The 72,089-nt window shown below is 35.8% G+C and overlaps 1 protein-coding gene across 2 annotated transcripts; it reads left to right on the top strand.

The window, feature by feature from the left end:
* The first annotated feature begins 22,017 nt into the window (after positions 1–22,017).
* LOC129143461 (MAM and LDL-receptor class A domain-containing protein 1-like) lies at positions 22,018–68,747 on the top strand. Of its 2 annotated transcripts, XM_054680335.2 has the most exons (10): positions 22,018–22,057; positions 23,000–23,146; positions 26,661–26,827; positions 32,315–32,407; positions 35,030–35,237; positions 38,189–38,300; positions 41,150–41,296; positions 50,046–50,143; positions 59,199–59,372; positions 68,500–68,747. In XM_054680335.2, exons 5-10 carry the CDS (start codon positions 35,094–35,096, stop codon positions 68,713–68,715), a joined length of 891 nt encoding a protein of 296 aa, XP_054536310.1. In that variant the 5' UTR covers positions 22,018–22,057; positions 23,000–23,146; positions 26,661–26,827; positions 32,315–32,407; positions 35,030–35,093; the 3' UTR covers positions 68,716–68,747. The 2 variants fall into 2 exon arrangements, with proteins under 2 accessions (XP_054536310.1, XP_054536311.1); XM_054680336.1 differs by lacking the exons at positions 22,018–22,057; positions 23,000–23,146; positions 26,661–26,827 and having other exon boundaries at positions 32,185–32,407.
* The last annotated feature ends 3,342 nt before the right edge of the window (positions 68,748–72,089 follow it).

The following is a 72,089-nucleotide window of genomic DNA, read 5'->3' as shown; positions in this document are numbered from 1 at the left end:
AGTGTAGATATTTCCATGTTTATACAGATAGCGGTGTAGATATTTCCTTGTCTTTAGAGGTAGCGGTGTAATTATTTCCATATATATACAGATTGCGGTGTAGATATTTCCATCTTTATACAGATGGCGGTGAAGATATTTCCATGTTTATACAGATGGCAGTGAAGATATTTCCATGTTTATACAGATAGTGGTGTAGATATTTCCATGTTTATACAGAAAGCGGTGTAGATACATCCATGTTTCTGAAGATGGCGGTGTAGATATTTTCATGTTTATAGAGATGGAGGTGTAGATATTTCCATGTATATAGTGATAGCAGTGTAGATATTTTCATGTTTATAGAGAAAGCGGTGTAGGCATTTCCATGTTTATAGAGATAGCGGTGTAGTTATTTCCATATTTATACAGATAGCGGTGTAGCTATTTCCATGTTTATACAGATTGCAGTGTAGATATTTCCATGTTTCTACAGATGGCGTTGTAGATATTTCCTTGTTTATACAGACAGCGGTGTAGATATTTCCATGTTTATACAGGTTGCGGTGTAGATATTTACATGTTTACGGAGATAGCGGTGTAGATATTTCCATCTTTGCACAGATTGCTGTGTAGATATTTCCATGTTTACGCAGATAGCTGTGTAGATATTTCCAAGTTTACACAGATAGCTGTGTAGATATTTCCATGTTTATACAGATTGCGGTGTAGATATATCCATGATTATACAGATAGCGGTGAAGATATTTTCATGTTTACACAGATAGCGGTGGAGATATTTCCATATTTATAGAGACTGCGGTATAGATATTTCCATATTTATACAAATAGCGGTGTAGATATTCCCATGTTTACAGAGATAGCGGTGTAGATATTTCCATCTTTGCACAGATTGCTGTGTAGATATTTCCAATTTACACAGATAGCTGGGTAGATATTTCCAAGTTTACACAGATAGGTGTGTAGATATTTCCATGTTTACACAGATAGCATTGTATATATTTCCATGTTTATACAGATAGCGGTGTAGATATTTCCATGTTTATATAGATAGCGGTGGAGTTATTTCCCTGTTTATACAGATAGCGATGTAGATATTTCCATGTTTATACAGATAGCGGTGTAAATATTTCCATGTTTATAGAGATAGCTGTGTAGATATTTCCATGTTTATACAGATGGCTGTGTAGATATTTCCATGTGTGTATACATGGCAGTGTAGATATTTCCATGTTTATACAGATGGCGCTGTAGATATTTCCATGTTTATACAGATGACAGTGTAGGTATTTCCATGTTTATACAGATAGCAGTGTAGCTATTTCCATGTTTACAGAGATAGCGGTGTAGACATTTCTATCTTTGCACAGATTGCGGTGTAAGTATTGCCAAATTTACACAGATAGAGGTGTAGATCTTTCCAAGTTTACACAGATAGCTGTGTAGATATTTCCATGTTTATACAGATAGCGGTGTAGATATTTCCATGTTTATACAGATGGCGGTGTAGATAATTCCATGTTTATAGAGATGGCTGTGTAGATATTTCCATGTTTATTTAGATAGCGGTGTAGATATATCCAAGTTCATGGAGATAGCAGTGAGGATATTTCCATGTTTATACAGATAGCAGTGTAGATATTTCCATTTTTATAGAGATAGCGGTTTAGATATTTCTTATTTATACAGATAGCGGTGTAGATATTTCCATGTTTATACAGATAGCGGTGTAGATATTTCCACGTTTATACAGATGGCGGTGAAGATATTTCCATCTTTGTACAAATGGCAGTGTAGATATTTCCATGTTTATAGAGATGGCGGTGTTGATATTTCCATGTTTATATAGATGGCAGTGTAGATATTTTCTTGTTTATGTAGATGGCATTGTAGATATCTCCATGTTTAAAGAGATGGCGGTGTATATATTTCCATGTTGATGGAGATAGTGGTGTAGGTATTTCCAAGTTTATATAGATAGCGGTGTAGTTATTTCCATGTTTATAGAGATAGCGGTGTAGATATTTCCATGTTTCTACAGATAACTGTGTAGATATTTCCATGTTTGTACAGATGGCGGTGTAGAAATTTCCAAGTTTATACAGATAACGGTGTAGATATTTCCAAGTTTATACAGATAGCGGTGGAGATACTTCCATGTTTATATAGATAGCGGTGAAGATATTTCCATGTTTATACAGCTAGCGGTGTGGATGTTTCTATGTTTAAACAGATAGCGGTGGAGATATTTCCATGTTTATATAGTTAGTGGTGTAGATATTTCCATATTTATAGAGATAACGGTGTAGCTATTTCCATATTTATACAGATAGCAGTGTAGATATTTCCACGTGTATTCCGATGGCGGTGTAGATATTTCCATGTTTATACAGATGGCGGTATAGGTATTTCCATGTTTGTACAGATAGCGGTGTAGATATTTCCATGTTTACACAGATAGCGTTCTAGATAGTTGCATGTTTATACAGATAGGGGTGTACATATTTCCATGTTTATACAGATACCGGTGTAGATGTTTCCATATTTATGCAGATAGCGGTGGAGATATTTCCATGTTTATACAGATAGCGTTGTAGATATTTCCATGTTAATACAGATAGCGGTGTAGATATTTCCACGTTTATACAGATAGAGGTTGAGGTATTTCCATGTTTATACATATGGCAGTGTAGATATTTCCATGTTTATACAGATGGCGGTGTAGATATTTCCAAGTTTATACAGATAGCGGTGTAGATAGTTCCATGTTTATACAGATAGCCGTGGAGTTATTTCCATGTTTATACAGATAGCGGTGGAGATATTTCCGTGTTTATACAAATGGTGGTGTAGATATTTCCAAGTTTATACAGATTGCGGTGTAGATATTTTCATGTTTATACAGATAGTGGTGTAGATATTTCCATGTTTATACAGATAGCGGTGTAGATATTTCCATATTTTTATCAGACAGCGGTGTAGATATTTCCGTGTTTATTTACATGGTGTTGTAGATATTTCCAGATTTATACATATGGCGGTGTAGATATTTCCATGTTTATACAGATTGCGGTGTAGATATTTCCATGTTTATACAGATAGCAGTGTAGATAATTCCATGTTTTTACAGATAGCGATGTAGATATTTCCATGTTTATACAGATAGCGTTGCAGATATTTCCATGTTTGAAGAGATAGCGATGTAGATATTTCCATCTTTGCACAGATTGTGGTGTAGATATTTACATCTTTTAACAGATAGAGGTGTAGATAGTTCCATGTTTACACAGATAGCTGTGTAGATATTTCCATGTTTACACACATAGCGTTGTAGATATTTCCATCTTTATACAGATAGTGGTGTAGATGTTTCCATATTTATACAGATAGCGGTGTAGATATTTCCATGTTTATGCAGATGGCGGTGTAGATATTTCCAAGTTTATAGAGATAGCGGTGTAGATATTTCCATGTTTACACAGATAGCGGTGTAGATATTTCGATGTTTATACAGATAGCGGTGTAGATATTTCCATATTTATACAGACAGCGGTGTAGATATTTCCATGTTTACACAGATAGCGGTGTAGATATTTCCATCTTTGCACAGATTGCGGTGTAGATATTTCCATGTTTATACAGATGGCGGTGTAGATATTTCCAAGTTTATACAGATAGCGATGTTGATATTTCCATGTTTATACAGATAGCGTTGCAGATATTTCCATGTTTGTAGAGATAGCGATGTAGATATTTCCATCTTTGCACAGATTGTGGTGTAGATATTTACATCTTTAAACAGATAGAGGTGTCGATAGTTCCATGTTTACACAGATAGCTGTGTAGATATTTCCATGTTTACACACATAGCATTGTAGATATTTCCATCTTTATACAGATAGTGGTGTAGATGTTTCCATATTTATACAGATAGCGGTGTAGATATTTCCATGTTTATGCAGATGGCGGTGTAGATATTTCCAAGTTTATAGAGATAGCGGTGTATATATTTCCCTGTTTACACAGATAGCGGTGTAGATATTTCGATGTTTATACAGATAGCGGTGTAGATATTTCCATATTTATACAGACAGCGGTGTAGATATTTCCATGTTTACACAGATAGCGGTGTAGATATTTCCATCTTTGCACAGATTGCGGTGTAGATATTTCCATGTTTATACAGATGGCAGTGTAGATATTTCCAAGTTTATACAGATAGCGATGTAGATATTTCCATGTTTATACAGATAGCGTTGCAGATATTTCCATGTTTGTAGAGATAGCGATGTAGATATTTCCATCTTTGCACAGATTGTGGTGTAGATATTTACATCTTTAAACAGATAGAGGTGTAGATAGTTCCATGTTTACACAGATAGCTGTGTAGATATTTCCATGTTTACACACATAGCGTTATAGATATTTCCATCTTTATAGAGATAGTGGTGTAGATGTTTCCATATTTATACAGATAGCGGTGTAGATATTTCCATGTTTATGCAGATGGCATTGTAGATATTTCCATGTTTATACAGATATTGGTGTAGATATTTCCATGTTTATACAGATAGTGGTGCAGATATTTCCAAGTTTATAAAGATAGCGGTGTAGATATTTCCATGTTTATACAGATAGCGGTTGAGATATTTCCATTTTTATACAGATGGCGGTGTAGATATTTCCATGTTTATACAGATGGCGGTGTAGATATTTCCAAGTTTATACAGATAGCGGTTGAGATGTTTCCATGTTTATACAGATGGCGGTGTAGATATTTCCATGTTTATACAGATGGCGATGTAGATATTTCCAAGTTTATACAGATAGCGGTGTAGATATTACCATGTTTACGCAGATAGTGGTGTAGATATTTCCATCTTTGCCCAGATTGCGGTGTAGATATTTCGATCTTTACCCAGATAGTGGTGTAGATATTTCCATCTTTGCACAGATTGCGGTGTAGGTATGTCAAAATTTACAGAGATATTGTTTTAGATATTTCCATGTTTACACAGATAGCGGTGTAGATGTTTCCATGTTTACACAGATAGCGTTCTAGATATTTGCATTTTTATACAGATAAGGTTGTAGATATTTACATGTTTATACAGATCGCGGTGTAGATGTTTCCATGTTTATACAGATAGCGGTGGAAATATTTCCATGTTTATACAGATAGCATTGTAGATATTTCCATGTTTATACAGATAGCGGTGTAGATATTTCCAAGTTTATACAGATGGCGGTGTAGATATTTCCCAGTTTATAGAGATAGCGGTGTAGATATTTCCATCTTTGCACAGATTGTGGTGTAGATATTTACATCTTTAAACAGATAGCGGTGTAGATATTTCCATGTTTCCACAGATAGCTGTGTAGATATTTCCATGTTTACACACATAGCGTTGTAGATATTTCCATCTTTTTACAGATAGTGGTGCAGATGTTTCCATATTTATACAGATAGCGGTGTAGATGTTTCCATGTTTATACAGATAGCGGTGGAGATATTTCCATGTTTATACAGATAGCTGTGTAGATATTTGATATTTATAGAGATAGCGGTGTAGATAATTCCATATTTATACAGACAGCGGTGTAGATATTTCCCTGTTTACACAGAGAGCGTTCTATATATTTGCATGTTTACAGGTAGGCGTGTAGAAATTTCCATGTTTATACAGATACCGGTGTAGATGTCTCCATAATTATGCAGACAGCGGTGGAGATATTTCCATGTTTATACAGATAGCGTTGTAGATATTTCCATGTTAATACAGATAGCGGTGTAGGTATTTCCATGTTTATACAGATAGCGGTGTACAAATTTCCATGTTTATACAGAGAGCGATGTAGATATTTCCATGTTTATGCAGATAGCGGTGGAGGTATTTCCATGTTCATACAGATAGCGGTGGAGATATTTCCATGTTTATACAGATAGCGATGCAGACATTTCCATGTTTATACAGATAGCGGTGTAGATATTTCCATGTTTACACAGATAGCGGTGTAGATATTTCCATCTTTGCACAGATTGCGGTGTAGATATTTCCATCTTTGCACAGATTGCGGTGTAGATATTTCCATTTTTATAGAGATTGCGATGTAGATATTTCCATCTTTGCACAGATTGTGGTGTAGACATTTACATCTTTAAACAGATAGCGGTGTAGATATTTCCATGTTTCCACAGATAGCTGTGTAGATATTTCCATGTTTACACACATGGCGTTGTAGATATTTCCATCTTTATACAGATAGTGGTGTAGATGTTTCCATATTTATACAGATAGCGGTGTAGATGTTTCCATGTTTATACAGATAGCGGTGGAGATATTTCCATGTTTATACAGATAGCTGTGTAGATATTTCCATATTTATAGAGATAGCGGTGTAGATAATTCCAAATTTATACAGACAGCGGTGTAGATATTTCCATGTTTATGCAGATGGCGGTGTAGATATTTCCATGTTTATACAGATAGTGGCGGAGATATTTCCATGTTTATACATATAGCAGTGAAGATAATTCCATGTTCATACTGATAGCGGTGGAGATATTTCCAAGTTTATACAGATAGCGGTGGATATATTTCCATGTTTATACAGATGGCGGTATCGATATTTCCATGTTTATACAGATGGCGGTGTAGATATTTCCAAGTTTATACAGATAGCGGTGTAGATATTTCCATGTTTATACAGATAGCAGTTTAGATATTTCCCTGTTTATACAGATAGCGGTGGAGATATTTCCATTTTTATACAAATGGTGGTATAGATATTTCCATATTTATTCAGACAGCGGTGTAGATATTTCCGTGTTTATTCAGATGGCGGTGTAGATATTTCCATATTTATACAGATGGCGGTGTAGATATTTCCATGTTTATACAGATAGCGGTGTAGATATTTCCATGTTTATACAGATAGTGGTGTAGATATTACCATGTTTACACAGATAGTGGTGTAGATATTTCCATATTTGCCCAGATTGCGGTGCAGATATTTCTATCTTTATACAGATAGCTGTGTAGATATTTCCATCTTTGCACAGACTGCGGTGTAGCTATGTCAAAATTTTCAGAGATATTGTTGTAGATATTTCCATGTTTACACAGATAGTGGTGTAGATGTTTCCATGTTTACACAGATAGCGTTCTAGATATTTGCACTTTTATAGAGATAAGGGTGTAGATATTTACATGTTTATACAGATCACGGTGTTGATGTTTCCATGTTTATACAGATACCGGTGGAGATATTTCCATGTTTATACAGATAGCGGTGTAGATATTTCCACTTTTATACAGATTGCGGTGTAGATATTTCCATGTTTACACAGATAGCGATGTAGATGTTTCCCTGTTTATACAGATAGCGGTGTAGACTTTTCCATGTTTATAGAGATACTGGTGTAGATATTTCCATGTTTATTCAGATAGCCGTGTAGATATTTCCTTGTTTATATAGATGGCGGTGTAGATATTTCCAAGTTTGTACAGATGGCGGTGTAGATACTTCCAAGTTTATAGAGATAGCGGTGTAGATATTTCCATGTTTACAGAGATGGCCGTGTAGGTATTTCCATGTTTATAGAGATGGCGGTGTAGATATTTCCATGTTTATAGAGATCGCGGTGTAGATATTTCCATGTTTATAGAGATCACGGTGTAGATATTTCCATGTTTATAGAGATGGCGGTGAAGATATTTCCATGTTTATACAGATGGCGGTGTAGATATTTCCATGTTTATACAGATAGCGTTGTTGATATTTCCCTGTTTATTGAGAAATCAGTTTAGGTATTTCCATGTTTATTTAGAAAGCGGTGTAGATATTTAAATGTTTATAGGGATAGCGGTGTAAACATTTCCATGTTTACACAGATAGAGGTATAGATATTTCCATGTTTGTAGAGATGGTGGTGTAGATATTTCCATGTTTATACAGATCGCGGTGTAGATATTTCCATATTTATACAGATGGCGGTGTAGATATTTCCATGTTTATAGGGACGGCGGTGTAGATATTTCCATGTTTATACAGATATCGGTGTAGATATTTCCATGTTTATAGATATACCTGTGTAGATATTTCCATGTTTACACAGATAGTGGTGTAGATATTTCCATGTTTATACAGAGAGCGGAGTACTTTTTTCCATGTTTACACAGATCTCTGTGTAGATATTTCCATGTTTACACAGATATCGGTGTAGATATTTCCATGTTTATACAGACAGCGGTGTAGTTATTTCCATGTTTATACATATAGCAGTGTAGATATTTCCATGTTTATACAGATAACAGTGTAGATATTTCCATTTTTATACAGATAGCAGTGTAGATATTTCCATGTTTATACAGATAGCGGTGTAGATATTTCCACGTTCATACATATAGCGGTGTAGATATTTCCATGTTTATACAGATGGCGGTGTAGGTATTTCCATGTTTATAGAGGTGGCGGTGTAGGTATTTCCACGTTTATGTATATAGCCGTGTAGATATTTCCATGTTTATAGAGATGGCGGTGTAGATATTTCCATTTTTATTCAGATGACTTTGTAGATATTTCCATGTTTATACAGATGGCGGTGTAGATATATCCATTTTTTTAGAGATAGCGGTGTAGTTATTTCCATGTTTATACAGATAGCGTTGTAGATATTTCCATGTTTATTCAGATAGCGGTGCAGATATTTCCATGTTTATACAGATAGCGGTGTAGATTTTTCCATGTTAATGCAGAGAGAGGTGTAGATATTTCCATGTTTATAGATATAGCGGTGTAGTTATTTCCATGTTTATATAGATTGCGGTGTAGATATTTCCATGTTTATAGAGATCGCGGTGAAGTTATTTCCATGTTTTATAGAGATGGCGGTGTAGATATTTCCACGTTTATACATATAGCCGTGTAGATATTTCCATGTATATAGAGATGGCAGTGTAGTTATTTCCACATTTATACAGATAGCGTTGTAGATATTTCCATGTTTATAGATATAGCGGTGTAGATATTTCCATGTTTATACAGATAGCGGAGTAGATATTTCCATGTTTATAGAGATAGCGGTGTAGGTATTTCCACGTTTATACAGACAGCGGTGTAGATATTTCCACATTTATAGATAGCGGTGTAGATATTTCCACGTTTATACAGAGAGCGGTGTAGATATTTCCACGTTTATAGAGAGAGCGGTGTAGATGTTTCCACGTTTATACTGATAGCGGTGTAGATATTTCCACGTTTATACAGATAGCGGTGTAGTTATTTCCACATTTATAGAGGTTGCGGTGTAGATATTTCCACATTTATACAGATAGCGTTGTAGATATTTCCATGTTTATAGAGATAGCGGTGTAGATATTGCCACGTTTATAGAGATAGCGGTGTAGGTATTTCCAGGTTTATACAGATAGCGGTGTAGATATTTCCAGGTTTATAGTGACAGCGGTGTAGATATTTCCACGTTTATAGAGGTTGCGGTGTAGATATTTCCACATTTATACAGATAGCGGTGTAGATATTTCCATGTTTATACAGATAGCTGTGTAGATATTTCCGGGTTTATACAGATAGCGGTGTAGATATTTTCATGTTTATAGGGATAGCGGTGTAGATATTTCCACGTTTATAGAGATAGCGGTTTAGATATTTCCATGTGTATACGGATAGCAGTGTAGATATTTCCACGTTTATAGAGATAGCGGTGTAGATATTTCCTTGTTTATACAGATAGCAGTGTAGATATTTCCATGTTTATGCAGGTAACGGTGTAGATATTTCCATGTTTATACCGATAGCGGTGTAGATATTTCCATGTTTACACAGATAGCGGTGTAGATATTTCCATGTTTACACAGATAGCGGTGTAGATATTTCCGTGTTTATAGAGATAGCGGTGTAGATATTTCCATGTTTATAGAGATAGCGGTGTAGATATTTCCAAGTTCATAGGCATAGCGGTGTAGATATTTCCACGTTTATAGAGATTGCGGTGTAGATATTTCCACGTTTATACAGATAGCAGTGTAGATATTTCCACGTTTATAGAGATAGCAGTGTAGATGTTTCCACGTTTATACAGACAGCAGTGTAGATATTTCCACGTTTATACAGATAGCGGTGTAGATATTTCCACATTTATAGAGTTTCAGTGTAGATATTTCCACATTTATATGGATAGCGGTTTAGATATTTCCATGTATATAGAGATAGCGGTGTAGATATTGCCACGTTTATAGAGATAGCGGTGTAGATATTTCCATGTTTATACAGATAGCGGTGTAGATATTTCCACGTTTATAGCGACAGCGGTGTAGATATTTCCACGTTTATAGAGGTTGCGGTGTAGATATTTCCGCATTTATACAGATAGCGGTGTAGATATTGCCACGTTTATAGAGATAGCGGTGTAGATATTGCCACGTTTATAGAGATAGCGGTGTAGATATTTCCATGTTTATACAGATAGCAGTGTAGTTATTTCCACGTTTATACAGATAGCGGTGTAGCTATTTCCATGTTTATGCAGATAGCGGTGTAGATATTTCCACGTTTATACAGATAACGGTGTAGCTATTTCCATGTTTATGCAGATAGTGATGTAGATATTTCCACATTTATACACATAGCAGTGTAGATATTTCCACGTTTATAGAGACAGCGGTGTACAAATTTCCAAGTTTATACAGATAGCAGTGTAGTTATTTCCACGTTTATAGAGACAGTGGTGTAGATATTTGCATGCTTATAGTGATAGCGGTGTTGATATTTCCACTTTTATAGAGACAGCGGTGTAGATATTTCCACGTTAATAGAGATAGCGGTGTAGATATTTCCACGTTTATAGAGGCAGCGGTGTAGATATTTCCACGTTTATACTGATAGCGGTGTACATATTTCCAAGTTTATAGAGACAGCATTGTAGATATTTCCACGTTTATGAAGATAGCGGTGTAGATATTTCCTCAATTATAGAGACAGCGGTGTAGATATTTCCATGTTTATACCGATAGTGGTGTGTATATTTCCATGTTTATTTTGGGCAGGAGCAAGGTAGAAATAAGAAGGGGCAATATTTTTGGCAATATCATTTTCTTGACTATTTTATCTGGGTAACTTTATTTGCTAGGCAGGCTAACAAAACTGAATATTTAGCTTTTAGCCTTTGGAATAGAGGTAAGGAAGGAGAACAGATTTATTAGTGGAATAATCAAATATATTTGCTACAGAACCTGGAAATCAACAATGTTTAGAAGTAAACTCCAACTTTCTTTCAAAATCTGTTCCCTCTCGTTCATTCCCTATTTTAGTCATTGACAGTTGTTTTTTCTCACTCGAAAAGTTAAGAGTAATTTTTACATATTCTTCTCTTTTTTTCACCTTTATATCAATTTGGCTAAAAAATATTATGGAGGGAATGTCCTACCTTATTTCTTAAATTTTCCCCTCTTCTTTATTACTACTATCTATCCAAGCCTGACTTTGTTCTATCCCACATTTTTTCCGCCTATGGGATATTTTTTCTTCCAATTTTAATGTATTCTACTCAACAATCTACTTCCAACAGATTATACTTTATAACAGACAGCTATGGCCAGGTATCCACTTCTCATAGATCCATCAATAAGTCTTACTGCCTCCAGGACAGAATTCAAATATTTTATCATGATATTAGCTCCTCACGATACTGCTCTTTTTCAATAGTCTAATGTCCTCCTTCACATTTCCCCCAAGAATCCCATACTCTGGTCAAAACAAATTACTTGTGAGTTCAGCAACACAGTGTCCTCTAATTCTTGGGTATTATGCAAACCTCTTTTCCTCTGCCTGAAAACCTCATTCCATGACTTTTCTTTTTCTTCTTCTTCTCATTTTTCCTCTCCTTCATCCTCTCCCTATCCTCCCCACCTTCTCTTCCCTCTTTTCTCCCCATTCCTCTCCCCTCTGTCCTCCTCCTACATTTCTCCTCCCTCCTTCCTCCACCTCCCTTGCCTTCTTCCTCTCCTTTCCTTTTTCTTCCTTCTTCTCCCTTCTGCCTTCTTTGTTCCTTCCTTTTCTTTCTTTCTTTATTTCTTTCTTTCTTTCTGTCTTTTTCTTTCTTTTCTTTGTTTTTGATATGTCCTTCCACCATTTATGCTCAGGATTCTGAGCAAAAGTTTCTTGTGAGTTGAGGTTTCTTGTGCAGGGAATTTTCCCTTATAGACTATCCCTCCACATTGCCACTACCACCCCCTACACACACACACACACACAGACACACACACAGACACACGTGTATTGATTTATCTCCATGACTAAATTCTAAGTGCCTTGAGGCATAGTTCCTACCCTGTCTAATTCATTTGTGGACCCTAGAACAGAACAAGCACTTAATAAATATAGATTGACCAAATGATTGAACAAAGAACATGTGCAGTTATTCAAATGCCAAATATTTGAGATTTTGGATTATTTCTTCTTCCTTGTGAGATACATGTGCTCTATTCCATAAAAAAGCAGATTTAAATAAAATATCAAGGGAAGATGTTTTTAACACTACTTACATTTGTGCTAAGAATGTTATATTATTTCTAGGTTTTTGTTTTATTATGAAAAATGAAGCTAAGTCCTCAAACTATATAATGAGGCTTTATTGAAGAAGAATTAATCTGGGCCAAGCATTTCCCATATTTTAATAGACATACAGGTACTTTTGCCATATTATAACAGAATTATTGTATTTAGAAATCAGTGGACTTAAAGAAAATGAGTGGACTTAAGTTGTAACATAGCCGTCTTGTGGTAAGTCTTTTTGGTTTATAGAAATGATTGTTTAGGAGGCTGAGGTGGACAGATCACTTGAGGTCAGGAGTTCAAGACCAGCCTGGCCAACATGGTGAAACCCCATCTCTACTAAAAATACAAAAATTAGCTGGGCATGATGGTGTGCCACTGTAATCCCAGCTACTCCAGAGGGTTGAACCTGGGAGGTGGAGGTTGCAGTGAGCCGAGATGGCACCACTGCACTCCAGCCTGGGTGACAAAAAAAGACTCTGTCCTGGAAAAAAAAAATGATATTTAGATTTCCTAAAAAGACTTCTTTTCACATACGTGGGCAACTATGCACCTGCCCTACACACCCCAGGGCTAGTATATTAGTCTATTATGGCTGCCATAACAAAGTACCTCAGACTGTGTTACTCAAACAATAGAAATTTATTTTTTCTTGATTATTGAGGCCAGACATCCAAGTTCAAAATATCAGCAGGATTGATTGAGTTTTGTGTCCTTTCTTCTTGACTTATAGATGGCTGTTTTCTCCCTGTGTCTTCACATGGTCATTCTATACCTGACTATGACCTAAACTCTAGTTTAAGTACGCCAGCCATATTGGATTAGGGCCACCCTTGTTACCTCATTTTACCTTAGTTAGCTCTATAAAGGCTGTATTTCCAATACAGTCACTTTCAGTAGTACTTTGGGTTAACACTTCAACATAGGAATTTTGGGAGGCATGATTTAACCCATAATAACCAAGTTCCAGACAACTAGAAACAGCTTCTATGTTCTAGGGCCTGCTGACATCATTAAAACTAGCCAGTCCTAGGCTTGCTTACCCTGCCTCCCCTGCTTCTTCTCCTAGAAACCAGAAGAAAGTTTCTTACCCACATTTCACTCCTCTTCCTCTGCCTCCTGACTGACGCTGGGACTTTCCCACGTGCTCCCTCTTCTTGGAGAGGAGGTGTCTAGAGACACTCAAGAGGAGGTCTATACTCTGGGTGACCAAATAATCTGTATAACAGACCCCCATGACATGAATTTACCTATATAACAAACCCACATATGTACCCAGAAGTTAAAATAAAAGCTTTTTTTTAAAAGAAAAAACAACTCATAGAGCTGAATACTGGAAAATAGGAACTTTACCATATGTAAATTTATAAATAAATTTTAAAATGAAATGACCAACTTTTAAAGTTGAAAATTTCTGAGATGAGGAAGTTTATAATATATGGCTTATTTATTATACCGTTATTTATGAAAATGAAACTATTATTTTACCATATATATTTCTCTTTACTCTAAAAATATATCATGAAGTCAGGAGTTCGAGACAAACCCGGGCAACATGGTGAAACCCTGTATCTACTAAAAATATAAAAATTAGCCAGGTGTGGTGGCACATACCTGTAATCCCAGCTACTGGGGAGGCTGAGATGGGAGAATCGCTTGAACCCAGGAGGCAGAGGTTGCAGTGAGCTGAGATCACGGCACTGAACTCCAGCCTGGGTGACAGGGTGAGATCCCATCTCAAACAAAAGAAAAAAGAAAAAAATACTTATAAGCTATTTTATTTATAAAACTGCTTAGTATTAGGTATGTTCACAGTTTCTGAACACTTTGCAAATTGGACAATAAAACTAATTTTTAATATGAAAGAAATTGTTTAGCCTATTTCCAGATTTTCAAACAATACCATTCTAACCTCTGCCCCTTCCAAGATATGAAATTTTATTGTACATTTATTGAAAAGAGGATCACTTTAGATTTTACCAAAGTAGCTAGTATGAAAAAAAAATCAAGCCTTGCTATTGTGATTAAATAAGAACATGTTTAATCACTGATTCTTGAATAACACTGATTCTTAAAGAAACAGCTGATTATAATTTTGTATAACGATTTCATGCTGTGGCTCACAATCAGAATATTTTGAATATTCTGTGAATATTTTTAGATTGGTTTTTCAGGACTTTGCCTAAGTCTCATTTGTAAAGCCCTCAAATATACCAATCATCCCTTTATTAGAATCTGAATGATGCATATATATTATCCAGTTAAATAACTAAGGACCTTTTTTATTTTAGTAGCTTCCAGTTCTCTTTTAAGAGACAGTAACTGTTCCTTCCTTGAAATCCACTACAAATAAGGATAACTGACACATTGTCTAAAACCTGTGGAGTAAAAACTGGGTGTCAATTATAACTTTTACCACAATGGCCTTGAGACTTGGACTTCATTTTCTACCCTCTGAGAGAGTCTGGACAATTTCATTTAATCTGTTTGTGCAAGATAAGATTGGAAGGATGGCAGGCCCTAGACATGTGACTTCAGTGGTACAGACACCTTGAAATGGTTGGCAAAGCCTTATTCCACTAATCATGTATCATTGATGGAGGATTTGAAAACCCCTAAAATAATATTGTACTGCCAGATTGTGGTACAATGTAAGAATAAGAGAAAGAGAGTTGGGCACAGTGGCTCACACCTGTAATCTCAGCACTTTGGGAGGCTGAGGTGGGCAGATCACCTGAGGTCAGGAGTTCGAGACCAGCCTCAACCTGGCCAACATGACAAAACCCTATCTCTACTAAAAATACAAAAATTAGCCAGGCGTGGTCGTGGGCCCCTGTAGTCCCAGCTACTGGGGAGGCTGAGGCAGGAGAATTGCTTGAACCTGAGAGGCAGAGGTTGCAGTGAGCCGAGATTTTGCCACTGCACTCCAGCCTGGGCAACAGAGTGAGACTCTGTCTCAAAAAAAAAAAAGAAAGAAAGAAAGAAAGAAAGAAAGAAAGAAAGAAAGAGTGAGAGGAGAGAGGGAAGAAGGGAGAATTAATATGAGTATAAATAACTGACATCTTTAATAACATTGAGCTCTGGGATTGAATGCACTAAAATAAAAATAGCTGTCCAGATTTATTAATTGACAATTTATGCATACCAGGCCAAAATACTTACTCATATACCACTGGTTTTATGGTTGTAAATTCCAGTTTTCAGGCCAAAGGTAGTTAAAGTGGTAGACACTGGTGAAAGAAATGTAATACATTTGACAAAAGCTACGTTTTTAATTCCATGCAATTTGTACTCAACTGTTTTGCTATTTTTGTTTATAGTGCTTCTGGGGGTTTTTTTGTCTTGTGTAAATAGTGATGAATTAGAGATAATATGCAACATTTAACTGAACTATGGCCAATATTTAGTTATGTAGCTCTGGGGACAGAAGATTTGTAGCTATTATATGAATCTACAAAAATTACAGTTTTAATTGTTTCATGGTAATCGTTATTGTGCAATCTTAGCTTCATTTATTGCCAACATTCCCTTAATTGCATATGCAGCTTTGTTTTTAGTGCATCTTACATTCAAGAGGATTTGCATATTCATCATTTGTAAACTCCCATTATGAGAAACCAGATTGTGGATGCATTCATAAATCATTTCCATAACCAATTGCTTCAGTTTTATCACAAATAAAAGTGAACATGATGTATATTGAGTCTACAATGTTTTAAAATTTTTCGTCAGGTTGTTCTTAGGCCATTTATTCATTTATCAAACAAGTATACATTGAGCACCTATTATGCCAATAAGTTTTTTAGATAGTCGTGTGATAGCAGTGAAAAAGCAAATAGTAATCATTGCGTTCACCAAGCTTACAATTTAGTCAGGGAGAAAAATGATACTAAGCAAATAAATAAAAAATATAATTTATGTCAAGTGGTGATATTTGCTATGGAGAACAGTAAAACAAAGAAACTGTGATAAGAAGTTCTAGAAATGAGGATGAGACGGTGATGTTTAAATAGTCAGTATGGTCACATTAAAACATATAATCTGAGAAAAATAGCTAAACAATAGAGGAAATAAGCCATGTGAATATTACATATGTTGACAAAAAGAGTCAAGCTCTGTAAAATATTAAAAGAGATTTATTCTGAGCCAAACATGAGTGATCAATGGCGCATGACACAGTCCTCAGGAGATCCTGAGAACAGGTGCCCAAGGTAGTTGGGCTACAAGTTGGTTTCACACAATTTGTGGAGACATAAAATATCAATCAATGAATGCAAGATGTGCATTGGTTGAGTTTAGAAAGGCAGAACAACTGGAAGAGGGGGCTTCCAGGTCATAGGTAGATTCATAGATGTTCTGGTTGACCATTGGTTGAGTTATTATCTGAAGACCTGGAATCAATAGAAAGTAATGTCTAGGTTACAATAAGAGCTCGTAGAGACCAAGGTTTTACCATGTGGATGAAGCCTCCAGATAGCAAGCTTCAGAGAAAATAGACTGTAGATGTTTCTTATCATACTTAGTTTGTTCTACCAGTAATTGCAAAAGGGAGGAGGGTATAATGAGGCATGTCTGCCTTCACTTTCCCATCATGGCCTGAACTAGTTTTACAGGTTAACTTCGGAATGTCTGTAGATGAGAGGAGGAGTCCATTCAGATGGTTGGGGGCTTAGGATTTAATTTTTTTATTTATATATCCAGCTATAAATGCAGAGGCCTTGAGGAAAGAGGCTTTGGTTTATATGAGGAAGGTCATAGTAAGGCATTGATGTTTACTTCATGTAGGATGAAAACCCTTGGAAGGGCTTTAAGCAGAGGAGACATGATCTGACCGTCAAGATTATAGTGGAGCAGGGACAAGGACAGAAAGACAAATTAAGAAGTTACTAAGATGATCAGGAAAGAGATGATGTTTCCTGAGCCAGAGTTGGTAGCAGTAGTGGAGGTCGTAAGATGTAGTTGGATTCTGGATGTGTTTTATTGATAATGCAGAAATTTGCTGATGGATTGCATGTTTGGTGAGAGAGAGAGAAAGAGATGAGTCTTGGAAGACCCCAAATTTCTCGCCTTAACTGGAAGGATGGAGTTTAATTAACTGGGATAAGAAAGGCTTTGGGAAGAAAAAGTTTACGTTGAGAAAAATCAGAGGTTTATTGAGATAGTAACCGCCCAAGGGGTTCACCTTGCCAGCTGCCTGGGCAGAGCCAATTCATCAAGATGGGAATTGCAATAGAGAAAGAGTAATTCATCCAGAGCCGGCTATGTGGGAGACTGGAGTTATATTATCATGCAATCAGTCTCGCTGAGCATTCAGGGATCAGAGTTTTTAAGGATAACTTGGTGGGTGGGGGGAAGCCATTGAGCCAGGAGTGCTGAGTGGTCAGAGATGAAATCATAGGAAGTTGGAGCTCTCTTCTTGTGCTCAGTCGGTTCCTGGGTTGAGGCCACAAGATCAGATGAGCCAATTTATTGACCTGGATGGTGCCAGTTGATCCATCAAGTGCAGGTTCTGTGAAATATGTCAAGCACTGATCTTAGAAGCAGTTTAGGGAGGGTCAGAATCTTGTAGCCTCCAGCTGCATGACTCCTAAACTATAATTTCTATTCTTGTGGCTAATGTTAGTCCTATAAAGGCAATCTAGTCCCCAGACAAGAAAGAGGTCTGCTTTGGGAAAGGGCTGTTACCATCCTTGTTTAAACTATAAACTAAGTTCCTCCCAAAGTTAGTCCAGTCTCCACCCAGGAATGAGCAAGGACAGCTTGGAAGTTAGAAGCAAGATGGAGTCGATTAAATTAGATCTCTTTCACTGTCTCAGTCATACTTTTGCAAAGGTGGTTTCAAGATTTAGACCTATTTCTGTGACCCGAGGGAAGAGGCTTAAGTCAGTATCAGGATACTGCTGGAGTGTAGAGTTGGAGTCCACAAAAATTTTGGGCCTGAGGTATAATTTTATGAGTCCCCAGCATTTAGGAAAGGGTTTAATAGCATGTTACTAGGTGATATTAACAAGGTTGTGGGTGTGTAGAGAGGAGAAGAGATGGAGGGACTGAGCTTCCAGGCAGTCTCATGTTGAGCAGATGAGGGAAAACCACAAGAGAGACTGAGAAAAAAAATAGGTGGTAACACAATCAGAAAACCAGAAAAGAGTTCTATGCAAAAGCCTGGTGAAGAAAATATTTCAAGAAAAAGGGAGGGATCAGCTCTGTCCAATATTAGTGATATGTCAAATAAGTTGATGAAAAAAATTAAATATGAGATTTAGCAATATAGAGGTCAATCTTGATATATGCAGTTTCAGGGGAGTGGTAAAGGTGATGAAAAAACAAACAAACAAATAAGGAATAAAATACTGATCCATGCTACAACATGGATGAACCTCAAAAACATTTTGCTGAGTGAAAGGAAGCAAGCACAAAGGCTACAGCCTGCATGATTCCATTTATGTGAAATAGCAGAGTCGGCAAATCCATAGAGATAGAAAGCAGATGTAGTGGCTGCCAGGGTAGGGGGGAGAAGAGAGAATGGTGAAGTGACTGATGGGTACAAGTGATGAAAATGTCTTGGAATTAGGTAGTTTGATGATTGCACAACATTTCAAATTTAATAAAAGCCACTGACTTGTACACTTTTTTGTTGTAGTTGTTGAAGCAGAGTTTCGCTCTTGTTGCCCAAGCTGGAGTGCAGTGGCACGATCTCAGTTCACTGCAACCCTGCCTCCCGGGTTCAATTGATTCTCCTGTCTCAGCCTCCTGAGTAGCTGGGACTACAGGCATGCAACACCACACCTGGCTAATTTTTGTATTTTTAGTAGAGACGGAGTTTCGCCATGTTGACCAGGCTGATCTTGAACTCCTGACCTCAGGTGATCCATCTGCCTCAGCCTCCCAAAATGCTGGGATTACAGGCATGAGCCACTGTGCCCGGCCTTTTTTTTTTTTTTTTTTTTGAGTTGGACTCTCACTCTGTTGCCCAGGCTAAAGTGCAGTGGTGCGATCTCGGCTCACTGCAACCTCCGCCTCCTGGGTTCAAGCAATTCTCCTGCCTCAGATTTCCTAGCTGGGATTACACGCGTGTGCCACCATGCCTTGCTAATTTTTGTATTTTTAGTAGAGATGGGGTTTCACCATGATGGCCAGGCTGGTCTCGAACTCCTGAACTCAAGTGATCCACCTGCCTCGGCCTCCCAAGTGCTGGGATTACAGTTGTGAGCCACTGTGCCCAGCCTACTTGTACACTTTAAAATAGATAAAATGGAAATGGTTAATGATATGTTTTGTGAAGTTTATCTCAATTAAAAAAACTGTTATTGACATAGATTCAAGAGAGAATAGGAGGGGAAAGAACTGGTGTTTGAGTCAGTGTGAGAATAGGCAGAACTTTGAGAAGTTAGTTGGAGAATGTTGTCGGATCAGGAGAATGTTTTTCTAAGATGGATGAAGTTTTGGCCATTTAGGTCCTGAAGGAAATGATCTTGTAGAGAAAGAGAACACATCGTTGTAAATGAGAGGAGAGGAAATTGGCAGCATGATTCCTTAAATAGCCGAGCAGAGATGAAATTTCTGTCTAAATGGGAGACGTCATCCAGAGAAGGGCATGGAGAGTTGACCCGCTCCTACAGGGGGCAAAGCGTGTGGACAGCTGGCCAGTGAGATTGATGATGCGACTTGTAAAGTTTTATTCTGATTTCTCTCATTTTCCCAATGAAATATGAAGCAAGGTGGTGAGCTGAGAATGACAATAGGGAAGGAAGAGCTGGAAGTTAAAAGAGGGAATAGAAAGCTTTGAATAGTTGTCTAGGAATGCAGAAAAGGAAAGAATGAGGGTCACCCTGATGCCAATGGAGTGAGTAGTCATGAATACGAAGTCATTTCAGTCTGCATGATTGTGGACAAAGTGAAATCTGCATGATTTCTTCACTCATTCAGCTGCACAGATACAGGCTAGAGTAAGTGAAGGGATTTATTTTCTAGAGTTTTTGCCATGAGAGTATGGAGAAGTATGAGCATGGCCAGGGAGTGATTGCTTGTCTGACATCTCTAATGAAGGAAATGAAGACAAGATAGGTGAGGGAAATAACTGAAAATAATTTAGGATCCTGGGCTTGTAGAAGCTGGCGCAGCTGAAATATTCTTAGAGTAGAGATATGAAAAGAAGTGAGCTGGACAGATAAGGATGATGGTTGGTGAGTGGACCACTTGAAATGAAGACAAGGAAACGTTGTCATCATTAGTAATGGTAATACTTCTTTTGAAGAGTGATGGCAAAGGTTGTTTTTCATCAAAGTTCTCCTTCAAAGTCATCAATAAGAAGAGATCAAGAAACTGAGAAGCAAATAAAAGTGAATATTTACATGACAGAGAATGACAGTGAGCTCAGAGCTAGAATCTTCAGGGGTTGAGGGACAGGGCATCCTCAGGGCTCACCTACAGTGTCTGTAGGTGATTGTAACAAGCTGGAACAGTGAGGGGTGCCATTTGACATGAGAGTCAAAGCTTGGGTATTTAGGAAGGTCAGAGGGAGAATTGTCTGCAAGTGGTATGGGCAGAAAGGACTCCTAGTCTACCTTCAAGTCTTATATTGGGGGGCTTGGGGAAAAGAAAACAAAAACATAGGCACAATTTTTTTTTTTGGGGATGGAGTCTCGCTCTGTCACCCAGGGTGGAGTGAAGTGGCGTGACCTTTGCTCACTGCAACCTCCACCTCCTGGGTTCAAGCAATTCTCCTGCCTCAGCCACCCTAGTAGCTGGGATTATGGATGCATGCCACCACGCCCAGATAATTTTTGTATTTTTAATAGAGACGGGGCTTCACCATGTTGGCCAGGCTCATCTTGAACTCCTGACCTCAGGTGATCCACCCTCCTTGGCCTCCCAAAGGCCAGTCCATGCCTGGGATTACAGGTGAGAACCACCATGGCCGGCCAACAGACACAATTTGGGAAGGCTTCACAGAAAGCAGTTCTAGGGAAGATCCACCTTCCACGTTTAAGGGGCACCATATCTTGTATTGGACACATGTACAACTGTCCTTCAAATAGTAGACTCTGAGTTCCAACATTAGGGCAATTTTTTTACTCCTATGAAGGATTGGCTTTGGGGCTTGCCTGTCATTATGGAGATATGATTAAAATTCTGAAACATTGGCATAGTTGTTTTGTTCTGTTTTTTTTCTGTCTCTATTTGAGTGGTGTGTGTGTGTGTGTGTGTGTGTGTGAGAGAGAGAGAGAGAGAGAGAGATAGGGTTACCTAAAAGGTGATGATACCATAAAGAGAAATTGGTTACAGAGTGCTTTGTAGAATGAATATTAACATTAAAGCAAAATACATGAGTCTTTCAAGTTGCACCTGCATTTCACTTCTTGCCAATCTTTAAATTTAACAGATGGAATTTTACTGTGTCAAGAAGCATTGAATGCTGAGCGGGAGCTATGTCATCCAGATACTGATCTCTGCAGATTTGATGCTACAGATGAAGAGTTGAGATGTAAGTGTTAAATTGAGATATTCACTTTTCTGGTATATATGCAATATGTGAGACTCAGAGACCACTCACAGGAAAGTGCACACGCCAACCTTTGTTGCCATTAATGTCCTAGTTTTAGCTGGAGTGTTATTGGGAGGCTGTGGTGGTTTATACTAAATACATCAATTTAAGGCGATGTCATTTTGTGAAACAAACTAAAGCCATTGTGGAATGATATGCAATGATTCTTCTATAAAATTTCAGTGTGATTATGAATAGTAAATAATTTAAACTAAATAATCTAATCCCATAAAGTAGGTAAGGTAAAATATAAAGCCATTTTAAAAATTGTTGACTGGGTATGGTGGCTCATGCCTGTAATCCCAGCACTTTGGGAGCCCGGGATGAGAGGATTGCTTGAGGCCAAGAGCTCAAAATTAGCCTGGGCAATATAGCAAGATGTCATCTCTACCAAAAAAAAAAAAAAAAGAATTACCTGAGCATGGTGCCATGCACCTGTGGTCCTAGCTACTTGGGAGGCTGAGGCTGGAAGATTGCTTGAGCCCAGGAGTTTGAGGCTACAGTGGGCTATGATTGCAACACTGCATTTGGCCTGGGTGGCAGAACAAGACCCTGTCTCTTAAAAAAATTAAAACATATTGTGACTGAAGTGGTGACACATACAACAAAAACTAGGAATCCAAAAACTAGAAATCTCCTTTTTTTATGGCAATGGGTCACATTTGAGAGGATATTGTACATGTGGATCAACTGAGAAATTTTTGCAAAATGGAGTTGCTGGTACACTCTAAGGCTTATTGAATCCCAACTTCCAGATATAAATTAGTGTGTGCTGATGTGTATGTGTGTATATAAGCCTTTTGGTTGATTACAACACATAACTTGGTTAAGCAGCCACTCTAGCAGACTAATAGTCCACCAAGATCTTTTTCTCCCGTTTAGTGTGTCAGGCCTGTGGGTTTGAATTTGACATGTGTGAGTGGACGTCAGAAGCATCTGCTGGCCAAATTTCCTGGATGCGCACAAAAGCGAGAGAGATCCCTGCATTCAAATCCACACCTCAGCAGGATCAAGGAGGTGATGATGAAGGTAGAAAAAAAAATAATATATTTTATGTATTACTTTCAGAATTCTGCTTTATGGTAACTAGTTATAAGACATTACATAGGAGGCCTTGGTGAATATACTGAGTATATTTTATTGAAAATACATTCTGCCATAGGAGCTGAAGGTGAAAATAACAATTATGTTTCCAACAGTGTAAAACAAGAATTATACTAGGTTAACAATATTTTTTAAGTTTTATTATTTCCTTCAGGATTTATTATCGTGTGAACAAAAAGTATTAAAAGGCTTTTTTTTTTTTTTTGAGACAGAGTCTCACTCTGTCACCCAGGCTGGAATGCAGTGGTGAGATCTCGGCTCACTGCAACCCCCGCCTCCTGGATTCAAGTGATTCTCCTGTCTCAGCCTCCCAAGTAGCTGGGACTACAGGCACGTGCTATCATGCCTGGCTAATTTTTGAATTTTTAGTAGAGACAGGAATTCACCATGTTGGCCAAACTGGTATCAAACTCCTGACCTCATGTGATCCACCCACCTTAGCCTCCTGAAGTGCTGAGATTACAGGTGTGAGCCATCATGCCCAGCCAAGTCAGCCAGCTCTTTCTTTCTCTCTTTCTTTCTTTCTCTCTTTCTTTCTTTCTTTCTCTTTCTTTCTTTCTTTCTTTTTCTTTCTTTCTCTTTCTTTCTTTCTTTTTCTTTCTTTCTTTCTTTCTTTCCTTCCTTCCTTCCATCCATGCTTCCTTCCTTCCTTCTTTCTTTCTCTCTTTCTTTCAACACTGCTCTGTTGTCAATGAGTTTCTTCCTCTTGCTAACATATTAATTTGTATTTTCTGTTTACTTTTATTCTTTTTGCTTTTTTTTCTTTCTTCCTTTTCTTGGAGGGGTGAGTATTGTTACATTTTTATTTTTATTTTTTTCACTGATCTGGAAGCTTTAATTTGTATATCTTATTGTTATGACTATTCTTAATTTTTAGGGTATATTCTTTATATCAAATTTCTTTAACAAAACCTAAAGTGCTCTAGTATTTCTGCCTTCTTGAACATGAGAAAGACCAAACTATCATTTAATTATTTTTTGGTCCTGAGTTACAGTTGAACATTTTAAAGAGTTTTAAAGTCAATATCTTGTTATGATACTTGTAATTAGTAAGATTATATATTTCATTATTTTTCTTACTCACCATTGTTTTTTAGATTTTATGCTTTCCTTCTTGGTTCCCTTATCCCCTTGCAAAGGTTGACTCTTTAATCAATTTTTCTTTTATTTAGAAAAGATCTGTGGTGATGAGCTCCCATAGTACCTGTAAACTTAAAATGTTTTAAAATTGTTCTCACTTCGAAATAATAATTTATCTGGTCATACAATTTTAGAATTTTTTTTTAATTTCTAAGTACAGGGTGATTTTCCCTCTTTAGCTCCTGATATGTGCTGTAGTGACGGAGAAGTCTGAGTGCATGTAATGGTTTTAAGTTTAATGCAGATTTTAAAAATGTTTCTTTATCTTTGTTATTTGAAAATTTCAGTATGATGAGTGCAGGAATGAGTATATGTTTAATTTTTAATGCTCAGAATGCACATATATTATCACTTGCAGAAATTATGTTATTCTATTCAAGTAATTCTCTCTTACTCCCTCTAATCTTTTCATCTTGAGTTTCTATTAAACCCAACTAATGTTCACACTCCATAACCTGACTCCTCCTTTTTATTTTCTATATAATTTACTCTATTTTGAGTTACATTTCAGGGCTTCTGGTACATGAATTTTCTCTTTGACACTATGGCCAGTCTAGGTTATATTCTGCCTATTGGGCATTTAATTTAAAGTCTTAATTTATTTTTGTTTTAAGTGTATACTTGCTAATATTTTCTTATTTATTTCCTAGTGTATCTTAATATGTTTTTAATAGAATGTATTAGAATTGCATGAAATTTAATTTCTTTTTTGTACAATTTATAAATGTAATTCGTTTTTGCTGTCTTTAGCATTATATTTATATATTTTACTGTGCAGATTATTATTTTTTATTTTTTTATTTTTTTGGGGTAGCAGTAATATTATTAGTATGGTTATTTATTTTATTTAAGTTCCAGGCTACGTGTGCAGGATGTGCAGGTTTGTTACATAAGTAAACATGTGCTGTGGTGGTTGGCTGCACCTGTCAACCCATTACCTAGGTATTAAGACCAGCGTGCATTAGCTATTTATCCCAATGATCTCCCTCCCCTCACCCCTCAACAGGCCCCAGTGTGTGTTGTTCCCCTTCCCTGTGTCTGTGTTCAAGTTGTTCAGCTCCCACATATAAGTGAGAACAAGTGGTGCTTGGCTTTCTGTCCCAGCATTAGTTTGCTCAGGATAATGGCTACCAGCCCCATCCATGCTCCTGCAAAGGACATGATCTCATTCCTTTTTATGGATGCATAGTATTCCATGGTGTATATGTACCACATTTCCTTTATCCAGTCTATCATTGATGGGCATTTGGATTGATTCAATGTCTTTGCTATTGTGAATAGTGTACAGACTATTTTTAAAAAGATTAATAGACTTTTCTTTTTAGAATTACTCTTTTCAAACTGCTTTTTGCCTTGCAGGTGCCTTGTAATTTTTTGTTGAAAGTCAGACATGATTTACTGTGCAAAAGACATTAATGTAAATAGTGTAAGCTTTTACATTACGTTTATCCAGTTAAGGATCATATTATGCTTAGTATTTGCTGTAGCTGTAAATATGTGAGGCTAAAATTTGGTCTCATGTTCTTGTTTTTGTCTTTCTTGTTGTATTTGGGTTTCCTTAGAGACTTCTTTTTAAATAAATGTCAGAGACGTGCAGCAGTTTCAGTAGCATGAAGAAGCATTTCAGACTTTATTTTTGAAAATGAAGTTGTAAAATTATAGAAATCTCTTTATAAATCTGTGTTGTCATTGTTATTAAGTTCAAGAACAGCTCCAACTGGTTTTAAATATCAGATGGGGAAAAATTTATATACAATATCTTTATGTAAAACAAAATCCATAGGTGACGTTTAAAAGAACTGTAGATATCTCATACCTCTATGTGGCTTGGTAAGAAAGAAGACATTTTAAGTTGTATTTCCTAAAACTATAAAGGATTTTCTACAAAAAGTAAATCAAAAAATCATCCAGAGGGGCAAGAATTCTGGGAAGGATGAAGAGAAATTCTTGATTAAAAAAGGATTGAATTGTGATATTTAAAAGAAAATGACAATAATTTGGTGGTATAGCAATTTGTATATGTAGGTTTCTTTTACAGGAATCTTGAACTTTTACAAAAGGGTGTTATCAAATTTTGATTATAGAAATTAGGAGATTTCTCTACATATTGGAAATGATATATAAAAATGAAAACCTGTTATTTGTAGTTGATGTAATCATTTGAAGACAATCTATCCTTTTAAGTAAAATATTTGTGTTTTAAGTCTGGTTTTGAAAACTTCAGAAATGAGATAGTTTTAATCAGACAGAAAGAAGCTAATGTTTTCCTAAATTGCTTCTTTTTTCTTTTATCTTTCAGGTTATTATGTATGGGTAGGCGCTAAGCATGCTTTCACTCTTAACCATTTAGACAGCAGGGCTTACCTAAATAGCTCTGTGTGTCATTGCCTGGGCAAGAGCTGTCATCTTCAATTCTATTATGCAATGGAAAGTAGTGTCCTGAGAGTAAGACTGTATAATAATAAGGTAAGAAGAAAGTTGCATTTATTTCAAATTCATTGAATCAATGAAGTTTCTAACTCTTGGCAACTTGTGTTTCGATTTCTCAGTTGCGCATAGGCTTTTATTCTTTAACTTGACTTTATTTGGTATACTTTTAAAAAGAATGATTAAGAAACTAGGATAGGGGACACTCTCATGTACAAAAGTTAATGTGATAACTTGCCCAATATTATTTCATAAAGTTTTCAAAATTCATGGAAGTTTATTAAAGAAACTATAGATCTAATAAAAATGGGATAGCTGAGATTCTGTATTGTGAGCTCTGTATTGAAGCTCTGATGTGATCTGTTTTGGACATTACATCTATATATCATTAGAACTATAAATATAATGGTTAAAACTTACTTGTTTGGGTAGCAGTAGACATAATTTTTAAGACTGGTAATTATTGATTAAATATTGAACAATGGCACACTGGGTAGAGTGAGTCCATTCTTCTTCTCTCTCCTTGTCCAATATGCTCAATGAGTTCTAAAGTGTAAAGCTGGGTGAGTACTCCAATTAGTATAACAGATAAAAACAAACTGACAGCTGATTCCATAGTATAGGAAAACACCCTGCTTTTTCTACTCTTACGCACTCAGCACTCCCAATATCTCACTTCTGACACCAGATGCATGTTTTTTTTCCAACACAGCAATTCAGTTCTCTAGTGGACACCAACTGAGTGTCCTTTGATTTGCCTCAATTCTGACACTGCTATGTGAAGATAGTACAGATTCCACAGTTTGAGGTCTCAGGCCCACAAGACTACCCCTACTTCAGATGTCAATCACAAGCTTCCTATTGTGCGTCTTACCTACCAGCTATAAATTGGAGTTCCCATGACCCCCTTCTTAGGTTTGATAATTTGCTAGGATGGCTCACAGAATTCAGGAAAAGACTTTACTCATGTTACCCATTTATTATTAAAAATGTAGATGAACAACCATATGGAAGAGATGAATAGGGCAAAGTATGTGGGAAGAGGGGTGGTGCTTCTCTTCCATGCATTCCCGGGTGTGCACCCTCTAGGAACCAAAATGCGTTCAGCAATCTAGAAGCTCTCTGAAACCTGTACTTCGGGAATTTGTATAGAGGATTTGTCACATAGGTATGATCATTTATTAGCTCAATCTCCAGCCCCTCTCTTCTTCCCCAAAGAGGTGGGGCTGAAAGTTCCAAGCTTCTAATCATAGCTTGATCTTTCTGGTGATGAGTCCCATAAGATTCTATTAACATCCCTACTGATTAGGAAATTAACAGGTTTTTGGGAACTATCTGCCAGAAACTGGAGATGAATAAATATATTCATAATAAATAATATATAATGTATAATTATATGTAATATAATATATAACAAATAATATATTTATTATTTTATGTATCCAGATTTATATGATTCACATAATTACATCTATATGTATGTGAGATATCTATAGATATATATCTCTACACATCAATATAGATATAAATATATAGATAGATAAATATGGATGTCATGTATATATCACATATCTGTAGATATGTGGATGTGATTATATATATATATATCTCCCCACACATCCATATACACACATATAGATATATAAAGTAATATACATATGTATATAAATTCTTTTTTAATTGAATGAGATATAATTTTCCTGGCATTCTGGAACTTGTTATGTTTTTGTGTTTTTTGCAATAGTACTTTGTAGTCACTGCCCTGCAATCTATTTAATATATTTCACTCCATTTGGTAAGGTGTGGGGGAAGGAAGAAAAGGGGACAACATCTCCCTATCCTTCCTGCAGCATTACAAACTGTCCATATACGTGGGATCAATTTTACCAAAAAGGAAGAGAGAAAAAATTTAACTGTATCCATGTATGTTCCATCATTCATGCCTCAATATTTCAGTTGCTGTCACCTGTGCTGTTTGAACCAATCCCAGCAAGCCTCCATGCAATCTACAGCATTCTATAATTTCCAACTCCTTCTTCAATAAAGGCATAGTAGAGAAATTCTTGAATAATTTCGATGAGCTTAAATTATAGTTAAAATGGTTAAATTATATATGTGGGCCTATGGTAATGCTTTTCAGATGACAGATAATTAATTATTTCATTAAAATTGAATGAATTTTTAGCCTAAATTTAAGTGGAAATTTGTATTATAATATGGTCTTATCCTGAGGATTATTTTAATCTGCTCTGAAAATGAGTGATGTATTTTAAAAGTTTCAATGCATGTAGAATGGAATTGTGTATTTAATTATGAATGTGAGTATGTACTGTGTATGTAATTATGAATGTGTATATGTATTATGTAATTATGAATGTGTGTATTTAGTATGTATGTAATTATGAATGTATATAGATTGGAATTACTGAAAATGAGCCATGCCATTCTTCTGGTGGCTTTAGAACCATACAAGAAAAGAGTGAAAACAAATTGGCTTCAAGTGTTACATCATATAAAAATGACGTTAGATACCACACATCATTAACTCTATTAATCAGTAATACAGTTATCAAGATTCTGTCTCTCATATTATAAGAAAAGAAGTTAATCATAGGGAAATGATCTAGTGTATTAACCAGAATCAAATGAATGTACATCTTAGAGATTGTTGACTGATGTTTGATTTGTTAGTATCCTGTGAGGTGTCCTGTCTTTTCTGACACTATTTGCTATCCTCTATACATATGTTACTCACTGATGCAAAATCTGCGTCAAAGTACATTTAAGTCCCAAGACAATGTTTTATCACACACTTAAAATGACTCCAAACAAACCTATCATTTAAAAAAGTAGCTCTTGATGAAAATGATGATTTATATCTTTCCATGAACAGAATGCTGCTGTATGTTGCGAACATCTGTTACTCTATAAATGTGAGGAGGTAAGCCAAGAAATATCTAGCAAGAATGCTGAAGGTTGTTTTCTTTATTTCCAGAGGACATTAGAACTTGAGAAGTGAAAAACTCAGGTGAAGGCAAGTTGTTAAATAAAGAGTTCACTCTTTAGAATCAGCTCAAGTGTGTAGCAATTCTAGTTTGTACCATCTAACCATTCTTGGGTTAGATCTGCGTCCATGATCTATAAAATAATACTCATAGCAACAGACCACTTTTGTTCTGTGTAGGGTTTCCATGTAATTATTTACCAAGAAATTTACATGTAATTTTTCTTTACAACCAAATTTACTTGTAATTCTTTACCAAATTACATGGTCTTATTCCTAGATGTGATCAAAAGTAGTGAAACTCAACAACATTGACTTTGGTACCCTTGATTTCTTCACTGGAAGAGAAAAGCATAGACTGGCATCTCTAAGAGATAGAGTGTTAATAAATATGTTAAATATTTTTCTTGAAAGGTAAATCGGCATTATTGATCCTGGACCGGCGGAGCAAAGATATATTTTTAAAAAAATATTTACTGATTTTAAGATAAAAGTAGAACATCACTTGAAAAGCTTTGCTGAGTTGGAGATTTCTTTTTTACATTAACACCTGTGAAAAGTAACTAGAAAGTGGAAGAGTAAGAACAGAAATAAAATGAAACCTGATTTCACTAAGAATAAATTCTTTTTACAAAACATTGCTAGTGCCATCAGACTGGAAAATGTATAGAAAAATATAGATCTCATTCACTGTGTACTATGAACTTGGCTTATGAAAAACTATTTAAGTTTGGAAAGAACACTGCTCACTTTTCAAAAATGTAAGTGCACCCACCTTCAGGGGGAGCAGAGGGGAATCAATTAGTCACTGTGAAAAAAGAGCACAATAGCTCTAAATTATTTTCATAAAATGAAAACGGGGGAAAGTGGTGAATGCAATTTGCCAAGAGGTGTCACTAAAAGCATCTGTGTAGGGTGTAAGTGTTTTGATGCTAAATAACTGAAGTTGTGTAAGAAATAAGCAGAAGAAAAATTAGTTGCTTGTCTCAACTTTTTATAACTCCAGTTCATCCTGATCCGCCATGAAAGCTATCAGCCGAAAATATGTCCACCCCATGTGCTTCATTGTCTTGTGGAAATCTTCACAGTTGATATGAATAAGTAATGAAGCAAATTGTAATGGATTTAGACTATCTTCTGAAATATTTAGGTCTTGGAAATTTGGAGTAGGCATCTGAGGGTGCAGGACTAAGTTGAAAGTAGTTTCATTTTTAGAAAATCTTGGGCATGCATAAAATATGTGAGGCTGAGTGAGGACACAAATATTGATATCACTTATCATTTGGATTAAAACAAGATGTTGCCTTTCAGGGCCGTTTTCTATCTCATGCTAGAAAGTGGGACAGAGCCAGGCTCAGAGCTCAACCTGAAACATAATTATGTCAATCTTCACATTTTTACCATATTGTTACCTAAAAATTCATGCATTCTATATGTAAACATTATGAACAATTTGGTCTATTTTTGGGAAGAAATGTGAATTTGAATGTCTAATAAAATGTAAATAAAAATAAGATTTCAGAGCATAAAAGCATCAACATAAATCATAAAAACCAATGCCATACATGCCATAGACAAAATTTTGAGTACCTTATAGACTTTTTTATTTTATTTAGTTTTTTTGAGATGGATTCATGCTCTGTCACCCAGGCTGGAATGTAGTGGTGGCATCTTGGCTCACTGCAACCTGCGCCTCCCAGGTTCAAGTTATTCTCCTGCCTCAGCCTCCTGAGTAGCTGGGATTACAGGCACCCACCACCACGCCTGGCTAATTTTTGTATTTTTAGTAGAGATGGAGTTTCACCATAGACTTTTATTGAGCTTCTTACATTCAATATATGTTTTGAATGCAGTAAAGGCTTGTTACTACACTCATAGCATGTAGTAACAATTTTACATAGATTTTGCAATCTGAAAAATGATCATTGTACAGGTACATAACATAGATTTCTCTAAAAGATGTAAATAGGCCTTTGATAGAATGACCAAATTAAGAATATAATTTTCAGAATGTAACTGTATTGTTTGGAACTTGGACCAAATGTTTCCACAGGAAAAAATATTTAGTATAAATTGAAATTGTGCAGAAAATGCATCTGACAACATTTGTAACCTTTATATTGTTTGCCTGTAATCTTTTTCTTTTCTAGTATCATGGCAATATTACAAAATGTAATAATGTTATTGAGATCAACATTTAAATTGCTGATCTTATTAACTGTTATTTAGAATTTTATTTTTGAAACACAGTACTGTTTTTTTAAAAGATTTCATCCAAATTTTTGTTCCATCCTAATACTGTTTATCTACAAAAAGCAGCTTTACTACATAAACATGCTTCATTTTCTTATTTTTTAATTATATTCAGCTTTTTCAATTTGACTACCAAGACTTTAGATTTCCTAGTACTTTATATCATACAGGTAAGGTAATACCTACTACAATGTAATTAAAAGAGCATGTATGTAAATGTGAAGATTAGAATATGGGTAATGAGTGATGTCTTTCTCTTCAAATCAAAGGAAGAAGAAATATTTTGGACATACAACATATCAACTCACAGCCAATGGGTGAAAGCAGATGTGTTAATACCAGAAGATCTGAAGACATTTAAGGTATGAAAGAAAAAAAAAAGTATTTTTTTATCATGGTTTAAGTTTTAGCTTTGCAGCAATAAATTGATCATGCACTGCTAAAGTTAAATTAGCATTTAAGTTAGGGATGCGTGCTTGTATATTTGGGGAGAGTGATTGCTTACTTTTTAAATTGTACCTTTTCCTTCTGAGACCAAATTTCCCATGGCGGGCGAAATAGAGTGTATCCACTCTTGTTCACAGCTTCCTCATTCTCCACAGCCTTCCTTTCTTGCTCCCCAGCACCATGCTTTGCCCCAGGGAAACAAATTGCATTATGAAGTAGGTAAATAGTAAACTGGTATTGAAACTTAGTAGAGTATAGGCAAATGTTTTGAATGCAATAATTCATATCTTTATAACACATGGAAAGCTCTATGTACACCAAGAAACATAAGAAACATACATAGGCTCAATAGGAATGCTGTCTCTTAAAAAATTAAATTGATATTTTGTGTTGTATTAGGTTGGTGCAAATGTAATTGCAGCTTTTGCCATTGTGGCTTTTGCCATTGCTTTTAATGGCCAAAACCTCAATTATTTTTGCACCAACATGATATACGGAATGCGTAAGTTTATTTATGCTGGAGTGTGAGTATAAAATGATGATACTGATTATATGTGTGGGTTATGAAGCCAATTTCATTTCTTTATAGTGATATTCCATTTATACATCCTATCACAGCCTATTGAGTTAACATTTTGACACTATTTAATTTTCATAGGCTGATATCTGTTTTTATAACTTCTCAGGTACTAAACAAGTTTCTTTTTTTATAAACTGAAGGTTAAATTTTGTTTTAACTCAAAGATAAAACGAAGTAAAATGTAAAGAAAATGAATTTGAGAGTTATTCCAGGTTCTCAAGTGGATATGTAATGTAATTAGCTGTTCAATAATTATAGGCCTTTGAGATCTAAGTTTAAAACCATCAATTTTTGAACCTCAAATTGATATCATTTCTGCATTTCTGATCTCTTGCTGCTATGAAAATATACAGCTATACATTAATAATTTTTACATGTATGATATTCATTATGGGAAAAGTATGTAGCGGCATACAAAGTTTTTTTATTGTTGGATATGATTTAAATTTAATATTATTTTATAAACCAAATTATTAGACATATTTGCAAACTGAAAATCTGACCTTAAGTAATTATTAATGAACAAACAAATATATATCCCTCGTATTTTGTTTGTTTGAAATGGAGTCTTGCTCTGTCACCCAGGCTGGAGTGCAGTGATGGGATTTTGTCTCACTGCAGCTTCCACCTCCTGGTCTCAAGCAATTCTCTTGCGTTAGCCTCCCAAGCAGCTGGGACTACAGGCATGTGCCACCATGCCCAGCTAATTTTTTGTATTTTTAGTAGAGATGGGTTTTATCATATTGGCCAGGCTGGTCTCGAATTCCTGACCTCAAGTGATCCACCTCCTTGGCCTCACAAAGTGCTGGGATTACAGGTGTGAGTCACTGCACCTGACCTATCCCTCGTGTTTTGAAAAGAAAATCTATTCAGAAACTTTAAGCTGGATGAAACTGAAGGAAGTCAATTTTAATTCTTAGTATCTGGCTGGAATTTTAACGACATTTAGTGCTGTTTAATAGAACTTTCTGCCTAATGGAAATGCTTTATATCTGATGTCCAGTATGGTAGCCACTCATCACATGAGGCTATTGAACAATTGAAATTTGGCTACCATGACTGAGGGAACTAAATTTTATTTTATTTTCATTAATTTGAATTGAAATACTCCTCTGTAGCTCATGGCTAATGTTCTGGACAGCAAATAATTAGTTATCTGGGATACAGTCAGCTATTTATACTTCTGCACTTTTGGTGTTAAGTAATAATTGCTCTTGGTAGAAACTCAAGGAATGCTAATACTTTGACATTATCTTACACTTGACCAGCAATGTGCGGTTGTTTCATTTGCTAATATTGCTTATCTCCAGAAAAGCTAGCAATTCAATTGGTGACAACAAAATTTATTTACTTTAATTGACACTTCTTTTCTCATTAAAGAAGTTACTCTTTTATGTAAGTTGAATAGAGTTTTATGTTTATTCCCTTACATTTTTTTATTCCTATATTGTGTCTGTTTCCGTTTGCCTGATATTTTTCTTCATGTATTCAAATACTAATTTCACTAGTTAAAAAATAAGTCAGATGCAGTTACAGCTCTTGTTCTATAAGTAATGACAATACTTCTTATTTTCCTTGAAAATGAAAGAAAGAGAGCTGTAAAGATAATGACCAAGTAACAAGTTTGCAGTCAGGGACATTTTTGATAGTTAAGTGGGATGCTTGTGTTTTGCCTGATCCTGGGAGGTTTCTCTGAGCCTTTAGTGGAGCAAATGTTTCCATCAGTTTTTTTTTTTTAATACTTTAAGTTTTAGGGCACATGTGCACAACGTGCAGGTTTGTTACATCAGTCGTATGAGCATGGGTTGAGCTTATCAAACAGGAACTTTGTTATATATTGCCTTGGTTGCTTTAAACACTTTTTCTCAATAACTACTTTGTCTTTATCAACCTTCTTTAGTTTTTTGTCTTATTAAGGAGATTGCAAACTCATAAATTAATCTTTTTCTTCCTAAAGATTATTTTTGAAGGGACTCTTTAGAGCCAGAGAAGTTTTATTGCCCTTGATCACCTCTGGGTCTATGCCTGTGGACAGACCCAATCCAGAAAGCTTTGCTCTGAAGACGAATTCCCTTGCACTAGTGGCCAGTGCATCGCCAAAGAATCTGTCTGTGACTCTCGGCAGGACTGCTCCGATGAGAGTGATGAAGACCCAGCAACTTGCTGTAAGTGAGTGAATGGCTTACTAGTTAACATGCTCTAATTCAAGACTGTTAGTTGGATTTAAAACAGTCTTTGTTTCTATCAAGGCAAAGGTAAGTCATATGTATGAAATGTGATAAATATGCATTATTGCTCTGAAACTATTAGTACTATGCCTTCAGGGATCTCTATTTTAACTTAATGTTTTGGTGCTTGTTGCAAAGTCTGCAACATCTCTCAATTTATTCTACAAATGAATAGTTGTGATTATTGTTGGCTGGTGTGCGAATGTGTGTGCTTTGATTAAAGAGAAGATGGGTGGTAGAAGGAAACTTTTTGTACCTTTGCCTTGGAGGCATATAGTATGGGTTGCTAACTTTTATTGTGTATGCTTTTTTCCTCTCTAGTCAATCATCTTGGAAGCTGTAGCTGGGAGGGATGAGTAGGAGGAGGGTGGCCCTTCCTCCAGGGCAGCTACCATGATTGTAGAAATCATTTCAGCCATCATGGCTGCCCTGGAGGAAGGGCCGCTCTCCTCTTACTTGCCTAGAAAACACTTCAGCCAACCGGGTGCAATGGCTCACACCTGTAATCACAGCACTCTGGGAGGCCGAGGCAGGCAGATCACGAGGTCAGGAGTTCAAGACCAGCCTGGCCAACATAGTGAAACCCCCGTCTCTACTAAAAATACAAAAAATTAGCCAGGCGTGGTGTTGGGCACCTGTAATCACAGCTACTTGGGAGGCTGAGGTAGGAAAACTGCCTGAACATGGGAGGTGGAGGTTGCCGTGAGCTGAGATCACGCCATTGCACTCCAGCCCAGGCGACAGTGTGAGACTCCGTCTGGAAAAAAAAAAAAAAGAAATCACTTCAGCCATGACTGGCATTTGGGAGGGCCAAAGTGCCCCAACACCTTTCTTTCAGGCGTTTTCTGAAGAGTCTTTGATAGAAGTGATGACAAGAGATCCCATTGCTATTCAAGCATAGTCATAGTTCAACAAAAATATAATTTAATTTACAATCCACAGGATGATTCTCATATGAGGTAACTTAGCAACTGAGATCCCTGTGTCTCTTTAGAAAACATGAATTCCAAGGATATGAATCCAATTTCTGTATCACAAACAGGTGGTTTTTAAAAGATATTAAAAATTTGACGTTTATTTTACTGCAGTGTCTTATTTTAGTGAGATGTTTTGTTGAGCAGAGGTGAAAATATTGTAATAAGATAAATGCCACCTTTTAAGTGAAAAGCTCTGTATAATTGGTTTCTCTTGGGAAGCTTGGATTTTATTAAGAGCAATGCGGAGGGACACAGGAGAGAGGAGATGAGAAAGTAAGGCTAAAATCCCCTTCTGCCATGTTCATCAAGAGCAATCCAGTTAATACTTCAGACTCCTAGCTTTAAACCAAGTAATCGGCTAACCAGTGTGAGCTCAACGGAGCTTTTGGGCTGCTCTCTTCTTTTGTTCAAAACAAGCGATGTAAGAGCAATTTATTTACTCCAATGTATGTGAAGTTTCTTTCTATGTTTTATTTAAATTTTTTACAGACAATTTGCTTCATTTCTGTTGGGGAAATATTTCTTTCTAACAGTTTCTATAATTCTTAATGTCAATAACTGAAGGAAAATATATTTCCTTTCTTTCCACGTATATAATTTTTTTTTTTTTTTGAGACAGAGTCTTGCTCTGTCACCCAGGCTGGAGTGCAATGGCATGATCTCGGCTCACTACAACCTCCACTTCCCGGGTTCAAGTGATTCTCCTGTCTCGGCCTCCAGAGTAGCTGGGATTACAAGCATGTGCCACCACACCCACATAATTTTTGTATTTTTAGTAATGACAGGTTTCATCATGTTGGCCAGGCTGGTCTTGAACTCCTGATCTCAGGTGATCCACCAGCCTCAGCCTCCCAAAGTGCTGGGATTACAGGCATGAGGCACTGCACCTGGGCACTTGTATATTTGGAAGCTTAGCTTTTTCCCCTCCATTATTTTCCCCGTAGTAAATCATACTTTATGTTCACCTTTAAAAAATTGTTTAGCATTTGATTTTCAACATATTTTCTCATTTATTGAAGTTTCATTGATTATGTATATGACATTTTTCCAGTTCAGTAGCTCTTGATGCCATATTCTGCTATTTTCTTTGGGTGAATGCAGGAATGAGTAATTGTGTTTCTCAACAAAAACAGTGTTACTTATTAGTCTTTTAAGTTTTTAAATAGTGTAACCTCATTTGTCCAAAGAAAACCTGTCATGTTTGCATGATTGAGATTGACTTGATATAGGGAATATGTCATAAAAATGTAGCCATATTGCATACAGTATATATGTGTATTCATGTATTTTGATACCAAAATGAGTGTTTCATGTAAATATATATACAATTATTTATGCTGTGAAATTATATAGATTTGGATTATTAGAATTGATATAAATTTACACTATTTGCTGCACTAAAGTATTTAATATATTTTTGCATATAGACACGGGCATATGTACATTCTTACAAAATAAAAGAGGCTTTCCTTTGAAATTTAAATCCATATTGAAACATTTTACACATACGAAAACATTTGTGTTTTACAAATTTGAATTTGTAATATCAAGTTTTTTTCATAAACGATTCTTCCATGTTCATGAAGCACAAGAAAAATATCTTTATATATTTTTTTATTGCACTTTAGAATGAATCTCTAGGAGGGTATAGCTTGTGCAGGCAGTTTGAATAGCACCAGGAATACTTACCAAATTCTGGAGAATGAGTAAATATGAACTCGTGAGGATTGTCAGTTGGTATTCCACAGCCAGTGTGCTTTTCCCCAAAGGCAGACTCACTCAGGTCTTCTCTCATTATCAAGTTGCTCTTACTTTTAGGTATTATTTTAATATATGGCATAACATAGCCTCCAGACCGGTGGCTTTTCAAAATCAGTTAATAAAAATGGCCTGTGTGTTTTGCTGCAACAGCAGACTCCATGGACCAGAGCATCAGCATTACCTGGGAACTTAGTGGAAATGCAGAACCTCAGGCCCTGGCCCAGCCTTACGGAACCAAAAGCTACATGGAACAAGGTCCCAGGTGATTTGTCTGCATATGAAACTTTGAGAACCACTGTACCAAAGAGGCTTCAGGAAGGAAGACAGCTAGGGGAAGAAACAGATGGCATCTAAAAAAATTGATAAAAACTAAAGGCAAACAAGTCGGAGTTCTCTCAGGGTAGAAGCAAAAACTCTCTTTACTTTGCTAGTCCTTAAGAGCATCAACATTAATAAAATATTTATAATGTGTATTTGTAATGTATATTAACACAATATTTATAATATAATCCTGTTAGAATCTAATATATTCTCATTAAATGAAATATTCCCCATTCATTTCCCATACATAGCTTTCTTTCTTATTTCACAGAGAGCTGATTAACTTCTGGAGGATTCATAAAATATTTTACTTTTCATGATCCAGAATTTTTCCCAGCTGCACAATGAAATTCTTTCTTGTCTGCTCATATGCTGTAGTGGTTAAATATGCAAGAGAAAGCTTTGTCATGATCTTAAAATATTACTTTAACTGATGAACTCTGAGTAAAATTTCTCTAAAACCAAACAATAGATTTTTGATGTTTATTAACATAATCCTGTATTAAATGAGGGCAGTTAAGATTAAAATATATCTGCACCCTCATGTTCATTGCAGCATTATTCAAAATATCCAGCCAAAACAACTGAAGTCTCTGAGAATGGATCAAACAAGTGGTGTGTGTGTGTGTGTGTGTGTGTGTGTGTGTATAAAATGTATATGTGTTCACAATGAAATATTATTCAGCAATAATGAAGAAAAAACTTGCTATTTGTGACAATGATGAGCCTGGAGGGGATTATGCAAAATGAAATAACCCAGACAGAGAAAGACAAATACAGAACGATCTCACTTATACATGGAACCTAAAAAAGTTGAATTTGTAGAAACAGAGAGTAGAATGGCAGTTGTCCAGGGCTGAGGCCTGGCCGAAATGGGGAGGTGTTGGTCAAAAGATACAAATTTTCACTTACAAGATAAATAAGTTCTGGGAGTCTAGTGTACAGCCTGGTGACTGTAGTTAATAACACTGTATTGTATACTTGAAATTTGCTGAGAGTAGATCTGAAATGTTCTGATCACACACACAAAAGGTAACTATATGATGAAATGATGCTAATTAGCTTTACTGTGGTAATCTTTTCTCTATGTATATGTATATCAAAACATTACATTGCATACCTTAGTTACAATTTTATTTGTCACTTATACATCAATAAAGCTTAAAAAATTAATACATATATATGCAATATGTTTTAAAAATCTCTATCAAAATAATTAAAATACAACATGCCAAACATGTCCAAAGACACACATTGGATCCCTGAACAGTTTATACATGAAATAGATCTAATTTTCAGACACATGCTACAACATGGATGAACCTTGAAATAAGCCAGAGACAAAAGGACACGTATTGTTTGGTCCCAGTTATATGAAGTACCTAAAGTAGGCAAACTCATAGAGACAGATAGTAAAATGGTGGTTGCCAGGGTTTGAGGGGAGGGGATATGGAAAGTATTGCTTAATGGGGGTGGAGATTCAGTTTGGGAATGAAAAAGTTCTGGAGATGGATGGTGGTAATGGTTGTACAACAATGGGAATGTACCTAATACCATAGAAGCTTACATTAAAAATTGTTAAAATGTTACATTTATGTCATGTATATTTTACCACAATAAAATATACATTTGTATTTATATATAAAATTTCAATAACTCATATAGGAAAAAATATATATATATATAGAATCTACTTCACTGTGTTCCAAAAAAGTTGGAATGATAGATATATCTTCAAATCAAAATAGTTCAGGAAATTCCATGAAAAAGGGGTTTTTTAAATTATAGGACTTTAAAAACAATTTTAAATGCTAATATGAATTGTGTACCTTCACAGGGGATGTTGGTATAATAGTCAAATGAAAGAAATTTAAACCAAGGACCTTGTATGATGCATTAATTTTCACTGTGATATTGTCTCCAGATGTCTTTCATGTAAAATAAAATGTTGGGCTGGGTGTGGTGGCTCACGCCTGTAATCCCAGCATTTTGGGAGGCTGAGGCGGGTGGATCACGAGGTCAGGAGATCGAGACCATCCTTGCTAACACAGTGAAACCCCATCTCTACTAAAAATATAAAAAATTAGCCGGGCGTTGTGGTGGGCGCCTGTAGTCCCAGCTACTCGGGAGGCTGAGGCAGGAGAATGGCGTGAACCCGGGAGGTGGAGCTTGCAGTGAGCCAAGATTGCACCACTGCACTCCAGCCTGGGCCTCAGAGCGAGACTCTGCCTTAAAAAAAAAAAAAAAAAAAAAAAAAAAAAAGACAAAAGATAACACCAGCTCAGTTCCGAATATCTAATTTACCTGCAATTCCAAAATGGCTAGGTATTTTTTTTTTTGAGAAAGTGTTAGGATAGAATAATAAAATGCATACTGAGATGCTGACCTCAAGTTATTTGTGTGTCCAGAATTAATTTAAACTTCCCCCTTCCCAGTGGATTTTTTTCATTTATACTACCATCTCAGCAGGTTTATACTGGGCAAGCAAATTAGTTACTCCCTGAAAAGCTTTGGAGTTCCACCTTGCATCATTAAATAAAATGGAGATGGCCAACCAGAATGAAATGTACCAGACTTACAGATGGAAGCATGTGGAAGGGTCATGCCTCACACAGCACCTGAGATATTGTGTGTGACTAGATAAAGGAAAGCTATTCCGATCATTAGAGAATATTCACTACCAAGCAGAATAATTTTGCAGGCCTCCTAAGATGATTAGCTAACATAGAGCAGTGTTTGCCTGCATGCTCTTCATTTCTCCTCACCTGTTTTCTCTTCTACGTGTAACAGCAAAGCATCTCGCCTGTGACTTTGAGTCGGGTTTCTGCGGTTGGGAGCCATTTCTCACAGAAGATTCACACTGGAAGCTGATGAAAGGATTGAATAATGGAGAGCACCACTTTCCTGCAGCTGATCACACAGCAAACATAAATCATGGTAGGACATTTTCCTCTTTAAAAAAAAATAGTTTTCTTTCTTGCATGTTGTGGAATGATGATACTGTGTATTTTCATTTCTATTCTGTAGACTGTATACATGGAACTCTGGTTTGTCTTGCTTTAAAACCTCCTGACCAAGTTAATAATTGGCGGGTAATTGAGTTCCCTGAAAGGAGCATTGTTGTAATCACCAACATGTTTGTTGTTGCAATTTTTATAAGTTGGGTTAAAGGCATAAAGAGGTGGAAAAGTTTTCTGATCATTTTCTCAAGTTGCCCAGAATCAAGTACAGTAGGCTTGCCTTCTTTTTAGAGCAATCCAATTTTTTCAAAACAGGAAGAAAAATAGTCTAATCTTGTTTCTGGGAACTGAGAACAGAGATTTAGCACTATCTGTGAAATAAATTTACAAATACTTGAATGCAATTTAATCAGTCTTCGGGCTTCTTTATAATAAACAGTCTTATTCTTCCACATATATATTTTTAACCATCATTCCAGTGTTTACATATCATCTTAAAATAGAGGAACCGTAACTACCTGTGGTATTCCAATAAGTGTCTGTGAAACTCCAATAAAACAGAAAGGGTTTGTTCTCTTTTCTCTTTTGTTTTGTTCACATTTATCATCGGATATCATTCCCCATATACGTTAGCATCGTGTTAACTTTACTTTTTAAATGTATATGTTTTAAGTAAAGAGTGTCTCGCCATGTTGCCCAGGTTGATCTCAAACTCCTGGCCTCAAGCAATCCTCTCACCTCAGCCTCCCAAAAGTGCTGGGATTACAAGAGGGAGCCACCACACCTGGCAAACCTTACAATAGCACAACTGTACTTGTACTATAGATCATCTTTCAACCTCATTGAACATTATCCTATTTGTTTCTTCTTTCAGACTTCCAAAGAATTATACCAAAAATAAGTATTGATCATATTTTTAATTACAGCCATTGGAAATTGGGGTTGGTGGTAGTGGGTGAGGGTGCTAGGGGATGGGGTGGGAAAATTCAACCATCCATCTGTTGGCTACAGCCATAAACTTAGTTAATTGTTTAACAGTGTGGTAAGTTCTTAATTTTTGCTTTTGTGCCATGACTCATTTCTTTAACATTTTGTAGCAGACAAAGTTAAGTTTAAAGTTTAAAATAGAAAGGGGACTATAAATCATTGGAACTATGTATTAACAACACATTTTCTCTAAACTCATATAATATTTTACTTCTTTTTCTCTGTTCAAGCCAATTATTAAATACATAGCATAGATGATACCTGGATGCAAAAAGATGGATGCCACGATCCCTGCCTTTGAGGTGGTCTCAGTCTAGTAGCTTAAGTAGATAAGCAAGGAATTGCAATCGGTTATGAAGGATGCTTTAAGAGGGATGGAAGGTGATTCAGATGGATTCGAGATGCCTTGTTGAAGGAGATGACTCCTGAACTGAGCACTGAAGGGAAATGAAAAGTAGTCAGGAAGCCAGAAGTAAGGAATTACTGAGAGAAGACGGAACCAAAGAGAGGTGGGAGGGATCATGTCCTAATTGGAGGGAAGAATCCCCAAAGAGGGCAGAAAGATGGGAGTAGTTAGGGATGAAAGACGTGTGTGATTGGACAGGGAGAAGAGAACTGATGAAACAGGAGAGGAAGGAAGGGGACTCTAGAGAGTGCTGAGGAATTGGAAATGTGTCTGCAGGATGATGGTGATGCAGGTAGTCATGTTAAAGCATGTGACCAATCAAATTTGCTCTAAAGGGCTGTTCTGTCTGAGATGAGGAGAATGGAGAGGGTGAAAGGCTGGAGTCAAAAAAACATGGATGTGCTGAAGAAATATCAGTGAGAGATGATGAAGGCCTAAGCCAAGGCAGTGATTCTCAAAGGGAAGCTGTGCGGGCAGTGTGTCATGGTGGTCTGATGTGAGCATACCATAACCAGTTAGGGAAGAGCACGGGCTGCCCAGGGTTCCGACACGATGTTGACACTGCACCCATGTCTAAATATTAGGGTGCTTCAGTTTTATTAGATAGAAAATAGAGAAAAGAAAAGTAGCTTCCCTGTGGAGTTGTCATGAGGATTAAATGAAATAACACCTGTGAAGGTTTTTCCATGTAGTAAGAGCTCCATAAACATTAATAGATATTTGTTGTCCATTCTAATAAGAAGACTAGGAAAAACACCAGATAAGACAATTAGAAAATATGTTTGTAATTCACCTTTAGTCTTTTGCCATCTTATAATTACTACATAACTATGATTTGCATTAAAAAGATTCTAATAGAGCCCCTGTGTTAGATGTTGAAAGACCCATTCTTTTCCGGTGAGTTGAAGAATAGTGAAAGATAACAATATGACTGATAAAACTAGGGGCAGCTGGTCTCACCCAGAGTGTGAGGGACAAAAACGCAGTCTTTCTCATTTTAGAAAGGGCCAATTAAAAAAAAAAATATATATATATATATATATATATATATATATATATATATATATATATCTGGATCACGGAGTCAACATCTCTTTACCCATGATTGCCATGATCAAACCTTAAAGAGAATCAGTAGTGGTTTTAAATTGCAAGTGAGGAGGAGAATTAAAAAAAATGAAAAAGGACCAGGAAGGGAAAGGAAAGTGAAATGGAAATTTCTGGTAGAGTCAGAGGCAGCCTAATAGTTCCGATATCTAAGAAAGTGGAGTTCTAGTTCATTTTGTTCTTACAGCCTTAAACATATAGATTGCAGCTTTTAAATCTGTCTATCTGTCTATCTATCTATCTATCTATCTATCTATCTATCTATCTAACTAGCTCAGACAGAGTCTCACTTAGTTGCTCAGGCTGGAGTGCAGTGGTGTGATCCATGCTCACTGCAAACTCCACCTCCCAGGTTCAAGCAATTCTCCTGCCTTTTCCTCCCAAGTAGCTGGGACTACAGGTGCACACCACCACGCCCAGCTGGTTTTTTGTTTTTGTATTTTTAGTAGAGCCAGAGGTTTCACCGTGTTGACCAGGCTGGATATGTTGATATTATGTAGTTTTTGTGTGTGTGTGTGTAATTAAGCCTCGAATTTCCTTCCTGCCTTTTTTGCTTCGTTTCTACCTTCCTATTCCTACTCTGTTAAATTTCCATCGAAATAGGCAACTCATGTTAATTATGTTCCACTTTTATCTATGTTCATATAGTCACACACAGATATATATATAGTAGATACATACATATTCAAAATTATATGTGTTTCTGTGATTGTTTTTTAAGAAATATATTATCTTGTAACTATTGTCCCTATCTTCTTACTAAAGATAGCTTATGGCAGTTGCTCCAAGTCATCAAATACTATCTATTTTTTTTCATTTTTTATGATAAAGTATTGGTTAAATGTAAACTTCAACCATTTTAGTGTACAGTTCACTGAGTTCTGACATACATACACAATTGTGTAACCATCACAAAAATGAAGATATAAAACAATTCTATTCCTGCCCAACACATTGTTCTGTGCCATTATGTACTCAATAATTCTCCCACCTCCCACCACTGACACCAATGATCTGATTTCTAGCCCTAGTGTATGCCTGTTCCAGAATGTCTTGAAAATGGAATCATATCATATGTAGCATTTTGATTCTGCCTTCTTTCAATTAGCATAAAGGACTTGAGACTCATCCATGTCGCTGGCTTCAGCCACAATTCCTTCCTTTTTCACTGCTGAATCGTTGGGTCCATTGTGTGGATGAGCCACACTTCATTTATCCACTAACCAGCTGAAGGACACTTAGATTGTTTCCAAATATTGTCAAATATGAGTAAAAACACCATTAAATTTGCATACGTGTTTTTGTCTGGACATAAGTGTTTATTTGGTTTGAGTTCTCTATCCAATGCCTATGTCTGTTTTTGTTTTTGTTTTTGTTTTTGTTTTTGTTTTTGCACTCTGGTTGGTGAGAGAACTCTACCATTCCTGACTTTCTGTGACCTTCGGGAAATGTTCCAGATATTCATTTCAGGTGTTTTTACCCCCAGACTCAGGTAGTTTTCTCCAATCCATGCACACGATCGGTCCTTACATGGCAATTTAGGGGGGACTGTCTGCAGATCTCGGGAGCTTGCTGTCTTTTCAAAGCTCCAGTACCTGAAAGGGGCAGCTGGCACTCTGTCTTATGAATTCTACCCATGTGGGTCTCCCCAAAGCACCGACTCTATCTGTTTCAACTTGAGGAGACTACCACACTCCTGTGTTTCCCCTCTGCACAGGCACCTGGAAACTCTGTCTAGGCAGTAAGCTGTGGGAATTACAGGACTTAACTCATTTGTTTCCCCTCTCTCAGAGATCACTATCCTGTGATCTATCACTATCTTACATTCCCATTGTCCTATATTTGACAGTCCATGCTAAATATGCTTTTTTTTCTAATATTTTTCTTTTGCTCATTTAAGACAGAAGATAAAATCCAGTCTGTGATACTGGATTCATGTTTGTTTATTTGGCTAAATTTATTTGATTTGGATATACCATAATGTATCTAGCTATTCCCCTATCCAGTGACATCAATATCATGACGATGTTTCAAATTTATTCTTGTACACATTTCCTCCTGTAGGATACTTTTGATTTTATGCAATAGATAATAACTAGGAGTGAGACTTCTATATTTTTTAAGCAAGATATGTATTTATATTTTCAATAAACATTTATAGATTCATTTACCCTAAAACTTTAGTACTTCAATTTTTAGTTTCAAAATGGGACTACTTTTTCCTATTTTCCTACCAGCAAGAGGCATTATAATTCTCTATAAAAATTTCCAATTAATGGGTGTACAACGATTTCTCATATGTAATACTTATTTGCATTTCACTGAAAAATATTTTTTTCAAATGTTTCCAATGTCTCAATTTATTTGGATTATTTAATTTTACTAAGTAATATTTTACAGCTTTCGGGGTAGAGATTATGAAAATCTTTTGCTAGTATTTTCCTAGGTTTTTGTGTTACTTTTAAAGAACTTCTGATTTTGATTATTGCTGACATATAGAAATGCATTTTTATATAAAATATTGACCTTGTATCCAGTGGCCTTGCTAATTTTATTTATCATAGCTAGGAACTTATACATATATATTTAATTTTCTAGGATCACAATTATTTTGTCTGCAAATAATGGCAATTTTATTTCCTTTTTTCTAAATATTAACAGTTCTATCTTCCTTTTGTTGTTTTATGTACTGGACAGAATTTCTAGAATGTGTTGAATAGAACTGGTGGTAGCTGCTAGACTTGTCTTATTTCTCTCTCAGAGGAAAAGTTGTCAATAGTTGAACCTTAAGTGCCATGCTTACTGAAAAATTGTATTCTTTATCAGATAAAAATGTTCCCTTCTATTCAAGAGTGTGCTTTTTAAAAAAATTAAGAAATTGAATGCATGTTGTAAGTTTTCAGAATTTTTCAGCATCTATTATGAAATGATTGTCAGATTATCTTTTTTGTCTGTAAGGTAAATTGATTTTTTAAATATTAAACCCCTCTTGCACTCCTGAACCAAACCTAACTGGAGTAATTTTATTTATTATTCATTTCTTTATTCTATATGGTAATGCTTGTTTATAACTTTTACATTTGTGAAAGTTATAGAGACTGGCCTCTAACGTTCTTAAGACATGTAAGGTGTTACTTCTAGGCCAGTGCATTAACAAGGTACCTGTTTTGCAGAAGGTGAGGTCGAGCCAGATGTGAACACTTTAACCCAGGGAGACTATTCACTCTGTCCTTTAATTTTTATATTGTGCTGGTCACATAGCCACTCTGGGGTATGTGGGTGTGTAAGAGTTTTACAATAAACAATTCTGATTACCAGAAGTAAACTCCTTGCCATGACCAGGAATAAAACTGGTAAATTCCACATTTCTCTAACTTGGCTCATTGTTTAGAGCAGGCTGATAGGAAGATAAATCAAGGGACGTGTTCCTAGAAGTCCCTGGGCTTGTGGTCAGAGTTTAGACTCTCTATACCCCTTACCTGCACATATTAATTTTAACGCAATATTGTCAACTTTATAAATATTTGGTTAAAATTATCATAGGATAGCATTTAGCTTCCAAATCAATGGTCAGTAACTTCATATTTTAATTCTATTATCTTTCCATCTAGAAACATGTTATCTCTTTTCATCTAACCAGAGAGTTTGCAGTCTTTCACAAAGTTTATAATGTTCTTCATATAAATCGTGTCCCTTTTCTGTTAAATTTCTTCCTACATTAAAAAAATTAATTTTGCTATCAGGATTTGGACATTTCTTGCTGTTTATGTATCTGGAAACTTACTGCTAAGATAAGATAAGTAATTGTGTAATATATCTGTTTCCATTTAGCTTACCAAATTTTCTAAATGATACTATAATTATAAAAAATGGAATACTTTGGCTTTCTATTTTTACAATTATATTATTGGTAAAACATGGGAAATTTACTTCTCTTTTTCTATAATGTCTACTAGATATTTTATTTCCTTGACTTCTACACTCACCAGACCTTTAAGATAATATTAGTCTAAGATTATAAATATTGCCTAATATTATCTCTAATTGATAGTTGTGACAGAAATATGTCATTTCCCATTTTAATTAATATTGTTTTATCATTTGCCATTTAGAATGCTATTTATTTTGAGGTTGTTCACTAGTCTTTATTTAATTATTTCCTTTTATTTTATTAAGATTTGTGACTTGAAATTGTTCACTGGTTTTTCATAGTCTTTTCAACATTTAGATAGGATTCTATGACTTGACACTTTCATTTGTTGTTGTAACTGAATATGGAGACCGAGCTCCTAAATTAAACCAAACCTACATTCTTGGAAGGCTCAGATTAATCAAGACACACTATTTTTGGATAACAATTTCAAATTTATTTGACATTATTTTAATTAGAATATTTGTTCCTATGCTCACAAGTGAGATTGCTCTCTAGAGTTTTAAATTTTGTCCTATTTTCATCCATTTTATTAAAAATTAAAGATATTCTGGCAACCTAATATGAATCAGGGAGCTCTCCATATTTTTCTAAGATCTGAGGTTTCTCGAATAATGTTGCAAATATTTGTTTTTTAAAAATTAAATAAGGAGCCAGATGCAGTGGCTCATGCCTGAAATCCCAGCACTTTGAAGGCCCAAGGCAGGAGGATTGCTTGAGGCCAGGAGTTTGAGACTCTGCCCCTACAAAAAATTTAAAATGTATGTGGTAGTGTGCTCCTGTACATCCAGTGGGAGGCTGAAGCTGGAGGATTGTTTGAACCCAGGAGTTTCAGGCAGCAGTGAGCCACAATCATGCTGCTGCACTCTAGCCTAGGTGACAGAGCCAGACCCTGTCTCAGGAAAAAAAAAAAAAAAAAGAAAAGAAAATTAAATTTAACTCAGATGTGGGACCATACATTTCTCTCTAGATTTTCTTTTCATTACTTTTTCAGTTACTTTTGTTGTCTAAACGATTTATTCAGGCCTTTTGCTTCATTTAGATTTTGGCGTCTTAATGTGTACATGTTCTCACCTTCTTTAACCAGCTTGTTTGAAATTGTGTATATTCTTTTGAATGACTGGAGGAGTAAGGTCTTTGAATATCGGTTCATTTGTTTTTAGAATTTTGATCATCTTTTTAAAAATATTCATTTGAATTTTACCTAAACCTGAGCATTTTTAGGTGGAAGAATTTTTCAAAATCAACTTTTCCCATTCTTTTCCTTTTTAGGTGAAGCATAGAGAATTTAATGAACTTGCTCGCATGCACTGTTTCCATTACCTGTAATTTGGAATTTGGGGACAGTAAACTTTATCTTTCCAAGTAGGTTTTGAGATTTAAAAACAATATAAACTGGGTTCTATTTTTCCCACTCAAAGATGACACTGCTGACTCACATCCTTGGTTGTTTGGTTAAACATGTGATGGAGTCTATAAAATAATACATTCTAATTCTAAATACTTTCCTTTGTGTGCAGTCAGCATTGACTTGTATCTAGGAAAATCACTCTCTGAATACGGTATTTTCCAATGAAAATAGTTGGTTTTCCAAATTGCCTATCACTGTGATTATCAAAGGGCAGTATCAGACCTTGACATTGTTGGGTATAGCCTTCTTGTAAGTCTTCAATATTCAATGAAACTACCCCAGACAGCAGCTCTGAACCTGTGATCTTTTAAGCTGCTGAGAGATGTTATCCCCTGCATATTTGCCATGAGCACATCCGTCGTAGTTAAAATCTAAAAGTGGTGATTTTGTTAATGTTCAGATTAGATCTTTAATTAAGCTTTGATCCCCTCTAGCACAGACAACAATGTCAAACACGTAAGACCCGGGAGAAACTAAAATTCATTCCATAAGCTCATATCCTTCGGTACTTTGTGAAGAAACTAAAAAATAAAGCTCTTGTGGGTATTTCATAAGGGCGTGTTGAATATCTAATTGTCAGCTTAGAAGCTTCATTTAATTTGATGTCAAACACTATGACATAAATGAAGCCAACAGAAATGTTTGTTTAGGTGATTTGGATCAAGAGCTTGTTTTAATTGATTAAATGTTATTTTAGGTATTTAATGTTATACCGGTATAAATGCTATTTGTTATCTACAAACCATAATAGTAAATATGTAAAAAATGTACTTTTCTTTATCTAATTGATAGTTTAGCATGTGCAAGGATAAGATTGTGGAGCAAAGAACAGCTAAGTGTGTAAGAGAACTTGCATCCGTATGACTTTCCCTTTGTTTTTGCAGGATCGTTTATTTATTTGGAGGCACAGCGCCCCCCCGGGGTGGCCAAGCTTGGAAGTCCTGTTCTTACAAAATTGCTCACTCCCACTACCCCATGTCAGGTAATCAACTGTTCTGAATTTCCACTGGCCATTCTGTGGTTGTAAATCGCTGAGCATGGGTTACTCTGCTAGTAAATGCCCGCCATGTTTTACTAGCACTTTAATAATGAATTAAGAGATTTACATGCGCTATTTCAACACAAAATGCTATGTCCTTCTAGAAGACCATTTGTAACACATAACTGGCACCATTCTTTTGAGGGCTATTAAAGCTTTCTGTTATTTTATATTCTTTTCACACAGTCATTTCAATAATCTAAAGCTGTGGATACGTGTTGCCAAAATTTTTGGCCAACAATGTACATTGAGAAAAATAAAGTCAGTTAAATAAGTGTTTGTTGAAAGAAAGACAAATGGAAATGATTATATTTACTGAAATTTGAGTTTTTTAAATGAGTCCTCTGGTGCCAGGCAAACACAAACTAAGGAGTGAAATATCCATTTTATTTCAGCAGCATATTAGAGAGGATGGACTAGTTAGATTTGGTTCAAGTCTCTTTTGCCACTTTCTAACTGTGGCTCAGACAAATTGTATATTCCTTTTGAGACTCAGTGTCTACACCAGAAACATACATGATTGTATGGATTAAATGTCAGCGTTTACATTGGAAGCATACACGATTATATGGAATAATGTCAAGGATTAAAATATGATTAAATAAAGCACCTGGCAAAATATTTGGTACATAGTAGGTAAACAATGTTTGTACCAAACATTGGTATATATGTACCAAATATAATGTTAATTCAGTAAACATAATTCCTTTGCTTTCCATAAAAATAACACCTAAATCAGAGGTCTGTATTCAGCTTGTCTTATTTTCAGTCCTTTTGAGAGCTCCAACATGCCTCTCGGCCCTTAGGATTTCAGCTAATTTTTTCGTCTTTACTTATCAGAAAATAATGAAGAGATCAATAGTGCCACACAGTAAATTCATTGCCTGTAAGTGTAGTGTTAGAGCAGTTTACTTGGGCATTCCTGGTGATAAATGACATATTATTCCGAGGTATAAACCTAATTATACTTTCAGTTTGGTATAAGTCTAAGTGGGAGTGCCCTGAGTTCTTAATAGTGGTGTCCACAGATACTTTCTTTTAAAGTCCTAAAGATACTTTCTTTTCCTTTCTTTTGTTTTTTTTTCTTCCCATTTCTTTGTGAGAATAAGAATTAAAGCAAATGCCTGGTCTCCATTTCCATTTTATCCAAATGCCTTTTACCCATCCCCACCTCTTTATTTTAATTAAATCCTATAAGATAGACAGAAAAAGAGAAAGATAGATATAGAATGTTTTTTTTTTTTGAGGGGAAACTCCAGAAGCACTTCTTCTTTGAAAGTACAAGCTAACTTAGATTTAATTCAAGGTCATACATTAAAGTGATGAGATCACAAATGTTAGATATATAGAAAAAATTGAATGTAAAGGAATATGACGTGTTAATTCTGCCTGCTTTACAGAAATTTGAAGATATTAAGAGTGTATTAGAAATTCCTATGACTCACCTAGGGTCACTGAGAAATCATATGCATGTATATGATTTTAAAATGTAATCAACCTTTCCCATCATTGTATGCTTCCCGATAGCCATTGATTTGTGGTCACTGGGATTGAGTTTCAGTTTATCATTGTTTCCACTTGAGGACACTTAATTTTTGCTTAAATTGGTAACTTAGTTGGGGTTGGGGTGTTATTTAGGTGGGGTCTCAGTGAAAATGCTGTCATGGACATTTTGGGTGCTTGGTAGTTTATCTCAAAACCAAGGCTTCGATCTCTAAAGGCTATGGATACTGACTTCTTAATGGTTTGCCTTGGTTTTTGAAAAACTGAGACTGTTTCAAGGCGCCACTGCAGACTGCCAGAATAGATATTTGTTTTTCACGCTTTTCTCTATGTGCTTGAATTTTAGGAGTCTTTGAGTTAGCAGGAAGGATATTTGAGTTACTTTGTAATGCTTTCCAGTTTAGGAAGTAGGAGTAGACTGTAGGAGAATGTTATTGATAGTCTGAGATACACATAGCTAAGGTTCTCAGGATTTTTCTAAGACTATAATATGAACTTTTTAAATAAGTTTGTGGCAATATGTGATATTTTCTTTTTCTTTCTTTCTTCTTCTTTTTTTTTCCTGAGACAGAGTCTCACTCTGTCGCCCAGGCTGGAGTGCAATGGCGCAATCTGGGCTCACTGCAAGCTCCTGCCACAGCCTCCTGAGTAGCTGGGACTACAGGTGCCCACCACCACTCCTGGCTAATTTTTTGTATTTTTAGTAGAGTCGGGGTTTCACCATGTTAGCCAGGATGGTCTCAATCTCCTGACCTCGTGATTCACCCGCCTTTGCCTCCCAAAGTGCTGGGATTACAGGCGTGAGCCACCGCACCCGGTCGATATTTTCTTACATAAAAGTTACAGAATAAGCAAACAAAACAAATTCTTACCTTCTTGGGGAACTGGAAAATCTAGCCAATCCTCTGCATTGGAACGTATTAATAATAGTGCTTTCATGGAACCAATGTTCTTCATTATAAGGTAGTAGAGTCAAGCAGTGAGATAACCAGTGTGGGGTACTTTGATATGATTAAAGCCTTCATTTTCTGAAATTATATGGGTTTTTTTCCTACATAATCCTAGCAGACTAATACAGTTAAGAATCGTTTCTTTTTTTGAAAGGAATTTAAAGCAACTTGAGCTTTCTCGTGAGTTGCCATTTCTAACAGCACGATTTTAGGGCCATTTTGCATGGGTTACCTTGTACTTTATATGTGGCCAACACATGCCATCAGCATGGACAATTGTTCTTGCAGCTAATCATTGTTCAAGATGCGGACTTTAATTTATGCTTCAAAAGTCCTTTCAGCCACTAGTGGAAAATTGGCATTTTTCTTTGAAATACAAGATAGGACAAACAGAACACGAGGGAGCCCAAAGCTATTCTATCTTACTGCTGTTGAAATGCTGTTACTGTTTACAATTAACTAGGAAATGTAAAGTATGAAGGGGATTAATGTGGGTACTAATATTTTCTGAGTTTTCATATTTGAGTTACTGTGTAAGTAACGTAATCTCTTACTTTTAGGACTTCACAATTAAATACAGGAAGATGGATAATATGAAGCTTTTGCTTTCAAAGTTAGTTTGTATGTTCATCTATTGATCTTTCTTTTGTTTTTAATTCTCCAACTTGTTTTGCAAGTACATTAATACTCCTTCAGTAAAAGATAATTCATAGATTGTTTTACAAATATGAATGAGAAAGTCAGGACAAAGGTAGTTGAAACCAGAGATAGGTTGGATCCCAAAGTAAAGTTTATGAGGGCCAGCCTACACATTTGAGTCTGCCAATGCAGAGAGGGCCACATGTGGTTCAGATTCAAGGAAGTAAAGAGAAATAAACAAAACTGAAAATAGTTCTTCTGAGACTTCTCCCGAGTGCTTGCTATATTACCAAAGTAAACATTATACCTACGATTCAACACATATATATTGCTTATCTACTGTGTGTTGATCACAGTCCTCGATGCAGGGAATATAATGACAACAACCTAAACACATGCTTGCTCTAACAAAATGTTGTTTAGTGGGGGATACTGACAGCAATTCAGTGTAAAATGCTGCAAACTACAAGAGGGTAAGTCCAGTATAATAATAACACTCTACAAATCTCTCTCAAAGAGTTTTAAAAGGCCATGTCTTACAATGTCCCCAAAGTAGGACAATGAACTGGAGTCAAAGAACAATTTAGAAAAAAAGTAATTTTGGATCATGTCCTGCAATGGTGCAGTTGTGCTCTATTCCCTGGTCATTGTGTTTAATCCAAAGATCAATGTTAGAATAGCTGATGGATTCTAGAGGAAGCAACAGTCTACAGAGGAAAGGGCAAGCAGGTGCTCTCCCCAATCTGTATATCAAAGCACATAAAGATTAATCATTTAAACGGGAAAAACAGATTCTGTTTTATTGAAGATTCTAAACCTCAACATAAGCTTGTTCAGGAAAAGAATGCCCAGGAAAAAGCATAACTGACTAGGAGCAATAAAAATCACTATGGTAATGGTGAGGGATGTGTGTGTGTGTCTGTGTGTTTATGTATGTGATGAATGATCCACTCTTTCAATATATACTTATTCCCAGCTGAATTTTGAGGAGCTATAGATATCTTAGCTTGTTTTTTTTTCTTTTCTCCCATTTATTTATTTTGCTTTTTTGGCTATTCTTGTCCTTCTGTATCTTCGTATTCTAGATCTTATAAAGGTGCAGCAAGTGTGGCAATAAGCAGACTGAGGAAGGCATAAGGGGTCTGATGTGAAGCAGAGAAGGCAGAGGTGGCTGAGGGTTTGGAGTAAAATCGAGAATGGCCATGAAGAGCTGACCAAGGTGCTCTGAGATTGAGAAGGAATTAGAACAAAGTCCATAGGGAAGTTGAGAAAATTGGCAGGAAATTTGAAGAGGAGGGTTTCAACAGGAGATGATCAAAATTAAAAAAAAGAAACAAAGAAAACAGAAAAATAAGGAAGAATTCATTTTGAACCTCTGAATCATGATCTTGGGTGTCCCAGACTGAAGTATCAGAGAGCCCAAGGTCCCAGAGGCACTGTACAGACACGAGAGCCAATGGAACTAAGACTATCACCCCCTCTCCAGCTTAGGTACTCATCCATATGCAGTAACTGGTGTAAATCACCAGATGTTCTTTCCTTTGGTAGTAAAATATATGATTTAATGTATACATATATATTTTTTTTAAATAGAAATAATTTAAAATCATAAGGATACAATTAAAAATGAAATAATTGGAGCTTCCATTTTTATCTTCAATATTCAGAAAGAACTGTTTGTTGGAAACTTTTTTAACCACATGAAATTCTCTTGAATGCAGTGATTCAAAGTCTTGAATAGTCATACTATATATAAAATCTGCCTTAGTGGAGACCCAATAAAAATAAAAGCAAGCCCTTTTTATTAACATTTTACTTAACTTGTTTTGAATGAAGCAGGCATGCATCAAGAAAATTTCCTTTAAAAATGATCAAGTAGTAAATAAAATTTGAATGTTTGGTGTAATTTTCACTTACATGCTTTGCAGACCTGTTTCATGCAACATTCTGGGATGATGGACAATATTCCCTATGTTAAGTATAGTAGCTACTAGCTACATAGAGCTATTGAGCATTTAAAACAACTGAGAGGCCGGGCGCAGTGGCTCTGGCCTGTAATCCCAGAACTTTGGGAGGCTGAGGCAGGAGGATCACAAGGTCAGGAGATCGAGATCATCCTGGCCAACACGGTAAAACCCCATCGCTACTAAAAATACAAAAATTAGCTGGGTGTGGTGGCACGTGCCTCTAGTCCCAGCTACTCTGGAGGCTGAGGCAGGAGAATCACTTGAACCCAGGAAGTGGAGGCTGCAGTGAGCCGTGATCACGCCACTGCACTCCAGCCTGGGCAACAGAGTGAAACTCTGTCTCAAGAACAACAACAACAACAACAAAAACAAAAGCATAACTGAGAAAATGAATTTTTCACTTTGTTTAATTTTAATTAATTTAAATTTAACAGCCACACTATTTTCACAATTTTGTAGTTATGCTCATTATAATTAAATGTTCATTTTCTTTTGCCACTTTTCCTCCAAAAGACTCAAAGGTCCCTAAGGACCTGTAATGCCTTATACATTTTTTTGACATAGAATAGATTATCTTTCTTCCTCTCTTTCCTCTCTCTCTCTCTGTTACTTTCTCTATATATATTTCTGAATGTTTATAAGCATTTACTGACAGTCTTCTCATTTCTTTCTTCTTTTTTAATGCAATTAACTGAATACTTAGAAAATACAAATTACTATAATAAGTTCTGTGAGGAATTTATGACACGTTTCATGATTTGGAGTTTAAGGTTTAGTGTTCTGCTACTGGCATGTACCAGGTTGAGAGGCACAGAGTTTCCATACTTGAGTACTACTTATGTGAAGTCACAGCTTGTATCAATAACTTAAAATTGATCATTAGAGAAATTCAAATCAAAACCACAATGAGATATCATCTCACACCAGTCAGAATGGCCATTATTAAAATGTCAAAAAATAACATGCCAGCAAGGTTGTGGAGAAAAAAGTATGCTTATACACTGTTGATAGGAGTGTAGATTAGTTCAACCATTGCAGAAAGCAGTATGGCAACTCCGCAAAGAGCTAAAAGCAGAGCTACTATTCCACCCAGCAATCCCATTACTGGGTACATATACCTACAGTACTAGAAATTTTTCTACTGTAGGTCAGGTGCAGTGGCTCATGCCTGTAATCCCAGTACTTTGGGCAGCTGAGGTGGGTGGAGTGCTTGAGTCCAGGAGTTTAAGACCAGTCTGGGTAACATGGTGAAACCCTCATCTCTACTAAAAATTTAAAAAAAAAAAATTAGCTGGGTGTGGTGGTGCAAGCCTGTAGTCCCAATTACTGAGAAGGCTGAGGTGGGAGAATTACCTGAGCTCAGGAGTTTGAGGCTGCAGTGAGCCGTGATCATGCCACTGCACTCCAGCCTGAACAACTGGAGTGAAACCCTGTCTAAAAAAATAAAATAAAATAAAAGACATTATTCTATCATAAAGATACATTCACATGTATGTGAATGGTCATTGCAGCGCTATTTACAATAGCAAGGATATGGAATCAACCTAGATGCCCATCAATGACAGATTGGATAAAGAAAGAGTGGTACATATGTACTGCGGAATATGCAGCCATAAAAAAAGAACAAGATCATGTCTTTTGTGGGAACATGGATGGAGCTGGAGGCCATTATCCTTAGCAAACTAACACAGGAAAAGGAAACCAAATACCGCGTGTTCTCACTTACAAGTTGGGAGCTAAATAATAAAAACAATGAACACAAAGAAGGAAACAACAGACACGGGGGTCTACTTTAGGGGGGAGGGTGGAGGAGGTAGAGGAGCAGAAAAGATAACTATTGGGTACAATGCTTAGTACCTGGGTGATGAAATAATCTGTACAAGTCCCCGTGACACGTGTTTGCCTATGTAACAAATCTTCACATGTACCCCGAACGTAAAATAAAAGTAAAAAGGAAAAACAATGAATTAAAAAAATTTGTGGGCTGTATCAATAACTTTTGTTCAGTGATTTCACCCTCAAAAATTCAAAAGATAATGGAACATTCCTTGGTATTTAATAACTTAAGAATTTAAGTCTGCATAATGCAAATTCTATAAAAAAAGTAAATTAAATATAAGTTCTGAGCTCTTATCCCATTGACTATGGATCCCTTTGGCATTTATACTTAATACATTATTAAAATAACTTCACACTGGTGATGTACTGAGTGACAGTTTGACAGCTCAAAATTCTGATGGGACATGCATATCTCTTGTACAACTAGGTTTAAAGCTCTGTTTTGCATATTTACAAGCTTGGGACATAGTGAAACTTACAGCAGGGATCTAAAATGTAATCGCAGTTGAGAAACATGAATCCTCTCTTTCCATGGAATTTAATTAAACATTTCCATTATTTTTGTTTCTAACTCACCTGTCAAGGTGTGAATTAAGGTAAGCACAGTAATAAAATCTGAAATGAAATAAACAATCAGAATTTTTAAATCAGGTTATCACAATTAAGTAGACATTGATAAAGATGTGTACCAAATAGATGCTTGGTGTTTTAAAATGAACAATTTTTTTAAAAAAGCATTTAAAACATTTTTTTTGGTCAACATTCATCATTGGAATTGGGTCCCAACAGTGAAATACATGGCTTGCCTATATATACACTAGTATCTGTCCATGTATCAGTATAAAAGCACAATGGTGAATGGGAAAACATTTTTAAAAAAGAATTTAAAATATAATGAACCTGAAAAAATGTCACTGAATCTAAAGAGAAGTATTCCACTTTTGTGGGACCTCATCTTTAAATGTTGGGTTTTTCTTTAAAACATACAGCCTTAGGACCTGTTATATGATAATGAGAAGAAGCAAAAAAATTTGACTGCAGCGTACCTGAACTTGTTTTAATGGAGGTTTTGTGGACATATTTTACAGAATGAATCATCCAGACAACATTGAGGGAATTAATTTTTGCCTCACACAGCTCCAGGTACTTAGAAAGTGGTCAGTAAATATTGGTTGAATCAATAACAGTACGCAATTTCATGTTAGGCCTACTGCTATCAGCACCTGGCATAATCCTCTCTATTCTCTTCACTATGTAGTTAAGCCATCAAACCTTTAGATTGTGTCATTATTGATGGTGAATAGGAAGTGAAATGATTAAGCCTCCCTACCCTCAAAGAATGTTGTCTTACTTGGCTCAATTATTGATGAACAGTATCCTGTGAGCTTCCCCGTTATTTGTTAATGCTACCACAGAGACTAAATTGATATAAAGTATTAATTACAGTTTTTAAAATTAACCTAAGAAAATAATTTTTAAGGCAAGTTTTTCTTGTTTGAAACATCAAGTTTGTATAGTAATACTTGATTTTGTAACGTTGAGTCTCAACGTGTACCTCTCATATTTGTAAGAAGCCAGAGAGAAGGATTCTGGAAACTTCCATGGAAACAGTGGTACTGCCCATGACTGGGTTACACATCTGGGGGAAAGGAGAATTGAGAAGATTATATTTAACACAGAAGTTGTTTGGAATATATATATATATATATATATATATATATATATATATATATAGTTGTTGTTGTTGTTTGTTGTTGTTGTTTTGTTTTGTTTTGTTTTTTGAGATGGAGTCTCGCTCTTGTTGCCCAGGCTGGAGTGCAATGGCGTGATCTCAGCTCACTGCAACCTCCCCGCCTTCTGGGTTCAAGCGATTCTTCTACCTCAGCCTTCCGAATAGCTGGGATTACACGCATGCACTACCACACCCGGCTAATTTTTTTGTATTATTAGTAGAGATGGTGTTTCATGCCTGTAATCCCAGCACTTTGGGAGGCCGAGGCAGGCAGATCACCTGAGGTCAGGAATATTTCAAATTATAGGAAAAACTACCAGAGACAGGTCAATGGAATATTTATATCATTGAAAACATGTTTTCAACAGGTGCAGTTTTGGTATCATTTGTCTCAACATTCAAATCTCTCAGTTTTTACAAGAACGTCTCTAGATGGAAACTTGCAAAAGCAAGGCAAAATAATCAGATTCTCCGAATCTCAGTGGAGCCATGCAAAAATTGATCTCATTGCAGAAGCGGGAGAATCTACTCTACCTTTTCAGGTAAGCACATACAAAATTAATACAACTCAACAGAAGACACTTATTTAATGCTAATCCTTTCAGATAACAATATAACACACATAGCTCATACCTTTTCAGGTGAGCACATATGAAATTAATACAATGCAACAGAAGACACTTATTTAATGCTAATCCTTTCAGATAACAAAATAACACACGCAGCTCATGAATTTATTCAACATTAATGAAGCAAACACATTCAGAGATCAAACACATGATCTGTGATGAGTAGAGAGGTTGTTTTGACTATGCACTTAAGACATGTGTAGAATAGTAGCAAAAATGGAGATAAGAAATGAATAAGATGGCAGAGAGAAGAGTAACTTAAAATCATTTCTAAGTGAAGACATTGAATTATATGATGTAGTGAAAAAAGTCTGACGTGGGCTGTAATATTTTAATCCTATTGCCTCACTTTCTGCTGCCTGGTAACATTGAGAATGTTATCCACCTTTGGGAACTGGAGGACATTATACAAAGTGAAATAAGCCAGGCACAGAAGGACAAATATGGCAGGTTCTCACTCATGTGTGGGAACTAAAAAGTTGATCTCATGGAGGTAGAGAGGAGAATGGTGGTTACTAGAGTCTGAGAAAGGTGGGGAGGAGGAGGTTAAGAAGGGAGGTTTGTTAATGGTTAAAAAATGTAGTTAGTTAGATAGAAGAAATAAGCTGTAGTGTTTGATAGCACAGTAGGGCAATTATAACAAGTTATTGTGTATTTCAAAATATTTAGGGGATAAGATTTGGAGCGTTCCCAACACAAAGAAATGAGAAGTGTGTGAGGAGATGGTATCCCAATTACCTTTATTTGATAGTGACACATTATATGCATGTATCAAAATATCACATTTACCCCATAAATATGTACAACTACTATGTATTAATAAAATATAATAATAAAAGAAGGCAATTGTATCTTGTCAAATGGGTGTTCTAATTTCTACCTTCCTGTATATAAGTCTTCTGGATGACATTTGAAAAGAGCTATTTTGGAATCTAGATTGGATGGAGTGGAATATGGTGGAAAGCACACTGTTTTGGAGTCAGTGGTCTGAGTTTTAGTCTCTGCTCTGCTCATTGGTTGCTAAGTGACTGTGTAAATATTGTCTTTGTGCATCAAATTTCCTAATGTGTGAAAACCAGTGATGATAAAAGCAATACTCCAGGGGAGTCTGAATATTAAAGATAATATAGCTAAAATGGCAGCCATGAACATGGGCTCTGGAAACTTGGGTTCAAGTTAAAGGGTTGGGGGTGGTGGCTCATGCCTGTAATCCCAGCGCTTTGGGAGGCTGAGGCGGGTGGATCACGAGATCAGGAGATCGAGACCATCCTGAGTAACACGGTGAAACCCCACCTCTACAAAAAATACAAAAAATTAGCCGGGCATGGTGGCACATGCTTGTAGTCCCAGCTACTCTGGAGGCTGAGGCAGGAGAAGCACTTGAACCTGGGAGGTGGAAGTTGCAGTGAGCCGACATGGCGCCACTGCACTGCAGCCTGGGCAACAGAGTGAGACTCCATCTTAAAAAAACAAAAACAAAAAAGTGTATGATTATAGGGAAGTTACCGAAGCCCTCTATGCCTCTTTCATTAGTGGGGTGTGAGGATAATAGTTGGGGATTTAAGGTCATCTCATCCTCATTTCTGAACAAATTGAGATAAATATAGAGGTTAAACAGGTAGAGAATACATATTTTGGAGCAGATGGCTTTAGAATGTAGAGTCACTTATTTAAAATAATGCTTGATCTTAGAATAAATAGAATTACCCAGAGGACAATTGACTGTGCTGGAGAAATATAGAGCTCATACTCTAGGTGAAGTCTCTTACCTTTAGCCAGAGATAATATCAGTGTGCATGCCTCCTGAGGACAGGCTGGCTCCCAATAGTGGGTGTTGAATGGGAGAAGAGGATGAATCGAGCTCCCCCAGGTTACTCTTCTAAGTTCACAGTCAGGTAAATCTTCCTCCTCCCACGGAGTGAGGGGTAAGTAACAGCAATGTTACTACAGTGAACCACCTCCCCATGAAAGCAGGAAGACTAGGGCATAAGCATCAACTGTAATCAATTACTGTTCTCTACTTTATACAGTTATTGTGAGGATTATATAGTGTATACTTGTAAAGCACATGGAAGCAAATCTGGCACAAACACAGAATTCAGCTGTTGTTATTGCTGTAGTTATTCCTTGGATATTGTCTGGAAATAGTAGACACTCAATAAATCTTAGTGTTCTCTGTTTTATAAAGGGAATTCCCGCTTGATCAGAACTCTAGGCTTGATCATTAAAGGCTTATTTACTCAGTGAAGGTCCCCAACGTCCCTTCTCAAAGATCAATTTATTCTATTCTCATATTTAATGGACAAAGACATCATGAATACTAGCAGCTCTTAATTGGGAAGCATTTGACACAAAGGCTGGTCATGGAATCATTTTGGTGTCAATCTCCATTGCAAGGAGCAGGGCAATGAAATCAGAACAATTTGATCTTTTGCCTCCTGCATTTATATTCTATAGAAAAATGTTTTCATTCGGTTTGCTTTTAGTTAGAATGAAACTCACCAAGAAGATCGTTCAGAGTTTGTCATTAATTGACATATTGAGAAGAAAATAGAATGTTCTTTCTAGCAGTAAGTAATTTAGAAATATGAGTTGAAACACATGCCATTTCTGTCTACAGCTGGAAGCTCTCATGGACCCATCAGCATTACTGAAGAGTTTCAGTGAATGCAATTTTTGTTTTCTCTTTAATGTTCTCCTTTTTGGATATAGTAATGGTTTTGCTTTGCAGTGCAAATGGAGACTATCCCTTATTATCTGGGGGCATATTAACTAGTTTGTAGATGGGCAGTGGTTTGGTTAGATTCTGTGATTTGGCTGCAATGGATGTGTGAGGGTTTCTAACCCAGCCCTGCTCCTTCCTCTCCCTTCATCTCCCTGCTGGTGGCTCAGCACCTTGTGTTGCTTTTTCTCTCCAATCAACCTCAATGCTGAGTTCTTTCGAGGCCTCGGTCACATTGAATTCACCCCAGAGAAGCTAAGACTTTTCCTCTGTGCCTCCCCACTTAATCTGCCTATGAGTTGGCTACAGCACACATTTATTTTGGAAACTACAGATGAGTAAAAGAAAAATAAGAAAAAAAATCCCCTCACATTTCACTCTCAAGAAGCCCATGACAGCCCTATAATATCCAATCAGCAATTTAGAAAATTAAGTTTGGAAAGCAATAAGCATTTTAAAAATGAGTTTAGAGGCAAAACCCAAGCTGCCCTGAACCACTGTGAGGCCTTTAGGCAGCTGATTTCATGATAGGTTTGATTAAACAGTGCTGCCCCCAATCTCCCAGAGGGTGTCATGTAATAAACACTCTCGGTGTTATGTTACCATTCTCAGCTCTGAGCTATTCACATTTCAAAACTCATCTGGCCCCAAAGACTTTAGATAAGGAACTGTGGACTTGCATTGATGTTCTGCTGTGAATCAGTCTGGATTTTATACATACACAATATATAAAAATAGATACACTTGCACAGATACATACATGGTAATATTTAATCCATGAGTATTGCATATATTTACTATTAAATATTTCTAACTAGTAGTTAAAACAGAGAGAAACAAATACCTAAATACAGCTCAGGATTAACTAATGTTAACATTTTGTTTGCTTATAATGTTAAAGTTTGTTTGCTTATGAAGATGCAACTTTTGTCTTCCTTGTATCTCTCTCCATCCCATTTCTTATCCTCTGCAGAAAAAAAAAGATGCTAATATTATGCTGGCTTTAACCTGATTTCTCTGAGTGTATTTTTAAAGATATGAAAATATACATGAGGATTCTAGCTAGGTACAGTTCTACTTTGTTCTTTTATCGACAACAAATGAAAAAGATATTCTACCTACAAATAGTTAATCTAGCTTTTTAAATATTCAAATATTTAAAGTTTGTCTTCTTGGATATAGGCTAGGATTTAAGATTAGTAGCATGAATCATTTAAGGGTGACCTTAGTCTTTGTCTAGCTTTCAGTTCCACGTGACTAAGCTCTGAACATATTTATACAGTACAGTGTAATCCAGTCCAAATATTGGAAAGAAGAAAGACATCAAATCACGTGACCTCTGTGTTCCCTTTTAGCCATGAAATTCTGATTCAGTGTGGTTCTTTTGATGTCAATTGTAGACAGTATAACAGAATACAGATTGCTTTGGGTTTCATAGCAAATAAGCACCCCTAGTTAGGTAGGGCATTTGCTCTTCCTGCTGGCAAAGAATTAGGTTTACTGTTTTCTCTGTAAGAACAGCAAATTAATGACATTTCAATATTCCCTCTATTTCTTGTGAGAGTTTATTGGAAAAATTTAGGTCAAAGAGTTAATAGTATTTTTCAAATCTGTTTTAACTTGGCCTGCTCACTTGCTATGTTCAGCTTTTCACACAAATAGATTCTTTTAATATTTCTTTTCCCCCTAACTGTTGTGCTGTTTTAGTATCTCAAGGTGGCACTTTTTCTGAGTAGTCCATTGATTTCAAGTTGCTCTACTTTCTTCGAGCTTCCCATTAAAATGTAATTGTATCATATTTTAGATTTCATTTTGAAATGAACCTTTTGTGAAATTTCACACAATGATGGATACCATGTTCTCTCTTTATCAGAGTCAATGATATAAATCAATAACAATTTCCTGACATTATTTGACGATTCAGTGAAGGGTAAGATTCATAACACAAAAGTAAAAGGTGATCGAGTCTCCGTAAAGTTGCTGTGTCCTTGGCCTGCTTAATCTAGAGCTGCATGAAATCTTGTTTCTCCAGACAGCCCTATTCTGCAGCATCCACTAAAGCCCAGTTATCTCTTTATTTCATTAGAGAGATGCAGGATAGTATAATCATTAATGGCTCAGCTTACATATTTTTCTTACTTGATATGTGACATTCAACCAATTACTTCTATTCTCTAATCTTCTGTTTCTTTCACCTTAAAATAAGACGAAAATAGCATCATCTTCACAGGATTAAAACAAGTGAATGTGACTGGCATATAGTAAGTGCTAAATAAAATGTGGCTGCTGCTCTTATTATTGATACCATCATCATTCTTCAAAAATTAATATATTCCTACTACTCTCTACTCCTTCTTACTATATCTCTATTTTCTCTTGGATTCATATTCATTTTTTGCTCCTGTTATTTTTTTTGAAAACAAGATTTCTATGTTAATTGCGTATTTGTCTGGAAAAGCACCTGAGTTTTGCACTTGTAAAAAGTAATCACTTGATTATGAACATTTATGAATTTTTGTGGTTCCTAAAAGCAAGAAATTATTTTGTTCATAGAAGGAATAATATAATTGAATAAAACAAAAATCAACAAGATCCCAAAAAATAGTTTTAGAAGAGTGAGTCATCTAATTCAATTTAAAATGTAAATTATTCAATTACCTTGAGAATCTTATCAAATGAGGTTTTCACTCTTCCTCCATCTGTGGTTGAAACAGCTCTTCTGAGTGACCTCTTTCTCACTTACTGATTACCAATTGATGCTGACTGTAGTTCCGAAAGGGAATTGGTCACAACATTTTATATATATATATATACATACATATATATATATATATGTATATATATACACACACAAACACACATATATATACACACACACATATATATGTGGCTATGTGTGTATGTGTGTATATATACATATATACACGTATATACGTATATATACGTGTATATACGTATATATATCATATAATATATGATATATATACACATATATGTGATATATATATCATATATACATATATGCATATGTATATATCAGTTTGGTTATATATATACATATATACACATATATACACATATATACATATATACACGTATATACGTATATATATGATATATATCATAATATATGATATATACATATATGTGATATATATATCATATAATATATGTATATTTACACATATATGTGATATATATATCATATATACATATATGTGTATATATATCAGTTTGGTTATGTATATACATATATACACATACATATATATACATATATACACATATACACATATATATACATATATATGTGTATATGTATATGTTTATATCAGTTTGGTTAAAACCAGCAATAAAAAATAGGAACAGCGAAGGTGATTTTGAAACCATGAGATGGTCCTTATTTACAGGTGTAACAGACATTTTTTGAAGGAAGTAATTGCTTGTATTTTAAAATTCGTATGATTTTAATTAATGGTAGAATTACAATTTCTAACTGTATAATTATGAATTTAACTATGTAGAAGTAAGCAAGCAAAATATAGATGACCTAATATTATTTTTATTTGGCTTTTGAAGTTGGATTTATCCTTCCATTTTAATATGAATATCTAAAGGAACCTGGTGGGTCCCTTCAGGTAAAATAATGTAACCACATTTTAAAGACTACCTCAGGATTTTACTTCACCTCATCCCAGGGCCCACCCATTCCATTCAAATAATGTGAGCGTGTACCTCTTTAGGAGCATAGAGAAGTGCCTCAAACTGTCGTTTTTTTTTTTTTCTCCAGTTTTCTCTGAGTAGCACAGACCTTCAAATATGATGGTCAACAAATGCTTGTCTAATGAGTCTGAAGAATTAAACATCTATTTTAATTGACATCAATGCAAGATGTATTATAATAATGAATATAGAAAAACTCTTTCAAAAATTAAGCTGTCCAAAAAAATCACAGTCACTTAATGGTATTAAACACAATATATTTCTAAAGTACAATACTTGTGTATATTTTACCAAGATCCTTCTTCAAAACCTATGTTATTTTCTGCCTCTGGAATGAAGGCTAAATTTCTTAGTTTAACATTCCACAGAAATCATCTCTAATCAGAATCTTAAAAAAATATTATGTACATCACATTAAATATCAAAAATTGCAAATAAAGCAACAGTCCCTGCTGACCACCCTCATCACCCACCATAGATTTTATCTTGAGTATCTTTAGATACCAGTTTATTTTTACTTCCAGTCCATTTTCTATTTACTTAATATGTATAAATGTACCACATATACTTGGAAATCTAAACCATTGTATGTTTTCAGCCTAAGTAATATTATACTATAATATTTTTCTGTAACTTAATTTTTTTACTCCAAAACACATGTTGAATTTCTTTCCATAATGACACATGGCGATAGATATTATTTTTAACTGGTATAGTATTTCTCACTATTGATTGATTCATTCACATGTAAGTTCTTTCCTGTCATTTGTCATCAAAACCAGCACTGAAATAAACATTCCTGCACAAGCCTTCATGTGTATACCTTTGAGTGTCTCACTAGGATAAATGCCAAGAAATTAACTCAATTTTTATAGTCTATGCAATTTTTCTTTTTAACAAATGCTATCTAGTTTCTCTCCAATTGAGCTGTACCAACTCATGGAATTTTCCTCTCCATCTATTATCTGATTAATTTGTTGTTCTCTTAAAATCTTATACTCCGTTAACACCCATCAACATTTTCTAAACACACCATACACTTTCTCATCTCTGTGTTTTTGCTGCGATTGCTGCCTCAGTTTCTCGAGGTAAAATGTTTTGCCCAACAAAATTTGGTATCATGGAGGCTTACTATTACTTCTTCTCCACCAAATCTTTTTCCAAACTCTCATTATTGGCAGAAATAATGAAGTGTCTTCTTTGAGCCTCCTAGGATCTTATACTTATTTCTTATACAGCATTTATGATGTAGGGTAGTGAATGTATCATACGAAGTGTAGGAGAAGAAAAGTAATACCATTTCCTCACTCATCACAAGGGACATGGCTGGAACCCCTATAACAAAAGAGAGGTTAAAAAGAAAAAAATAACAAATTTATTAACATGTTATGTGACATAGGGGCCTTCAAAAACAAAGGCCTGAAGACCAGGGAAAACTCTCTATGTTTATGCTTAAGTTCAACAATGAATGGACAATCATGAAGAAATACAAATGGACAGAAAGAATATGATCTTATTGTAAAAACTTGGAGATAACTCAGCAAAGATCTTTATGGGCCTCTCTGTGTAGTGTTTTTTTCATCCAGGTATAGATAGGGTAGGACACCAGTTAAATGAGGTTCTTATGACCTATTTTGAGGAGAAGTAAGCCAGATAATTCCTTTATGGCTGGCTCTCACAAAGGAAAGAGAGGGGAAGGCAGAGAGGGATTCCAAGGTGCTATATTTTGGGACAGCATGTTCTGACTCCAAGGTGTTGTATTTTGAGATAGCATGTTCTGAGCCCTGGCACAAGTAAATTTAATGATCCTTGAGATTGGAGACCCTCCTTGATAGGATAGAAATGTACCTTCTGTCTGTGTCCTGGACTGGTGGTCCGCTATGCAGGTTCATAAGATTCCTGGCATAAATTACTTCTTCCTTTCCCTCCTTTCTCTCTCTCTCTCTCTCTTTTTTTCTTCTTGGAATAACAACAAAATATGAGTAATTAACAAGAAAGAAAACAAATTATATCAGTCATTATTCAGCGTTAGAATAAACTAAAATTAAATAGATGTCTCTGAGTGCTTCAGCATATGAATATTATCAACCACTGTATGTGGTTATTGATGTGTGCTTTACTACAGTGAGTATGTTTCTGTGTATGTATATAATATATATTATGTTTGTATGAATGTATATAATATTTAAATATTTTAATATGGAAATAAATCATTGCCTTCAGCACACTGATTACAAATCAATTCATATCTCAATTAAATTGAGTTGTAAGTCACACAGTTGATTACCCCAAAGAGCTCATTATAAATGCATATGACTCTTAATGGCTCCAATGAGAAGAGAGCCCTTCACTCGTGATGAATGTTACCACTTTAATTGAAACAAGGTTACCTTTGGCATTAAGGTACATAAGACGCTGTCAAAGCAGTTATGGTTTTATAAATTTAAATTAGGATGTTCTGGTCAGAACAGTTTTCTAAAATTAGATTGGAGAATGGGACAGATGTAAATAGGGTTCCTCTACACAAAGAAATATGATTGTAAGACATTACTTTTGTGATGTGTTTTTAACAGTTTTATCTTTCTGTAATTATAGTTAATTTTGGAAGCTACTGTTTTGTCATCAAATGCTACCGTTGCTCTAGATGACATCAGTGTGTCCCAGGAATGTGAAATTTCCTATAAATCACTACCAAGGACCAGTACACAAAGCAAGTGTAAGTTTTCCCTTGTCGTTGTTGCTGTTTTAAACATTGAATTAAGCTCTTCTCAGTATCAAAATATAAAATGTATTAGAGTCACGAATACCTAATACAGGGTGTGGATTATATCACCTGTTCTTGAAACCTAAAATATATATATATATATATATATATATATATATATATATATATATATTTTAAAAGGTAAACAACTGGTCTAGTCCTTAGGCCTCTCTTGCAGTAATATGGAAAATATTCTATGCTTGCAGCTGAAATTATTGCATCCAAATATTTTAATTATAAATATTATGAAAAAATTATAATTATTTTGCATATTTTAAATACACTTTTATAAATATTCACTTCTCCATTAATTTTATTCAGAACTTCAAATGAGCATGTAATAATATTCATATTTCAGGATCACCCAGGAGTTCAAAAAAAGCAAAAAGGTTGTGTTTGGGAAAATGATGTAAGGCCAACCAAAATTTAAAACTGTACCTTAAAATTCTGTGTTTCTATTCAAAATTTAATATTTTCAAATCACAGATGGAGTTTGTCTAATTCTTTGACTAAATTTTTTGGAGAGAATATCAATTACAGGCCAGAAATGTTGCCATAAAAATGGATCTCATATAGTCAACTATGTATTTTAAAACCTAATCATTATTTAGATTCTGGGATCATGTACACATAGAAAGAATTTACACTATACCTTCAGTTACTTTGTCTTTCTAGTACTAATTGATGTTTCTCTCTGACCACTCCTACCCTCAGATCTCAATGAATCTGACAATATTAAAAATGTTTTCTGAAAAGTGTCACACTTTATTTTTCTTAATCTGTATCTATGGAAAAGATTTGCATATGAAAATCAGACATACTGTATATTCCTAAGTTATATTTACTTAAACAACATATTTAGAGAGTGCAACAGTTGTATTCTTACAGGAGCTGAATGGACTAATCAAGAAAAATTTGGGTCACATGATTCTGGATTAAGACGATTAAAGAACTTTTAATTAAAGGTCCTTTATTAAAGATATTTTTCATTTGAGAGAGTGTATATTTCTGGGTGCTAACTTATATTGGGTTAACGTGTATTTACTTTGTTCAGAATGTGTATCCTGCATGCATAATAGACCATTCTAAGCTCTGCACATGTGTTCATGCAAGTGTGTGTGTGCGTGCATGTGTGCGCGTGTCTGCCTGTGTGTCTGCATATGTGTGTGTGCATGCCTGTGTGTCCGTGTGTGTGCGTGCATGTGTGTGTGCGTGTGCATGTGTGTGTGCATGCTTGTCTGTGCACATGTGTGTATGATTCTGATAGACACCGAGGAGTGCAGAGCAGCAGATTTAATGATTCTTTTAAAGATTCATGAGTTTGGCCAGGCGCGGTGGCTCACACCTGCAATCCTAGCACTTTGGGAGGCTGAGCCGGGCGGATCACTTGAGGTCAGGAGTTGAAGACCTGCCTGGCCAACATGGTGAAACCCTGTCTCTACTAAAAATACAAAAAAATCTCCGCCAGGGCATGGTGGCGGGCACCTGTAGTCCCAGCTACTCAGGAGGCTGAGGCAGGAGAATGGCGTGAACCCAGGAGGCGGAGCTTGCAGTGAGCCGAGATCGCGCCACTGCACTCAAGCCTGGGTGACAGAGCAAGATTCCTCTCAAAAAAAAAAAAAAATAATAAGATTCACGAGTTTTTAAGGGTTAAACAGGATTACCTTATTTTTGTTGTTTAATTAAAGATTTTCTTTCTCCTAATTAAATACCACATCACCAGAATCATAATAGCTGAAAAGCATTAAAGTTGACATTGAAGAGCATTCTCTTGTAATGTAGTATTTGGAGGTATAGGGGCAGAAAGGTGTGACAAAAACCTTTCCTCACCCATCATAAGGGTCACAGCTGACACTCCGAGAATGAAAGACAGTTTAATGAGAGAAAAGCATAACAAATTTGTTTATCAAAGTTTTACTTGACACAGGAGCCTTCAGAAATGAAGATGCAAAGACCCAGAGAAAAGCATGTGCTTTATTTTATTTTTTCGTTTTTATTTGTTTTTCAGCCCCTTTTCCTATTTAGAAAACTGTGTATTTTTCTGCTTAGTTTTGGTGAAGAACAAACAGCCATTTTGAAATGTGATCGGACAAAAGGGTATGATCCAATGGTAACAGACTGAGCAGGGAAACTTAGCAAAGCCTCTGTGTTCAGAGTCTCCTTGACTCCTTTGTGTAGAATTTCTTCACCCCTGGGAACAGGAAAGGACCCCTCTAGAATGAGGATCTTGTGACCTAATTTCAGGCAAGATAAGCCAGATAATTTCTTTATGACCAGCGCTCACAAAGAAAGGTCAGGGAAGATCAGAGTGACCTTGCTCCTGGGGTACCTCCCAATCTCCTTCAGTTCAAAGTACTTTGGGGCAGCCTTTCCTGAGCTCTTACCGAGGCAAAAGTGTGGTTAAAGGTTTTAAATCATTACTAAAGTTAACCTTAGCAAAAGTTTTTGAGACACTTGATCTTGCTTACGGAGAATTCTTTTCTTAAATTCACTCAGGATTCATGGATATGTGCATCCATCTGAACACCAGATCAGTTGGATAGATAATATATCTAATTAGGACAAATTACATGAATGATTCCTGAAAGATTAATGGATGTACACAAAGGAAAAAAAGGCGTTTCTTATTGTTTTTGCAAATATGTCCGGTAGACAATTATAGGATCTCATTTGTGGAGTTCAGTATTAGTAATGGGCAGAAGTTTATGGAGAGAAACTGAAAGGAATATTTAAAAATGTGCCATGCTCCATTGACAGTAAATTGTTATATGTATGGAGCAGAATGGCCAAAGGTTTACCCAGACTACCCAGACCCTGTACAGGACTTGAAGTTTTGAAATCTTTAATAGGCATACAAATGGCTGCACCACTTCAAAGCAATCTTAGAGCTGTAGTTTTCTGCTCACAGTCCGCGTGATGAAAATCGCAAATGCTACTTTGATTTGGCCTTTAATCAAGCTTCTTCTCCTTCAGAATATTTAAAAGCTACTGCTGATGAAATAATTTTACATTCTGTTTATTTGTTAAAGGGAGAGAGCCTGTTTTATGCTCTTAATCTCAATTTTGAAGCCAGATTTGTGCCTGGTGAGGATGCAGGTTGTATTTCATCCAGGAAGATACGCGATTTTCCAACTGAGTGCCCAAAGGGAGCACATGAAACTAATTGCTGTGAGTGCATTACTGACTCCTTCAGCAGATATTTATATGTACATATTTACTCTCTGAACGTAAAGTGCACACTACTCAAGTGAGCATTGTATGATGAAGACAGTCAGAACAGAGACCTCTGCATGATGGAAATGACTTGCCGGTGAGAACAAACCAGATTCTCTTTAAACTAGTGGCGATGAATGAAAACGCCCTGCTAACTTTCAGTTTTGCCCTGTTGGAGAATAACGTTTGAAATATATGCAGGATAGCG

This window comes from Pan troglodytes, chromosome 2 (genome assembly GCF_028858775.2).
Source record: "Pan troglodytes isolate AG18354 chromosome 2, NHGRI_mPanTro3-v2.0_pri, whole genome shotgun sequence".
NCBI classification, from domain to species: Eukaryota; Metazoa; Chordata; class Mammalia; order Primates; family Hominidae; genus Pan; species Pan troglodytes.
Note: the sequence above shows the minus strand (reverse complement) of the source record. Positions and strands in the feature narration are given on the sequence as shown.

Excerpts from the sequence above, each read along its gene's own strand:
- LOC129143461 (XM_054680335.2), top strand. The coding sequence starts at position 35,094 with ATGCCTGTGGACAGACCCAATCCAGAAAGCTTTGCTCTGAAGACGAAT. Across the intron at positions 38,301-41,149 it reads TACATGGAACAAGGTCCCAG|CAAAGCATCTCGCCTGTGAC; the intron begins GTGATTTGTCTG and ends TACGTGTAACAG. Across the intron at positions 50,144-59,198 it reads CTCCCACTACCCCATGTCAG|GTGCAGTTTTGGTATCATTT; the intron begins GTAATCAACTGT and ends TGTTTTCAACAG.